The following is a 72,089-nucleotide window of genomic DNA, read 5'->3' as shown; positions in this document are numbered from 1 at the left end:
TGCAAAACCCAGTGTTGACACTATGATGACGGTAGTGAGTCGAAAGATGTCTTCAAGAACCCATTCTATGCACGCACACGCTCTGCGTCAGGAACCTCATTGTCGAGAGAATACATTATAGGATTTATTTGATCTACATTATTAGAAAGAGAACGAAGTTGATTTTGGCTTAGTTTATGTATAAAAATTAGCACTTTGTAGATTAGGATTTGCCACCAATTTTTTATACATACTGAAATGATCAAGATTTCATGGTTAAATTGATAATTAACGAAGAAAAAAATAAGGTCCAATGAGAATCAATTGGTGATGTTCATTTGACCATTAAATCTAATGCTCATCTCAAAGATACACACGTAGTGTGTCCTAAGGATGAGCCTAATTAATTTCAGCAAGTTTATATGGTTGAATAGATTCTATCGAAATAGAACAACCCTTAGTTTAAAGGCTTATCATTTTCAATACACAATCGTTTTGTTATGATTAGTACAATAAACCACAAGTCTCATAATTGCGTTTACTATACTTAGGATGATTGAAGGTTGTGAGATTACTGCAAGTTTCTTCTTGATGTATTTCAAAACTCGATGACGAGTTTTTTTCAACCAATGGAGAATGATGCAGATTAAGAAACAGATGGATTCAATATTTTTATTCTAAAAATATACAAAAACCATCAATAACTAATTCATCCATAAAAACTTTACTAACTAATATAATTAAGCCAATCAATTTAGATGTCTCATGAGTCATGACTTTCATCTCATCATTCGAAATTAAATATAAAATTCACTAAAAAGATATAAAATCAAAGATAAGGCATAGTTCAAAAAATGCACAATAAATTTTCCATTAAACGCTTTAAGCCAACTATAGTAAAAAAAAAAAAAAATGCACCAAATTTAGAGAGTTTAGAGAGAGAAGATGAGGGGCAAGAGATGCTGCATTTGAGAGAGAGAGAGAGAGGTGATGAAAATAGAAGTTACATGAAATAAGAAAAAGGTACAAAAATTAGAAGTTACATGAAATAGGAAAATGGATGAAAATAGAAGTTACATAAAATAAAAAATATATATTCATCTTTCAAAAAAGAAAAAAGTATGAAAATGGAAATTACATAACCTAAAAAAAAGATATTCATCTTTCAATAAAGAAAAAGCATACAAGCTAAAAAGGAAAAGTTTTTTTGAACTAATTTTTTTATAAAGCTTTTAAAAGAACGCGTTTTAAATTTTTTCATGAAAAGAACACGTTTTTTTTTTTTTTTTTAACTATCTATTGAAAAATGCGTAGTTTAAAACGTTTTTCTAAAAAACTCATATTTTTTTGAAAAGGTCGACTTGCTAACCATGGATGCATGTCAATTGTAAGAGAGACTTCGATTATTTTGTGAATGAAAACAATTTTATTGGAAAGAGAGAGCCTTCTTGTGGTTTTTTTTTCTCTTTGCTCTTGTGGTGCCTGGTGGGCTCTTGTGGTGCCTGGTGGAGGATTTGGATTCCTACGTGTTTGTTTTTTTCTTGCAGATTTATTTTCAAGTTTGTTTTTCTCTTTCTAAAACATGGCTAGATTTGCCAAGTATTGGTAATCAGTGAATTTTCAGCTGAGTCATATATATATATATATATATCCCAACTTAAACTTAAGTTTTGTATATATATCTATATATATATATATATATATATCCCAACTTAAACTTAAGTTTTGTGGTAACAGTTTTACCCCTGTAAAGAGTACCCGTGAACAATATTTGCTTCGGAGCCTGCTTTGGTTTGATCTAAATAGTAAAGCAATTTGATACTTTAGCTGCTTCGGGAGAAGACTTCAATTTTTTATTTTAGTATAAATAGAAATACATTTTTTAATTTAAAAAATAAAAATATTAATAATATATAAATTTATTACTATACTAAATAATAAATAAAATAACTGAAATATTATTTGGGTGCGGTTTGTAAAGGCTCTAAACAATCAAATTAAAGTGCACCTTCAAATAGTATCGAGAAATGTGGTTTTCATATAGAAAATTTTTATAATAGCCTCAAAATATATTTTGATCTCTAATTATAAAATTTAAAGCTTTAAAAATAATGTAGATCGAGCAGATCTATGAAAACTTGAAAATCTTAAAAATTGACAGTAAAAAAATGCACAATAAGATGCACTATTTCCAAAACTTAAAATCCATTTTTGTCTCATGTCCATGCATCTTGAGGACGAGATAATCAATTTGAGAATATTTGGGCATCAAAATAACCTCTTCTAGTGAAATTTTTTAGGTGTATCCTAATTTGATTGTTTAGAGCCTCACACTTATATAAACTTTTTCCATATTGTTTTCGTACGATCAATTTTAAATTTATTTTTTTAATGCCTTGGAGTTAGGAGCTGAAAAGTACTTGAATAGTTCTTTTAAATTTTGAAAGTGTCGATACCTTTTAATGAGTAATGATCCTATAGGACCCTCCCCCACCCATGTGTGTAGGACCCTAAAGAATCACCATTAAAGTTGGTCTGGATCTCTAAAAAAGTTATTATATGGATATGAGACTTGACGTTTTTATAGATCCCTGCCAAATTTAATGGTGATCCTTTGGGGTCCTACACACATGGGTGGAGAAAGGTCTTATAAGGTCATTTCTCCCTTGTCATTATTAACTTTTTTACCCATGTCAATGTTGGTAGGGTTGTATTGCCTTTTGAACTTCTTTTTATACGTGTCAAAGTAGGTATCACAGTAGGTAAGGTGGTATTACCATTTTGTACCTCTATCTATATGTGGCATTCACAATTTACACATTTTGTTTATGTAAAGTTTTAGAGCAATAATTTAATGCAACGGTTATATTATAGTATAATGTAATAACACTTCTAAAAAACCATGTTTGTGGTATTTGTATGTCCCCGCAAATTTTGCATACACATTCTCTTCATCTCGATAAGCAATCCATCCAAAAAAAAAAAGTTCAATTTGAACCCTAAATATGGTCAAAATGAGTTCCTTCTAAAAACGAATTTAGACTATTTATTTTGTGAATTTCAAGATCTTAGCCGTTATAAACTCAAAATCATTTTTTCCTTTTTTAAAATTGTTCATCTAATGATAATAAAGCCATCTAAAAAAAATTAGAAATGAAAATATCATTCTACGGTCTAGATCTAAGCATTCACCAAAATGAACGGCCTATATTAATTGGGCTAAAAAAGATACTTTCTAGGTTGTGTTTTCAAATTTTTATTTTTTGTAATTGTTCTTTAGAATAAAAAGAGTGTATATTTCAAAATTTGGATCAAACAAATGGCCATAAGATGGTTTTTTAAGGTTGTTGCATCATATTACTATACAACGGTTGCATGAAATCATTGCTCAAAGTTTTAATAGTAACAAGTAATTAATTAAGAATACTCTTCGCGATTTGGCTTGCTTCATTGGTGAGGCAAAACCCAAAGACTTTGGATGCTTTGCTCGAAACTAGGTGAAGTTAACAACATGGCCTATGAATAGTATTTGTAAATTGTACTCATGAAATAAATAAATAAAATATAAAAACCTAGAATTCTTAAAAAACTAAAAACTTAGAAATAAACTCTATAACTAAAACTATAATAAACATCCTTTAAAATTGAATAAAAAATAAAAATAATTTTCCCTCCATCATTCTCCCCTAGTTGGAGAAAACTTGTTTTTGAATTTTAAAGTGTGCTAAAATGAAATTGATGTTGATATGACAACATTTTTCAACTTGAATATTGTAAATATGATCCTGGGACTTATGGATTACTACGCTATTCAAAACGCAATGATTCTGCATTTAAACTGAGAAACCCTCAAGGAAAGTATTATTGTGTGTCAATAGAATAGTTTTAACCACATAAGCTTGCATTACTTCAGCCATGTAACCCTACTGAATTTGCCCAGGCTCAACTCTAAAATACACCACAGGTACATATTTGAGATCAACAACAAAACCAGCAACTTCACCTATCAATTCTCTTTTGATTCATTCATATTTTTCCTTCTCAAATACCAATTCAACAACGAGATCTTGATCATAATCGTAGATTGGATTTCCTACAAGATCTTGTTCTTCATTAAGTATGCGTTGAAGATTGGAGGTGATTCCTAATCTACAATTTGCTAACTTTCCATGCAATCTGTGACAAAATAAAAAATTTCATCATTCAAATCGAAAACAGTAGGGTGATGCACCCCACGTATAGGTCCTTAGTCACTATCCTCATCACTTGATTCCACACAAAGTAAAAAAGCGTCTACTCGAGATCATCTTGGGTTGAAAGATCATTGTCTTACCTATTATTGAGGCCTACGAACTGCTTCACCAGTTGCTGTACTTGCTCTTCAAGTTCTCCAATTCTGTTATCTATGAGATCACGAAGTGGATCTACAGAAATCCCCCTTCTACGGCCTCTTCTCATTGTCATAGGTTTATCAAAATCACAAACCTTAGACAAATAATCAACAAAAAAATATTGAAATCAGAAAGATCTAAGTTGTTTTGGCCAAAATCAGGAAACCCTAGACCCCCACTGTGACTTCCCTGGTTTGTTGTTGACCTAGGGCACGAAAAAATTGATGCTACAATAACTTTATATAGTGCTACAATACTCGGTACCGTGCTACAATACTTTTTGAATAGATCACAGGCTCTAAAACCAATTTGATGCAGGGAAATTTGAGAGAACAGTAAAATCAACAAGAAACAAAACCAAACGCAATCATCATTTGAAGAAACCTACGGTCACTTCTCCATACCCCAAGCTAGGGTCCCAAAAGCCTAAGATCTTATATCTTTCAATTTCTAAAAATCATGTAGAATTGACCCTCTCAATGCTCCACACACATGTTATATATTACAATTCAATGTTCAAAAGCATTACATATCCATACAATGATTCAAATAACTTATATATATCCTAACTTAAACTTAATTTTACAATGACAGTTTTTCCCCTGTGAACAGTACCTATAAATAATACTCGTGAATAATACTTATAAATACTCACGAAATAAATAAAATACATATATATATACCTTAAAATTCCTAAAAAACTAAAAACCTAAAAATAAAACCTATAACTAAAACTATAATATATTTAAAATTAAATGAAAATAAAAAATAAAAATAATTTTGCCCCTCAATAAAAAATCAACAACTTCTAATGGTGAGTTTCCAAAGCGTAAACATAAATTTCATTTATCCATCAACAACTTCTAATGGTGAGTTTCCAAAACAGAAATATAAATATCATTTCTTCTTCAAGTGTACTGATAGGATCCGCTTCATTTGTAACCCTGCTCGATCCAGCTCCTATTTTTTCAGCGGACCAGTCAACCACCTGCATGAACGTATGCGTTCTTTTTTAGGTGCCATGCTTTTAAAGCATGTGTGCCATGTTTTAAATGATCATCCTTTTGAAGTTACGGTATTATTTAACCTCCTTCATTTATACTAACTTTTGAAGCATATATATAATTAATTGATACCGTAAATTTTAGAAAACCTCCTTCCTTTATACTAACTTTTGAAGCATGTGTGTCAATTAAATGACCATGCTTTTGAAGCATGTCATATTAAATGAGCATGTCCTCTAATTTATGAATTTTAGTGTAGCATATTAATGAGCGTATCATATTTTCAAATTAACGTGTCACATTAAATGAGCCTCATCAACATATTTTTAATTAAATAAATTAATTGACGTGTCAAATTAAAAAAAAACAATATAAAAGTTGTTGCTATTTATTAGTAAAATAGTTTTTCGATCGGCTTTATTCCCATATTGTATTTTATTTTTTTTCTTTTTTTGGTAGCTATTGTGCATATTGCCGATAGGATTTTTTTATTTTTTGAATTTTGATATCTTTATTTTTCATTTTTTTGGGTAAAATTCTTTTGAATTTGTTTAATATCATAACATTAGAATTTATTGGGGGTTTTATTTTAATTTTTAATAGTTATATATTGAATGATTAACATAAGTTCATACAGGGAAATAACATCTCAATATTCGCATGTTGATGAAAAAAATGAAAGTTAATAATATAGTACCCCCATTTCCTATTGGATTCCTAAAAAACAATATTTATAATGAATTTTACTTTTTTTGGATTTTTTTAAGCCTTAATCCGACCGATTCCTAATCTGGATCGTCGATTCACTGATCCGGATGGATTCTTGGGGTGCCCTATCCAAGGCACCGATCCTTTTTTTAAACCACTGGTTTATCGTATTAAAGCATTCAAGAGCTTTAGAAATATATTCATATTTGCTTAACCAAATATTACATCGCTTTCTATTTTTGTGGATGCACATGGCTAATATCTTTTTGGCTAGTACAAGATCCTTGATGGCAAATTGCTTGGACGTATCAAGCTTTAAACACTTGATTCTTTAGCAATTGATGGCAATAATCATATCATCAACATAAATCAACAAAACAGAAAAATAATCATATGGTGAATCCTTAAAGTATACACAATGATCAAATTCACATCAAATATAGCCTTCACCTAGCAAAAAACTATCAAATTTATTAAATCATTGCTTAGATGCTTGCTTCAAACCATACATCTCTTTTCAATATGCAGACCAAGTTATGATTGGTTTTCTCTTCAAAACCTTCAGACTGAAACAAAAATATTTTCTTTAAGATCATCACACAAAAAGGCAGTTTTGATATCAAGTTGTTCTAGCTCCATTTTCAAATTAGCATCCAAAGGTCAAAACAACTCTAATAGAGTTATACTTAACAATACTAGTAAAATTTTCATTAAAATCAACACTTGATTTTTTCACCAAGTCTAGCCCTATCACATAAGTATTCTTCAATGTTTTTTTCCTATGTGGAAGCCTTACGAACTCCCTTCTATCATTCTTGTATAAAGCATCAATCTCCTCCCCCATTGTTTTTTGACTTGTTTTAGCATTAAGATAGTCAATAGCCTTTTAAAAAGACTCGGTTTACCACCATTAATAAATAGACCATAACGTAAGCAAAGAGTGGGCTAGTGAGGGTATTGGATCTTTTTAATTTTTGCAAAGGTATAATCAAAATGACTTCTTCATTTTCCATCAATCTAGTGTCTCCTACATAACTAACATCACCTCCATCAATATCTTCATAAGCATGAGGTTGAATCTCTTGCACTTGTTGATAAAAAAATAATTGGATTTCATATTTGCATATCTATAACAAGTCTATCTTGGTTCTTTTTGCTTCTTTTCAAAAAAACCATCACATTATCATTAAAGATAATATCCCTACTCTTTGTGGTCTTCCTAGCAATAGGATCCCAAAGGCTATAGCCTCTATCATCACTACCATATCTGATAAAATACATCTTTTTGACTTGTCATCCAACTTAGTTCTATTCTTACTTGGCACTTGAACATAAATTTTACAACCAAATGTTCTCGAATGAGCATATAATATATTTTTACCACTATAAAGAATTTCAAGTATTTCACCATTTAAGGGTGCACTGGGGGATCTACTAATCATATTTACAGTTGTATTAGCAGCTTTAGCCTAAAATTGCCTGCCCAGACCAGATTGTGATAATATGCTTATCACATGTTCTAAATGGTAATATTTATCCTCTCAATACCACTGTTGTGGTGCTCTAGGAACAGTTTTCACTCTGAATTTCATTCTCTTTAAGGACTGCATCAAAGGCATTGGAGTAATTATTAGTGTCTATTTGCAAGCAGTTAATGAATATTTTTGTTTCTTAACAACTCTGTCTTTAAAATTTTTAAAAATATCAAAAATTTGATCCTTAGATGTCAAAGGATACACAATCATCACTTTTGAGAATAATTATTTAGAAAGCTGACACAATAAGTAGCTCCATGAACGGCCATGAACATCATAATATAACAATTCTAATAGCTTTCATTTCTCTTAAATTTAACTCTATGTTGCTTACTCATAGCACAATAATCACAAAAATAAAAAAGAATGTGCAAAAATATGAATAATTTTTTGGTCTTGCTATACCTTCATAGCACGCTTACTGAGATGACCCAACCAATTATGCCAAACCTTCGCATCTTCACGCTTGCTCGTCGTAACAACAACCTTCTTAGAAGCATCACTCCTTTGAGCCATGCCACAATGAGTATAGAGATTGTTATTCCTTTGCGCTTTTCATATTGTAATAAACCTCTTGAAATATTCCATGAACCTTTTCTAAAAGTCATGGTAAAGTCAGAATCATCCAACTAACATACTGAAATGAGACTCTTTATAATCTCAGGAACATGTCTCGCATTTTCCAATGTGGTCTTCTTCCATTTGACTGTTGAATAACAACATCACCAATGCCCACCACTTTGCAAGTAAGATCATTACCATGATAAACAAATCCATTATCAACATTGTTATATGGCTAAAAACATGATCTATCTAAGCCATAATGAAAAGATCCACTTAAAATCAAAATCCAAGTATCCTCGAAAAACAATGATGTACATGCAATACTCATAAGTGGTCCCTTCTTTCCCATCAGTCACAGTACTTGCTTCAGCATGACTTTCTTTGCCTTTTGTGTTTTCAAATTGTTGTACCCTCTTCCATTTATGGAAAAACAACCTTTTCATAGCATATATTTTATTTGTATTAGATGATTGCTCGTAGGATTGTGCCAAAGATTGCCAAAATTCAACTGATATTTTACATGCACAAATAATAAACAATATAAAGGGAGAAATACAAGGTAAATGGTTGCTAAAAAATTTCGATCAAGAATATCTCATTCCCAATCCTCCATTCTTATTGGTTTGGCCTATTTTTCCCTTATTAGTTGATTTAACTCTCTCCCAACAAGATAATCTTCCATTATTATATTTCATATTGCCCAATTACTTTTATTTAGCTTTTCAAATTCTATTGCATTTTCCATTTTGTTAAAATCAACAAATAATTACAAAAATAAAACCCGTTTCTTCGCAAATAAAGTGAATCACAAAACCCTAAGGCTTTGTTACCAACTATTGATCAAGTCAGCAAGGGTGTAATACGAAATAGTTGTTGTGCATCCAAATCTCATAAATATGCAATGAAATAATATGGAACTCAAAGAAAAAACATGAAAAGTTAATATAAGATTATTGACAAGAGAACACCAAATTTAACATGGTTTGAACACAAATTGTGACTTACGTTCATGGGAGAATGATGTGAGGCTTTGCTTACTTGATAATAGATATTACAATGCGAAAACAAGGCTCAAAAACCTTCAAACATAGGGCTTTCGCTCTTTCCAAAGTCCTTTTTACAACACAAAAGCAAGGCCCAATGTAATGGGTTCCTCTTTCATACTTTCTCTCTCTAGGCCAATGCACACAGCACACTCCCACCCACTTTTTCTCCTCAAACAACAAGGTTTTCAATCCTTTTTATAAGAATAGCTTCTCAAGGACACATCACAGTGCAACCATTGGATTAATATCCAATCCAATGGCTCAAAACAAGAGAGGCAAAAGAAAAAAAGATGACAATGGCACACAAGTGATTTGGTTTCATAAACACATACAACACATGCAGGAGCAACACTTACTCCCTCAGGCAAAATACTAACTTGGAAAGACTTTTTTTATCCAAAAAGAAAAAGAAAAAAGAGTTTTCTAACACTTAGATATCACCCTTCAACTATTAGAGGGTTTCTATTCAATCTTGAGGAATTATTTTTTTTCAAGTCCTTGGAGAATCAATTTTGAAATTTCTTTAATGTAAAATATTTTGAGAATAAAAATATTATATTTAATGGAGAGCTTTTTGGAGAAATTTGATGTTCTTTTGTTTGAGTTTTAGGGGAAACAAGAATGGGAAAAGGGGTTGGTATGCTAAACTTTGGACCGGGGTACCAGTTTCCTAATCAGACAATATTACACAGAATATAGGGTATCCACCAAGTAGCTAATAAAGCAATATCATGCATAATTTATTAATTTTAGACAAAATAGTCGACTGATAAAGTTCATTGTCATTCAGAAAGGCTATTAGTGTGTAATATTGTAAAGTGGAAGTATATCATGATCTGTATGATCCTTATTGCAGCACGGTCATATAAGGCATCACCCTCCAATGACTGGCTTGGATCATAAGAGTGTGCGATGTACAACTAAATAGAGGACATATTTGATAGGCCACACTCTTCCTTCATCTCTCCCCAACTTATTGATGGCACACTGATGACACCATGAGTTACTACAGTATTCAAACCACGATTAGGTCATATGGATCATAGTACAAAATCGGAACTAACTAAAGGAAAATGGTTTGATAAGGCTGCAGCTCTATCAAAACGAGTACAGCCTCGCCTCATAACTCTCATTGAAAATTGCAATTCAAGTATTAAAAAACCTTTACATCAATCATCTTGGCTTGAACATTATGATTGTGAAAAAAATTAGCATTTCAAGCTCTAAAAATATTATATACTGTAACAAATGATCTAAATCGTCCACTTTGCCTTAAAAGTAAGTCACAAGAGAACACCAGAAATACGTCTGAGTCATGTAGAAGGCCTTTATCAGAAACGTTTTAGTCATGGACCTGAGGTTGTACTCATGGCATGAAAATTAGAGCATGATATTTATTGGATTTTCATATTTTTAAAGGCTTAGTAAGATCAGAGCTCAAAGATGAGGTAGAAAAGGGCAATTATATTAGAACATAGTTTTTATCGATTATTGGAGATAAAATGGCAAAAAAATTTCTTTCAAGTAAGTTGCATTGAATCAAACATAAAGCGACTTGGATATGGATGAGGATAACGCGACAATGTGATTACTCATTTGCCAACTTGTGAAAGGCAACCTAGTCACTATATTGTGGTTTTCATTTCTACTGACACCACCCCACTAACATTTTCAAAAACAACTAACTCCTTAACTATTTGAAAAATTGGGTAGGGGCCTGACTCCCCACTGAATTACCCAAAACAAGTTGGCTATCAAAGTACTGCCACAACACATGAAAAGAAAATAGTAAGCAACGTGTGTGTTACATGGGACTTTAGAATATAGATGGTTATCAAGATCGAATCAAATAGGTCGTCATATCAGTTACTGCTAATTGAGACTTTAGAAAATAGATAGTTATCAAGATCGAACCAAATGAGTGGTAAAATCAGTTATTGCTAACCGATGCTTTGGTCGGTGTGGTCTAATGTAAAAATCAAGTTTGGTCGATAATCGATCAAAATTAATGTTTGACTGGTTTTGTCCTGCAGGACCAGCTGATTTTAACGAGTCCGACTAGCTAAATAAAGTTGGACAAATTTTTTTAACATATATTATAGAGTAATGATCCTAGAAGACCCTGCCATACCCCAATGGCATAGGACCCCCTATGGATCACTATTAGATTTTATTCTCAGTCTCAAGATTGAAAAAAGCCATTCAATGCCTCTGACGCCCCTAAAACCCAATCGTGACCATCTTTCTCTCTCCCCCCATTCCTTCTCTCTTTCTCTCCCCTAGCTGCACACACCAACAGTCCTCTCGCCTTGCTCATCTCTCTCTCGCCTCGACCCCTCTATCCCTGTCTCTCTCTCTCTCTCGGCAAAACCAAGGCACCACCCACTCTCACTCACCTCCACCCCTCTGCCAAGGCAAAACCAGCACTTATCTTCATCTGTCGCTCTCTGTCAATTTCTCCCTCTCCCCATTTGCTCTCTCTCACCGCCTCTTCTCTCTTCCCATCAAGTTCTCTTACTCACAGACACGTGACTAGGAGAAGTTTTTGTTACCCTTGTCTGCCTGCAAGCCATGACTAGGGTCATCAGCCCTTCTTCTTTGTTTACTCGCCAGGTACTCTCTGTCTCCCGCCGCTTTAGTCCAATTCTTTCTCCATCTTCTCAGTCAACGGATGCTTTTTTTAGGGTTTCCTATCTGACTCCATTGTTTAGATCATCTCATTATTTTTCAGTGTTTCCCATTGTTTTATCTGTATCTATCCATCTCTCTCCATTGATAGACAGATGGAGAGATACAGACAAAACAATAAGGAAACACTGATAAATAATGAGATGACCTAAACAATGGAGAGAGATAGGAAACCCTAAAAAAAGCATATGATGATTTAGAAGATGGAGAAAGAATTGTCCTAAAGCAGTCGGAGAGAGAGTACTTGGTGAGTAGGAGAGAAAGAATGGCTGAGGACCGTAGTCGTGGCTTTTAGGTGGGCAAGGGCAACAAAAACTTCTCCTAGTCTTGCTTCTGTGAGTAAGAGAACTCGAGGGGAAGATAGATGAGGAGGTGAGAGAGAGCAAATGGGGAGAGAGAGAGAGGTGAAGATAAGTGCTAGTTTTGCCATGGCAGAAGGGTGGAGGCGAGTGAGAGTGGACGGTGCCCTGGTTTTGCTAAGAGAGAGAGAGAGAGAGAAGGATAGAGGGGTGGAGGCGAGAGAGAGATGAGCGAGGCCAGAGGATCACTTGTGTGTGGGTTTCTCCCTGATTCAGCCATGGAAGAGAGAGAAAGAGAGAGAGAGAGAGAGAGAAAAAAAAACAAATTGGGGGAGAAAAAAAGAGGGTCACAGTTGGGTGTCAAGGGCATTGAATGGCTCTTTTCAATCTTGAGATTGAGAATAAAATCTAACGGTGATTCATAAGGGTCCTATGCCATTGGGTATGGTGGGGTCCTATGGGATCATTACTCTATGTTATATTTTAAACTATTATATCGATTTTTTGTCTTTTTCTAAATCTGGTCCAACCAATTTGACTAGTAGTTGGCTAGATTGATATGCACATTAATTTAATAACAATAGATAAGTTTTTGTTATTAATTATAACTATTAGTAAAATCTTTGTTACTAATTATAAACAGTTCATAACAAAATAGAGAATTACCCCTAGGAAATATTAGGACAATAATTAACTACATCTTACCCAATAATTATATTTTTATCCACTAAATTACCCAATAATAAAAGGGTTTAGTTTGTATAGAGCATAGGCTTTAAACAATCAAATTAGAGCCTACCTTTAAATAGTGTCGAGAAATGCGGTTTCAATACTGGAAATCTTTTTGATAGCCTTAAAATATATTTTCATTTTTATTTATAAAGTTTAAAGCTTAAAAAATAATGTAGATTGGCATATCTATGAAAACTTGAAAAACTTGAAAATATTGAAAATTGACGGTCCAAAACTGAGTTACAAAAGACACTACTTTCAAAACTTGAAATCCATTTTTCTCATGTCCATGCATCTTGATATCGAGATGGTCAATTTGAGTCTCTTCCTGTGACAATTTTGAAGTAGGCTCGAGTTTGATTGTTTAGAGCCTCGGCTCTATATAAACTTTTCCAATAATAAAATTAATGATAAGTAGGTAATAATAACATGTAAATTTAGTAGGATACCAATCCGGGTGCCAATAATGTTGTCATTAGGAATAAATGTTACGTGGCAATAAGGACAATTTTTTTGTAGGGAAAATTTCGTATAGAACCCTAATTCCTCGTATTATTTCATGGTAGATAAGAAAACCTCTAAAGATTCATCTCTTATCTCCCTCTTTTATTGACTTTTTTATCATAAAAATTAGCCCCAACAAATTTTTTTATACATTTCAACCCAAAAATTTTTTTAATGGGTAGAAAGGGGAAAAGAGGGTTAAATTTTTTTGGGATAAATTGGTATAAAAAGATTTGTTGGGGCTAATTTTTATGGTAAAAAGTCAAATAAAAAAGAGAGATAAGATATGCGGGGGTTCGGTGAAATCTTTAGGGATTTCTTTATGCCACTTGAAAGAAAACGGAAAGAGGGTCTACCATGAAATAATACGAGGAATTAGGGTTCTATATGAAATTTTTCATTATTTGTATTTGTCCCCATATATGTAAAAATACTGGGTACCTTTAATAAATGAACAAGCTTTCTATACTTTCCCTATTGTATAAAACCTATATATTTCCCCTATCCAACCGTCCATTCTGAATGGACAGCTGAGCTAGCCCCAATCACAATGTCACGGGCCTATACTTTTTATTTTTCAGTTTTTTACAAAACATTTTGACACCAAATTGTGAGCGTCCACTCCTCTCTTAAACTTGCACCAGTAAAAAAATATAAAAAATATATTCCCAATAAAATAAAATGATCAAAATACCTGTAAAAATTTTAGAGGTATTTTGGTTATTGTATTTTATTGAAAATATGTCTTTAATATTTTATTTATGTGTGCCTCATTGTGATGATGGCACATACCAAATTTTAGATTCATATAATTAGAAAAAATAAAAATAAAATACTCTAAAGCATCGGATCTAGATCAAACAGTCAGTAGCTCACTTGATCTAAAATCGACGGCGGGATGGAGGGAAAAGTATATATCTTCTATACATTAGTAGAAGTATATAAACATTTCCCTTGATTACGTGTAAATTATAAAAGTTGTCATGCTTAAGTGTGAATAAATTAATTTATAACAAAAGAATTTAGCATCAAATTAGTCTATCTCATTAATAAATAGTCAATGAGTCAGAGATTTATTTTATATTATTAATAAAAAGAGATCATTTTAGCTATTAGTTATAAAGCTTATATATAATTATTAACAAAATGGAGAATTATCTGCAAACAATATTAGGTTAAAATAATTAATTATTGATCTGTCTAGAATTCATATACTTATCTATTAATTTTATCGGTCAAATACCCTTCTCAAACAATAATGTCAATATAGAGATGTCTTTTATTCCTAAATCTTAAACCTCGGATGTCTTAGGTGAGAATGGGGTTGGGGTCGTAGCGGTAGAACCACATGTGCCCCAGCTAAAGTCTAGGCTTCCATTCATCCCTATTGAATTACCCAAAAAAAAAAAAAAAACTCAGATATCTTAGTCAATAATAATTACATATATAGTTTTACTATGTAAAGTACTTTAATGTACCCAGATTCTACGAAAATAAAATATACATAGAACTATTACAATAGTCATACTTCATTTATGGTTAAATTTAATATTTCAATTGGCTATCATGTCATTTAATTAGAAATTGAGCGATTTACGTACGAACAATTTTTGGTATTGGGATGTGCTTGGAGTGTGGCAACCCCTCTCAAACAATAATGCCACATATCTCTCACTAGACAATAGCGAAATTAAATTATGTAAAGGCCATGAGTGTGGCATGCTCTTTAAATAACTCAGTTGGGTTCATTTCGGACACTAATTGAATGAATATACAAATTGAAATTTTAAAAGAGCTTCCTAGAGACAAAAAAGAAAAATCTTAATGGAGCCCATATTAAAGGTTGAAGACAATTGTGATGTGACTTGGAGGTGCATGCCAAAATATAATAAGGACCTGGTTTGCGGCCAAGCCCACATATGTAGAAATGTGGGTTTATTATTAAATCTATTTTTGAGATGGATTTTTGGACTTAATTTTTAAGGATTTGTAACATCTAATATAGAGATTATGAATATGAAAAAATAAATAAATTTTTAAAACTAAAAAAAATAATTCTAATAAAAAAACATTTGGACCGTTAGTTTCCATTGTTTTTAGATGAAATACCTACTTGCATCTATTTTTAAGATGGATGCTTTACACTTTTTGGACCACATATATAATCATGCTGTCCAGCCCGCATGAAACAATTTTCCAATATAGTATACTCGAGAATGAGGGCAATTCCGAAAAAGCACATGCTCTCGTAGGCAAAAAATTGTTCTTAGAAAAGTTTTTTGGATTTGAAAATTTGGGATAAATTTAATGAGATGATTATTTAATAAAAAAATTGCATTTTTATCCAAAAATTAGATGGTGTTCATTCAATTTTCCGACATTAACTTTGTCAAGATTATAGAGAAAGTGTTTGAATTTCTTCTCTCTTCTTTCTTCTTTTTTTTTTTTCTTTTTTTTTTTGTGGAATTGGTCGGATATGTCTCAAGAATTTGGGCCTAGTTAAATGATAAAAAATGTCCCTAGTGTTCGTGGTAACAGCATGAAACTACCAAATAACGAAAATACCCCAGTTGTTCAAAGCTAATAATACAAAAACTCACTTTTTTTATTGCAATTCCATGTTTTCTAAACATGTAAACTCTTTTCATGTTACTAATATGAAACAACTAGGGTATTTTTTTTTTGGTCTAGCCTATTTAAGTAAGGATAAATGACCACAATGCCATTGTTTATGTAGGGTTTCAATCCTAAACAAAGATAACTTGGTTATTTTTTATAATATTTTAAAAAATGTATAGATAAATCCTTTATATAGTCTCTATTTAAATGAAGAATCATCTCTTTTACATTTTACACAAAGGTCACACTTCTTTTATCATTTTTTCTATCCTTGAGTTACTCATAATTTGAATATCTAATATCTAAACCAGTGTTTTAAAAAACGCCGAGTCGAACCGGACTCGCCCAGTTCGACTCGGAAATCGTGAAAAGGGGACCGGATCGCCTAAAAAATCGGAAATCGTCCTGTTCTAGAGAGAGACCGGACGATTCTGTACAGTGAATCGCCGATTCACTGTACGGAATCGGCGAGTCTAAACAGTGAATCAGCGAGTCCGTACGGAATTTTTTTTTTTTTTTTTCTTTTTTTTTTGTAATCCATGATAGATTTTTTTGTAATACTTGATCGATTTTTTTGTAATCCATGATCGAATTGTTTTTGTTTTTTTGTAATCCATGATCGAATTTTTTGGTTTTTTGTAACCCATAATAGAATTTTTTGTAATCCATGATCGAAATGTTTGTTTTCTTTTCTTGTAATCCATGATCGATTTTTTTGTTTTTTTTTTGTAACCCATGATAGAATTTTTTGTAATCCATGATCGAATGTTTTGTAATACATGATCGAAATGTTTGTTTTTTTTTTGTAATCCATGATCGAAATGTTTGTTTTTTTTTTTGTAATCCATGATTGAATTTTTTGTTTTTTGCTTTTTTTGTAACCCATGATAGAGTTTTTTGTAATCCATGATTGAATTTTTTGTAATCCACGATCGAAATGTTTTTTTCTTTTTTTGTAATCCACGATTGAATTTTTTGTTTTTTTTTGTTTGTTTTTTTTTGTAATCCATGATCGAATTTTATGTAATCCATGATTGAATTTTTTGAAAATTTGTGATTTTATTTTTTAATCCATGATCGAATTTTTTTTTGTAATCCATGATAGAATTTTTTGAAAATTTGTGATTTTTTTTTTAATCCATGATCAATTTTTTTGAAAATTTGTTTTTTTTTTTTTTAATCCATATTATTCAAAGAGAAAATGAGAGAGATGATGATTCTGAGGCCACCTTATCCCAGCCATATTATTCACATATCGAGTCCCAACAGCAACAATGTAGGGATGAGCACGAAATACTGTAAATTAAATGCTGAATGGCGGTTCATGCAGGGAAAGAACATATCAATATTCGCATATTCATTCAAAAACATGAAAATTCTTAATGGAGTACCCTCATTTTTTATTGAATTCCTAAAAAACAATATTTATAATGAATTTTAATAATTTTTTCGAATTTTTTTTAAACTTTATTCTGACCGATTCACTCGATTCTCGATCCGGATGGCCGATTTGCCGATCCGGATCGGTTTATTGGAAACCCGATCCAGGTCACCGATCCGTTTTTTAAACCATTGATCTAAACCAATGGTTTAAAAAATGGATCGATGACCCGGATCGGGCTTCCAAAAAACCGATCCGGATCGATGAATCGGCGATCCGGATCGGGAATAGGGTGAATCGGTCAGAATAAAGCTTAAAAAAAATTCAAAAAAATTATTAAAATTCATTATAAATATTGTTTTTTAGGAATTCAATAAAAAATGAGGGTACTTCATTAAGAATTTTCATGTTTTTGAATGAATATGCGAATATTGATATGTTCTTTCCCTGCATGAACCGCCATTCAGCATTTAATTTACAGTATTTCGTGCTCATCCCTACACTGTTGCTGTTGGGACTCGATATGTGAATAATATGGCTGGGATAGGGTGGCCTCATAATCATCATCTCTCTCGTTTTCTCTTTGAATAATATGGATTAAAAAAAAAAAAAACAAATTTTCAAAAAAATCGATTATGGATTAAAAAAAAAATCACAAATTTTCAAAAAATTCTATCATGGATTACAAAAAAAAATTCGATCATGGATTAAACAAAAAAAATCACAAATTTTCAAAAAATTCAATCATGGATTACATAAAATTTGATCATGGATTACATAAAATTCGATCATGGATTACAAAAAAAAACAAACAAAAAAAAACAAAAAATTCAATCGTGGATTACAAAAAAAGAAAAAAATAGTTCGATCATGGATTACAAAAAATTCAATCATGAATTACAAAAAACTCTATCATGGGTTACAAAAAAAGCAAAAAACAAAAAATTCAATCATGGATTACAAAAAAAAAAACAAACATTTCGATCATGGATTACAAAAAAAAAACAAACATTTCGATCATGTATTACAAAACATTCGATCATGGATTACAAAAAATTCTATCATGGGTTACAAAAAAAAAAAAAAAAACAAAAAAATCGATCATGGATTTCAAGAAAAGAAAACAAACATTTCGATCATGGATTACAAAAAATTCTATTATGGGTTACAAAAAACCAAAAAATTCGATCATGGATTACAAAAAAACAAAAACAATTCGATCATGGATTACAAAAAAATCTATCATGGATTACAAAAAAAAAAAAAAAAAAAATCCGTACGGAATCGCCGATTCATTGTTCGGACTCGCCGATTCCGTACAGTGAATCGGCGATTCACTGTACAGAATCGTCCGGTTCTCTCTAGAACCGGACGATTTCCGATTTTTTGAGCGATCCGGTCCCTTTTCACTATTTCCGAGTCAAACCGGGCGAGTCCGGTTCGACTCGGCGTTTTTTAAAACGCTGATCTAAACACATCGTCCACTTGCAAAAAGAAAAGTAAAAAAGACATGGGTTCAGACGTCCGATGCCTAAATCCATCTTACACTTATGGAACAAAAAAAAAAAGGAGCAGGTTCAAATACCTAATGACCACCTCAAACTTAACAAAAAACTAAAAATAGAATGGGGACCTAGTGTCCGAGCCCATCTGCCACTAACAAAATAAAAAAAGAATGGCATCAGACACTGATGCATGACAAGATGCCTTCTATTTTGAATTTTTCATATAAAATTTTTGGGATATAACTTTGAGATTTTATGGTTATTAAAAAAATTTAAAAATTTAGGGTTTTAGGATTCTAGGGTTGTTTGAGAAAGTAGTCAAAGTTTATTTTACGAGGGATAAAAATATCATTACGAATTTTATTTAATTAAGATTTTATTTCAATTAGAATTAGAATTTGATAAGTTCAAAGATCGTTTATTATAAACAAGGGTCTATGTAAATGATTTATGGTATAGTTGAATATTACTTTTTGTTTCGGGAGTCTTAATTAAATAAAAGAGCTAAGAAGCTCGGCTTGTAAGCATCCACAATTATTTTTAATTAAATATTCATTTAGCTAATCTTTATTTTTCTTTTTCTTTTTTTCTTGTCAGTTTTTGTAAAATCCCAACTGGAACAACTAGTATTAGAGTCTTGGCATTCTACATTAGACACCAAATATTTGAACCTAATTCCCAAAAGATGTGGGCTCAGATACCCAATGTCCAAAGCCATATCATGCCTATAGAAAAAATAAAAAAAAGGTATGCTTTCAAGCGCTCAATATCCAAACTCATCTCCCATTTATTAAAAAAAATAAAAAATTAAAAATTCAGACATTAGGTGTCCATGACCATTACTTTTCTACTTTTATTTGTAAGTGGGAGATGGGCTATTTTGTGGATACAAAATGAAAAAAAAAAAAAGGGCACCTTTACGTAAAATGTAAAATATGCCATCTTTTCTATAATTATCAATCTTATGAAGGGGATTTATCTGTAAACTTCCCCTATATTGTTTAAGGATGTACGTAAGTATATGAAATTTAAAAAACAACATTTCATGGGTAATCTTTGCAAATCTTCGCGTGAGACTCTCTGCCCTATCCCCGCTTAAAAAAAACATTTCCCTCTCTCCAGTATACGCTATATTGTATAATTATTAAGGTAAGTAGAAAGTGAAAGTAGGTGATATGAAAAGGGGCATCTAAATTGATTTGAACAGGTATGAGGACAATTTTCTACTCCAATCCTAATAAAAAATTTCTACATCCCTCTCTACCTAATTTGGTTGTAGCTCTCATCTAACTCTCATATAAAAACAAAAATTTTTAATAATTGGTAAGTGAAAGTAAAGGGAAATCTAAATTGATTTGAACAGTTGTAGAACTTGATGAGGGACAATTTTCTTTTGCAGTTATAATAAAAAAAATTCTACATCCCTCTATCCCCAATTTGGGTTGTAGCCAGCCATCAGCTGTCGTATAAAAACAAAAATAATAAAAATAATAATTGCTAATCAATGAGAAATTACACAACACAATCATAATAAAAAATTTCGCACAACATATTCCTCATAAGATATTAGTAAAAGCTCAATTGAAATAAGATGCCTCTTTTGTCTCCTCCCATGCTTCAAAATTATGACAATAAAATCATGTTATTCCAATCATATTATTCTAATAACTTATCATGATTAAACCAAAGTCTAATCATGTTAACCAAACATAGCCATATTTTTCATATTTGGATAGTAATGCATTTCTCATATTTCTTCCATACATAGCCAAACAGTAGCAATGTATTTACTACTCAAACAGTGACAATCTATTTGCAGGTAATGTATTACGCCCGTAATATATTTCATAGACAATATATTTCCAGGTATCCAAACAGCCCCTTAGTGTATATTTGACCGTTACAAAAAAAAAAAAAAAGGGTTCATTAACTTGTCTTGGGAAGAAGGACGAACTTATAGGATTCAAGCCCTTACCTTCTAAGGATTCAAACCCTAGACCTTACCCCCAAAACCACGATGCCTTACCAATGAGGCAAAAGAAAAAGGACACTGTTTTTATGAGTCCACGGGCTCACATGTACAAATGTCGGCCTCTTAATAATTTATTTTTGAAATAGAACTTGATCCTAATTTTTAGAGAATATATAATATTTAACATAGAGATTATTAATCTGAAAAAATAAATAAATTTTAAAAACTATAAATGATTTTTAGAAAAAATATTTGAACCGTTGATTTTACTTTTCTTTTAAAGAACTATTATTTACGAGACCCGGTTTTAGTAGATGGTGTAGATCTTCATGCCCACATAATAACAGGCAGGGTTTAAAAAATCGCCGAGTAGAGCCGGACTCGCCCGGTTTGACTCGGGAATCGCTATAGGACGCGCCAATTTTGCACAACAAACGGGAATCGCTCGTGTCCAGATAAAACCAAGCGATTCCAATAGTAGACTCGTGATTCTGTCCGAGTCCCAATAGTAGAATCGCGAGTCACCCGAAAGAACACGGGCTGCACAGTGTTCTTCACGGGATTTTGATTTTTTTTGTCATTTTTTGATCGATTTTCAACGTTTTCAACCTTATGAATGAATATTACAGGCTTTAATTCAAATTTCGAATCATTTTCACTCAATAAAACGAATTAAAAACCACCTTTTTTTATCAACAAATTTGGTTCGCATAGTGAGTTTTAGGGTTTCCGCCATTTTAGTGATTTCAAACGAAATAAAGCTACATTTTTTGTAAAATTTCAGGCTGAGTGATTGTAAGAGTGTTTGTCGAAACTTTGTGTTCATAATTTGTGATTATCTTGGAGGAATACATATCAATTTTGAGTTTGAAGGCACGGATGCACGAAGAACAGGTAAAAACTCACTTTTTTTTTTGTTTTCCGCCATGGGATCAAATCCAGTCAATATTTTACAAATCATGTATTAAATTTATAGGGTTTTGATTCTTTCTAGTGTTGTTTATTATTAGATATATTCAATTTGATTATATTTATTCAATTTGAGTTGGATTTTATAGAAAATAAGAGTGATGTCTGTTAAAAAAAAAGTGGACTGTTTTTTTTTTTTTTTTTCCCCCCATTTTCACTATTTCAATAGAAATAAAGCTTCATTTTTTGTAAAATTTCAGGCTGAGTGATTGTAAGAGTGTTGGTCAGAATTTTGTGTTCATAATTTGTAATTATCTTGGAGGAATACATATCAATTTTGAGTTTGAAGGCACAGATGCACAAAGAACAGGTAAAAACTCAGTTTTTTTTTTTTTTCCGGCCATGCGATCAAATCCAGACAATATTTTACAAATCATGTATTAAATTTATAGGGTTTTGAATCTTTGTAGTGTTGTTTATCATTAGATATATTCAATTTGATTATATTTATTCAATTGGAGTTGGATTTTATAAAAAAAAAGAGTGATGTCTGTTAAAAAAAAAGTGGACTTTTTTTTTTTTTTCTGCCATTTTCAATATTTCAGTAAATATTTTGCAAAGAATGTGTTAAATTTATAGGGTTTTGATTTTTTATAGTGTTGTTTATCATCTCATGTATTCAATTTTATCTGATTTATTCAATTTGAGATTAAATGACTGATGTCTGTGAAGAACTGCGTTTTTTTTTTTTTTTCCTCAATTCAATTGATTTTATTTAATATTTTGATAATAATGTGTTAATATTATACGGCTTTGATTCCGTATAGTGTTGTTTATCAAAACATGTATTAAATTTGATGTAATTTATTCGATTTGAGGTGGATTTTTGAGTTGGAATGACTGATGTTAGGTTGGTTTGTGAAGAACTGCGTTTTTTTTTTTTTTTTTTCATGATCAATTTTTTTGAGAAATCGTGATTTTTAAACAAATTGTGTTTTATTATCATGAGGAATTAAGCAATATTTTTAATTTTTATTGTTAAATTTCTAGTTCAAAAAATTGCATGTTGATATATTATTTATGCAAAAAAATACATGTTATTATATTTTTAATGCAAAACTGTATTTTTTAATTTATTGTTAATGCAAAAAAATACATTAACAAATACATGTTGTTAAACTATATTATATTTTTAATGCAGTTTTGCATTAAAAAAGTATTTTAAATTTTTAAATTTTTAATACAAACAATACATGTTGTTAAATTGTATTATCATGAGGAATTAAAGTGAATATCATTGTAAAAAAAATCATGGCATGTTGTTATATTTTTAATGCAAAACTGTATTTTTTAATTTGTACTTAATACAAAAAAATACATTAACAAATACATGTTGTTAAACTGCATTATATTTTTAATGCAGTTTTGCATCAAAAAAGTATTTTTAATTTTTTAAATTTTTAATGCAAAAAGTACATGTTGTTAAACTGTATTATCATGAGGAATTAAAGCGAATATCATTGTAAAATATCATGTATGATAATTATATTAGCTTGCAATTATCAATTTTATTATTAAATTTTTAATGCAAAAAATGTATGTTCTTGATAATTGAGTTGTAGCCATGTTTGGAGCGTGCTTTTTTTATTATATTATCTTGCATATTTGTAATTGAGATGTATGAATATTTGGCATGTGTGACTTATACAAACTTTTTTTTATCTATAATGTTGCATAAATTTTTTTTTTTTCTAAGTAGGAACTAATTCATATTTGTCAAAATGAAGATTTGTGACAAGTCCATATGTATTGGCATTGTGAATTACTATACCATTGAAAATATATTTTTTATTGATATTATATCAATGTAAATTTATTGTTCTTTATGTAATGGCTGATATAGGCTATTTTTATCTATAATGTTGTATAAATAAATTATTTTTCCCACTAAGAATTAAAATATTTTTGTCAATAGAAGTATTTTGCATTAACTAACAAATATAACTTCATGAACTACCCCTACATATTATCACTACACATGATGATTATTTTTCATGTTCAACTGTCAGGTTAATTTTTAACCTTTTACATTTTAAAGTTGAACCATGACAAGATCTGCAGAAGACCCTGCGTGGCAACATGGGGTCAGACTTGATCCTAACAAAAAAGACAAAATTATTTGTAATTACTGCCAAAGAGTGATAAGTAGTGGCGTACAAAGGTTCAAGCAACACTTGGCAGGGGTTAAGGGAGATGTTTCTGCATGCAATAGTGTCTCTAATAATGTAAGAAAGCAGATGGCGGCATTTCTCAAGGCAGAGGCTGGATGAGGAGATAGCTATATACGCCATCAAACGGGAATGATCTAGAAGAGCAATATAATAATGACTTGGAGATGGCCACAAGAATGAGTTTACATGAAACATATCAGAGGGAACGCGGGTTTAAAATGCCTGGTGGTTATGACATGGGCATGCAAGGTGGGCCTAGCTCATACATACATGGCGGGTCCCAGCTCGAGCATGTATGGCGGGCCCAACTCAAATATATATGGAGGGATTGGTGGTAATATGTATCAAGAAGAATCAGACGTTGAATAAATTGTTTCTAAGTTACCTAGGAGTGCCAGTATTACAGGTCATGGTCGTATAGACCCATTTCTCTCAAAGCCTAAGTCACAACAGATGACCCTAAAAGGCATGGTTAAAGGTACAAGAAACATATTGGGGAGATATGCTGGCAAATGGTTCTACGATAAAGGGATTCCCTTTGATGCAGCCAATAGCCTATATTTTCCACCTATGGTCAGTACAATCCAGAGAGCCGGGCCCGGGGTAAAACCCTCGACGGCATATGAGCTCAGTGGGCCAATATTAGAAGAAGAGGTGGAGGAAGTTACAAAGTGGATTGAAGAATATAAACAGAGTTGGCCAAGGACATGCATTACTCTCATGAGTGATGGTTGGTTGAATAAAGTTAGCAAAAAAGAGTTTTTAAACTTCTTGGCCTATTCCCCAAAAAGTACAGCTTTTTTGTCTAGCAAAGACGTATCAGGGAAGAAAAAAGGATGCAAACTTCTATGTACGACTATATGATTATATAGTGGAGGAGGTGGGAGATAAGCATGTAGTCCAGTTTATTACGGACAATGCTCGTGCATGTGTTTTTACGGGCAGCAAGTTGATGGATAAGAAGAAGCATCTAATATGGACCCCGTGTGCTGCACACAACATCGATCTTATGTTAGAGGAGATCGGTGAGATCAAAATTGTGAATGAGACTCTAGAGGAAGCAAGGTTGGTGTCGAGATTTATATACAACCACTCTAAAATTTTATTTCTGTTTAGAGAACACTCTAAGAAAAAAGAGATAATCAGGTCTGCCATAACCCGTTTTGCGACCGATTACTTAGCTGTGGACTCCATTCGGGAATCTAAAGGTGCATTAAAGAGATTATTTACCTGTGAAGAGTGGTTACATGGCCGCCTCTCGAAGTCCAGTACCAATATAAAAGTGGATGGCATAGTCTCAAATAGGAGGTTCTGGTCTCGATGTTCTAGTGTCGTAAAGGCCACTGCCCCTTTAGTCACGGTGTTAAGAATGGTGGATGCTGACAAAAAAGCTACCATGGACATCCTTTATGAAGGGTATCGAGAGGGCGAAATCAGCTATTAGGAAGAAGTGTAGTTTTGCTAGCAAAGTGATCGAGATTATAGAAAGGAGGTGGAATACGAAATTTGAACGTCCAATTCATTATGATGGTCAATATATATTTATATCATTAGAATGTTTCATTGTAAATCATTTTTTTATGAAATTGTAAATGACATTTTTCTATCTATATATTTTTTAGGTTAGTACTTCAACCCAAAATTTTTCTATTTGACACTTGAACATCCCCACAAGATTATGGAAGGGGTCAGATATATTATTGCAAGGTTGGAGAGAAGTCATTGAAACCAAGTAGCAGCAATACAAGATGTATTATTTAATGTTTGGGTAAGAACTTCATTGAGTTGTTATATTTGTGAGGAATAATGCACTAAAACGAAATATATTTGTTTTAGCTTGCTATGTATAGGGATGCTATAGGATCCTTCGGAACTAGACTTATCAGGAATTCTCGAACTAAGATGGATCCAGGTTATCCCCTCGCTAATATTTTGTTCATTCATATATTTAATCTTATGATTTGTTCTTGCCCTTACAATGCTTTTTGCATTTTAATCCAGTTGAATGGTGGGAGATATGTGGTACTGATGCACCTCACCTAAAGAGGATAGCAATCAAGGTGCTCTCCCAGACATGTTCTGCTACTGGCTGTGAGCACAACTGGAGTATGTTCCAATGGTTGCACACTACTAGGAGGAATCGACTCGCTTTGGAGAAGCTTCATAAACTAGTCTACGTTCATTATAACTTAAACCTCTGAGAGCTACAAATAAGAATGAAGCTTGAAGACTATGGGCCGATAGACTTAGACACAATATTTGTCACAGACACAGCAGACCAATAGGTAGTAGAAGAGGAGGAGCCAGTGTTGCACAAGAGAGCGTTCCTTGAGGCTATCGGTGAGGAAGATCTTGAAGAAGGTGATGAGCAGTATGAAAGAGGAAGCAGCCAGCCAACGTATCCACAATTCGTAGGAGATGTCGGTGATATTGCACCTAATGAGGGAGAGTGGGAAGGGGGTCTAAGGGAAAATGAGAGAGATGATGATTTTGAGGCCACCCTATCCCAGCCATATTATTCACATATCGAGTCCCAACAGCAACAATGTAGGGATGAGCACGACAGTGTAGGTGAGCATGAAGGATGGACAAGCTTCGGGGATTTTGGATTGGAAACGCAATATAACACTAACACTCAGGGATTTGGGTATAGTCAGACGCCTGCTAATATCGATGATTCGTTTTTAGATCGAATAAATGAATTGTCAAACGAATTCAATCAATGGCACCAGCGTGACCAAGAAGAAAAACAACGCCGTCTGTCATTTTATTTTTAGATCGTGTGTTACTAATTGTATGCTTTATTATAGTCCATGTATGTTGATGTACTTATTTCATGATAATTCTATGTTTATCCTTTTGTGTGATGTAAATTAAATGATAAATAGTAGTTCATGCAGGGAAAGAATGCATGAATATTCGTATATTCATGCAAAGAAATGAAAATTCTTAATGAAGTACCCTCATTTCTTATTGAATTCCTAAAAAGCAATATTTATAATGAATTTTAATAAATTTTTTCGAATTTTTTTTTAAGCTTTATTCTGACTGATTCAGCCGATTCCTTATCCGGATAGCCGATTCGTCGATCCGGATCGATTTTTGAGATGCCCAATCCCCCGATCCGCTTTTTAAACCATTGGTAACAGGTATTGAACGACCAAACAATTTTCCAAGGAAAAATGGTACAAGCGAAGTTGCAAGAGAGTAAGCATAACACAATCCCAATGGACACACATCATAGTTGATTAATAAAATGCATCTCATTATGGAGATTACCTCGATTAAACGCGTCATAAAGATGGAATTTGTTCCTCTATGGAGGGTATGCTTGTCAACCGGAAGCTGGAACTTCTCTGAAAACTAGGAAGATCAAGGGTTTGATTTCTTGAATATTTGACATCTAGAACTAGAAAATATTTTGTTTGATAACAGATATGGAAGTTCTAGGAAGTCCAAGAACTTGTATTTGATTCAACTTGGATTTTTAGGTTCGTGGAGATATAGGAATTATTCCGTTTAAGTAAGTTTGGACAAAATAATAATAATGTGGTTATAGGTTACCACAAAATAATATAGTCTAAATCATATAAAAAATAATAAAATGTAGTTATAGAGCTCCACAGAAGAGATAGATGGGAAAATGCATGAATATTTTAATTTTAATTTTCCATCTATATTGAACTGAAATAAGATCTTAAGCATCCATGTTTCTCACCTTCAACCACCTGTATAAAATATACTAGTAAGCAGCCCGTGTGTTGCACATAACCTTAAGAGTTATCATTAAGTAGGATAAATAATAAAAATATAATCTAACAAATTATATATACATATATGATATTCGATATAAAATAATCTAACATAATATAATCTAATAAATCATTTAGATATACAGATCTAATATTATAAAGTGTAAATAGAATAGGATAAATAATAAAAGTATAATTTATAATTATATAGACCTAATATTAGGAAGTGTCAATAAAGTAATTTATATCATATTAATCTATTTTAGTAATAGAATTAAACGATAGACATAAATGATTTGTAAAACATAAAAGTTAATAATTAAAATATATAATATAAAGGAATCATAAAAGATAAAATTTAAAAGAAAATAGCAAGATATGCTAGAGCATAGAAGTTCTATCCTCCCCTTTATCCAACCGTCCATTCTGAATGGAGGGCTAAGATTGCCCCAATCACAATGTCACGTCTCTACACTATTTTATTTAAGTTTTTCTAAAAACTATTTTGACACCAAATTTTGGAGGTCCATTCTTCTATTAAACTCATACTATCAAAAAATATATATATAATATTTTTAATAAATAAAATTACCAAAATATCCTTACAAGTTTCAAAGATTTTGGTCATTATATTTTATCAAAAAATTATTTTTAATATTTTTTATAGGTACGCCTCAATGAGAAGATGGCACGTACCAAATTTCATATTCATGCAATTTGTATAAAAAAACTAAAAATAAAATACTTTGAGACGTCGGATCTAAGATCAAACAGTGAGTGCTCTATTGATCAAAATTAAACGACTGGATGGTAGGAGAAAGATAGAACTTCTATGTTATAGGGGAAGCATAGAATCCTTTCCCTTAAAATGTTAGTACGGAATAATTTTTATTAAGTTAAAAATTAGAACTAAAATAATATTTATTTGAAGTCTAATAAAATATGGTTAATATTTAAATAAAATATAATATACAAAAGGACAAAATAATTTTTAAAATTATAATATTCTAACTTCAAAACCTTATAAAGTACTAACATTTCTTAGAACAAACAATTATTATTAATTAGAAGTCTTATAAAATTAAATTGAAAATTTAGACGATTCATAATGATAGAAAATCATTTTAAAAAAAATACAACACTTGACAATAAGCTATGCCTCGTATCATCCAAAGAAAGCAAAATTAATTCTAAGTTCGAATAAAATAAATAGGTAAAAAATAAATAACTTAAAAACCTAATTTAATAAAAACACAATTAAAATGTATGGTAAAGTATTAGAGAAAATACCAATATCTGAAAATATAAAGCCCGCTTACCTCTTGGTCCATTTAAAAATGGATTGGTTTCTATGTGGCTAGGCCCGCATATGTAGAAATGCAGGCCTTGATAAATCTATTTTTGAGATGGATTTTCAGACTTAATTTTTAAGGACATGTAATCTCTAACATGGAGATCGTTAATATGAAAAATAAATAAATTTTAAAAACTAAAAATAATAATTCAAGTAATAAAATATTTAGACCGTTAGTTTCCATTATTTTTAGATGAAACACCTACTTGCATCCATCTTTAAGATGATTGATTTACACTTTCTAGACCACGTATGTAGAACTGCGGTCCAGCCCACATGAAATAACTTTCCTTTACAAACACATGGATAAGAATTTAGAAAATATAAGCAATGCATACATTTTCACCAACTTGATGCGCTCTGAATGTTTATTGAAACAACCAACAATTAACAAAAACTTAAACTAATGAAAGTATTTCAATAAACACTCATAAGGCCTTTAAAGGCGACATAAATCTAACATATCTCATTTGCCTTTTGAAGGCCTTATATTCGCTCTTCCTTACTTTCTCTCATCCTCATCTTTCTCACATGTCTTACAAAAATATTAGGGACAACTCTCTTAGTCAGAGGGTCTGCAATCATCAAATCTGTAGATACGTAGCTGATCTCGATCTCTTTCAATCTTACTTCATTTCTCAAGTGATAAAAATAAAGCTTGATATGCTTGGAGTTCTTGTGAAACCGAAGCTCCTTAGAGACAAATAGCCGCAGTGTTGTCATAGAAAATTCACACTACCTCACAACGTACAGGATGAAAATTAAGTTGATTAAGAAACTTCTTAATCCACACGGTCTCCTTGGCTGCTAGACAACATGCCACATACTCAGATTCCATGGTGGACAAGGCCACAATATCTTGTTTCTATGACTTCCAAGAAACAGCACCCCCTTCAAGCATAAACACATACCTAGATGTAGACTTCGCATCATCTGGATCCGCGAGCTAGCTTGCATCTAAATATCCCTCTATTGTTATTTCAATTCCCCCCTTATATGTGAGCGCATAGTTCATGGTCCCCTTTAAATATCTGAGAATTCTTTTTACAGCTTTACAATGCTCCTCTCTTGGATTACTTTGGAAACGGCTTACCATACTCATGACGAAGGACAAGTCAGGCCTTGTTCTCGTCATAGCATACATAAGGGCCAACAGCGCTCCTGTATGACACTCTCTCCATGGCTCTTATATCCATATCTTTGGTATGACACATTTTATTACTAATTTTTATCTTTTTGTCAATTGGGGTTGATATGGGCTTACACATACTCATATCAAACTTTTCCAGTATCCTCTTATAGTAGGCTGCCTGGGAAAGTTGGATAGTCTTCTCTCTCTTGTTTCATATTATCTTGATGCCCAACACATATGAAGCTTCTCCAAGATCCTTCATATCGAAGTATTGTGCAAGGAAATTTTTCATCTCTACTACTACGGCAATTGAGCTACTAACAATTAGCATATCATCCACATATAATGATATAAAGACCACATCACTCCCACTGACCTTTTGATGTATGCAATAATCATCATTATTTGTAAAGAATCCTACAAGAGCAAGGGTCTCTTGGAATTTTATGTACCACTGTCGCGATGCTTGTTTCAGGCCATAAAGAGATTTATTAAGTTTGCATACTAGGTTCAATTTTCCTTTCTCCTCAAATCCCTCAGGTTGGGTCATGTAAATTGCTTCCTCTAAATCCTCATTTAGAAAGACTATTTTGACATCCATTTGATGAACTTCAAAGTCAAAATGGGTTGCGATAGCTATAAAGATTCAGATGGATGGAAATTTGGCAACAGGGGAAAAAGTTTCATCATAATCTATCCCTTCTTTGTGGGTGAAACCTTTGTAACCAACCTAGCTTTGTATTTTTCTATTTTTCCTTCAGATTTAAACTTTTTCTTGAAAATCCACTTACAACTAATGACATTAAGTTTTTCAGATAGGGGTACTAATTCCCATACATGGTTTTGGTTAATGGAAGCATACTCATCTTTCATGGCTTCTACCCAATATTCCCTTTCAAGACAGGTCAAGGCTTCACAGTGAGTTCTAGGTTCTGAATCTGGATCTTCCCCAACCTGATCAAAATGTTCTCCAAGGTAGACAAAATGTTATAGGTAAAGAGGTGGTCTACTGACTCGGTTACTTTGTCTTGGTTCAGGTAAAGGTTCACTTTCTTTAGAGAGTTCAGAAATAGGTTGGGTTGGTTTAGAAGTTTCAGGTTCAGGGTCTCGAACTACATCCTTGTTTTTGGCCTCCTCATAAAAGTTTGCTTGTTTTTTACTCACCTTTGTTTTAAGGAACTCTTCCTCAAAGAAGTGAGTATCGCCGCTTTCAATAACCATACCAGTTTCAAGGTTGTAGAATCGATACCCCTTACCATGATTTGGGTAACCAATGAAAATTAATTTGGCAGTTTTGGGTTGCAATTTGGTCTTATTTTGATATGGGATAAGGACATGGGCTGAGCAACCCCAAACTTTTAGGTGTTCAAGGGATGAAGTACGACCTGTGAAGATTTCGTGAGGAGTAAGTGGGGCAACTTTTGTGGGAGTCCGATTAAGGATGTGACATGCCATTAATACGGCTTCTCCCCATAACTCCAATGAGAGATTTGCATGCCCCATCATACTCCTTACCATTTCCACTAAGGTCATATTCATTCTCTCAGCGACATCATTTTGTTTAGGAGTGTAAGGCATGGTGTACTGATGGATGATCCTATTTTCAATGCACAATTATTTGAAAAGGTCAGATGAATATTACCCCCCTCTATCGGTTCTAAGGACTTTAATTTTCAGGATGGTTTGATTATCTACTTGGGCCTCATATTCTTTGAATTTTTCTAAGGCTTCTGATTTTGAGTGAATAAGATACACATGGCCATATCGCGAGTGGTCATCTATAAAAGAGATAAAATATCTTTTTTTACTTTTGGTGGTCACATTTATAAGTCCACATATGTCACTATGAATGATTTTCAATTCGCTAGTAGCTCTTTTTGCCCTGGTGGTATTTTTCTTTATTAGTTTTCTTTATACACAAGACTCGCACACTTTCGATAGATCTCCCTTATAATTTTGAATAAACTCGTCCCTTTTTAATCTTTCCATTCATTTGATATTAATGTGTCTTAACCTCATAAGCTATAGGGTAGCATTTAATTCATTAGGGGACGAGACATAAGCAACGTTATTTTTTATTTTAATAGTAAATAACCTGTCTACAAGTCGTCCAGTCATGAACACATCTTTCTCTTTCTTGACCACCACTTTCTTCCTAATGAAAGTGGTTATGAATCCAGCCATAGACATCTTAAGAACCGAAACCAAGCACTTCCTCATATCAGGAGTATAAAGTGCTTGTTTAGGATCAAGGTGCTCTCACTCTTCAGTTTCAGCTCAAAATCTTCAACTCCAAGTACATCAATCTTTTAATTTCCTAAATATGCTGCTGTCTTGGCCCCATGAGAGTGAAAAAACGGTAACATTCCTTGCTGTTTGTGACATGGGTCGTAGCCCCCAAGTCAAGACACTAAGAAGCTCCCTTGGGGTCAGCTAGTATGGACTCGAAAGCCACACATGCCAATTCCTTGTTAGTTTCACCAGATTTGTTGAACCGACAAATATTGGTTATGTGGTCCACCTTCTTGCAAATAAAATAAGTTCAAATCTCTCTATTTGCTCCCTTATTTCCAAAATCTCTTCTTTTGAAATACATCTTCTTCTCAAAAGTATTTATTCCCTTTCCTTTCTTAAATTTAAAAGATTGTTGAGATTTTACCATATGCACAACATCCCTTGGGGTTTGCTTTGAACTCTTCCTTTCTTCTTTAGATTTGATGGTCGTGATGAGTTCCTTCAATTTTGGTGCATTTCTTCTAACAGAGATGGAAGATATAAAAGTCTCCCATGAATTAGAAAGAGAATTCATTAAATGAATCACTTGCATAGATTCGTTGGGCTTCATGCCTGTATCTTCTAAATCTCTGACTAGTACGAAACATGTGCACATAATCTGCAAACTTGGTACCTTCTACCATTTTTAAATCATTGTACATTCTCATAGCCATAGTTTGCTTCAAGAAAGAACATACTCTCTTTCAAATTTATCAAAAATCTCACTTGCAGTATAGATTGACTCACACTAAAAAACATACGAGTCAGTCATGACACATAAAAGAATGTGCTTGCATCTCAAGTTCATGTTCTTCCAATTGGTGTTCTCATCTTTGATTATTTGAGATGAGTTGTCAGTTGGACAATGCGGTCGGTCCTCAAAGAGTACCTCATGCAAGTTTTCTTCATAGAGCACAAATTTGATTTTTCTTTTCTATGAAGCAAAGTTGGTCCCATCAAACCTTTCGGTTTTTCGGATCTCAGAGATAAAGGTACGAGCAGCCATTATATTTCTATTCTCAAGCAAAAATAAGAAAAGACTCTTAATGGCAATCAAGTAAAACTAGCTCTGATACCAATGAAAGAAATACCTATGTGATCTTTTGCAGGCGAAATACAATTTTTTTTTAAAATAATAAACCATTATAATTTTGGCAACAAGATCACTTACAGATGGTCTTATTACAAACAATAGAAAATTCCAAAAATAAATAACACATCAATAAAATAAATCTCAACTACTTGATATCATTCATACAACCTAATATTGTGCTTGAGAATACAAAATAAAAGAACTAACAAATAAAAGAAAAGATATCGGAGATTACTTCAACCGGGCTTTTTACACCCCATACCGAGTCACCATATCCAATGGCGAGGGATCAGCGGTGTAACTTCAATCTCGAACCAGGAAAGCTAATTTCGGCCAAACTTGATAACCACCCTTAAATCTCTATAAAACCCTAACCCCAAAAAAATAACTCTAAGCTTCCCTCTGATTTCTTACCCTAGTTTCTTCTTAAATCTAGAGAGGAAAGAGAATGTTAGAGAGAGAAAGTTTGAGAGGAGAGAGAAGGGCACGGTCCTTAGGGAGGAGAGAGAGACAGTTTAAGAGAGAGAGGTGTGTAGAGATGGGGGGAGAGCACCCCTATTTATAGTGAAATTTAGGTCTAGGATTTTTTTAGGGTTTCCCATAGTTTGCTTATTTTTTGAGATTGAATATAGACTGTTGATCAAGGTGACTTGTGGGGTGAGAGATCTGAGCCATCCATTTCATAGATGGATCATCAACATTATGGAAGGTGCATGAACCATTATCCCCCTTTGCTTAAACCATTTTTCCATCAATATATTTAAATAAATTAAATCCATTAAAGATATAGTGCATATTCCATCTCATATTTTCCATAAGAATATTTCAATAAGTCAAGATATTCCTTCAATAATCAAGATAAGAAATGGTCAATATTTCCTAATCAATATTTTACTATATGCTACAAGATATTGTTACCATATTTAATAAACTTGAAGACAAAGCAACAAGAGAAAGAATCCAAGGGTGGGGCGTGCCACCCATGTATAGTATGTGGGGCCCCACCTCATACCCACATGGTGGGCTCATGTGCACTATGGGCCTTATATATTTTTTTTAATAAATATTTTAAATTTAAATAAAATAAATTTTAAAACATTATAACTTTGTAAATCATTTTTATAAGTCCAAAAATAAGAAATAAAATATCAAATAACTTATAAAAAAATTCAAATAATAAATCTAAAATAATTTAATAATAAAATGAACACAATTAAATTAATATGATGGGAAGTAGATCCATATGGTTCAGGAATTTTATCAATGATCACAGGGTGCTCTACCTTCAACTGTAGACTACAGATCACACTTGCTTTATCAAACCGACCCAGTGTTTCTCATGACCCACAGTCCAAGCAGGGCCTCATTAGCGGGTCACCAAAGTCTGACCGATAAGCCAAGGGGTCGCATTCCCAGTTTGTGGATTACAGGTCCTCCCCTAGAGACGATTCAAGGTCACCACGACTTGATGTGACCACGGTTTTATGGCGCATAGAGGTTCCTCTCGCATGCATATGCTTCACCCAAAGGTGGATATTTGGCTTTCTCGAACGATCTATCAATATGCATGCCGTGTGATAGAACATAGATGAGGTTTTGGCCTCCGTCTCAGTAGGTCTACCATCACACACAACGATCACACAGTCCATCGGCTCTCTCATCTAGGAATAAGCTCCGACATCATCAAGGGCGAACCCAAAACCCTCATCGGTTAATTCTTTATTCCCAAGTACTTTAGGTTTTCCAACTGTCTGGCCTAGATCGATAAGCACAATCTGGTATAAGTAAACATCATTTGTTTAGTATGGTCTTTGAGGGACCACGCTCTCACTAAGTTTATGTTTCACTATAATGAAAGTATTTCAATATACACTCATAAGGCCTTTAAATGCCACATAAACCCAACAATTTTTTGGGGAGTTTGGGATGAGGGGTTTGAAAACGATTGGTATATAGGTGATTTTGACTACACTTTGAAACTAAGAGAGAGAGAGAGAGAGAGAGAGATTTTAAGGAAGGGGAGAGAAGGATGCATCTTTTGATGGAAATGTAGCTTGGTGATATTCATAATTGCTAATTGTAAAAAGAGAGGGAGATGACACGTGTCATAAAAACATAGCAAGTTCTCTTTTCGTTTAAGTTACAATAGATAAAAACATATATATTAAAATAAAAATAACTAAAATACCCCTTACATTTTAAGAGGTGCTTTAATTTATTTATTTTATTTGAATTATTATTTTTATATTTTATACAGATGCAACTGAATAAGTTGCACACATGGGGAAATAATTAATATTGGACAAATGTAAGGCTAATATTTTCAAAATAGCCAAATAGTCCACATTGTAGTTCAGTTTTAAACATTAATTGACCTCAACTATGCAATCTTGATCGGACAGTCTAGAACAAGTTTAAATATTTAGATTTTAAATTTTTCTACATACATGGGAACAAAACTTGGGGTGCCCATTCTTCTAGTTCCCATGCACCTTCAAAAAATAGAAAACTTATTTCAAAAAATAAAGTCACCAAAGTACTTATGAAACTTTGAGAGGTTTTTTTGGTTATTTTAATTTACTATAATTTCTTTTTTATATTTTTTGATTGTCCCTCAATGATGTACAAACCCTCAAAATTTATTTAAATATGAATTTAGAAAAATAAAAATAATAAAATATTTAAGTGACAAAATCATTAAATGAACCCTAATCCAAATAGGGAGAAGGTCACTCCTCTCATTTTCGTGAAGTGCAAGCTCCTTGCTTACCCCTATTTTCTACAGCACTTTTCAGTTCCTAATTGACAAACTAGGAACCTAGAGCTTCCATAGGCAAATATGCCTCAAAATAACATACCCATTGCAACAGGTGAAAGAGGTGCAAACACGAACTTACGGGCTGGTAGGAATTTGATTCTCTTAATTCAATGGATATTTGAGATTCGCAGGCCAAAGCCATTGAAACAGTCAAATCAGAATTAAATAGAGTTTATAAACCACATTTCAAGAAAAAGCAAGCCAAAAGCAGGGCAAATTATAGAGATCAATTGTCTGGCTCGCATACATATTCACCAAGAAGTAAAAAATCTACCGTTACCAAAGGAACAAACGGTGTAGCCCTTTTGGAGTACCATCTACCCAATTCTTTTTTTATAGAAAATTTTTATATAAGATGTCAATTTTATATTATAAAAAGTAGGGCGCATCTTAAAAATTTACTAGAGAGGGTTATTTCCTCTCTAAAAAACCCCTCTGATTTATCATCTAAACCTCAACATATAGGAGTGTGAAAAAAATAAAAGATTTTAAGTTCTATCAATAGTATACATAATAATGTATTATCTAAACCGTCTCTTTCGATACTTTTAAGTATCCGTAGATCTACTAGCTCTATGCCATTTTTTTAAGCTTTAAATTTCATAATTATAGTTAAAAATAGATTTTCCTAATGGTCACAAGAATTTTCAGCACTAAAACATCTTTGGATATGCACCTTACTGTGATTGTTTAAGTCGTCAATCATATACTAACCTGAGAATGCGGTGGGGGTCGTGGTGGTAGCACCCCTTGTGCTCCAGCTAAGGTTTAAGCTTCCATTCTCATCTAACTCATTCAAAAACCACTAACCATTTCAAAAAATAAGTAGGGGCTCGTCATCCCTACTGAATTACCCAAAAAATCTATATACCAATCTTAGTCTTCTTTATATAGAAAATGTTTTGATAGGGCTGTAAGTAAAGCCTCACCTAAAATTATATTAAAATTATACTTTTGACGAAAGTTGATCATCTTGACCTTGAAAATTATAATTGAAAAAAAAAAATTAATGATTTCAAGCCCCTAAAAATGACATGTATTGTAATATATTATCTAGACTATTCATTTTCCCTAATAATAAGTGTTTGCAAATTTGTAAGTTTTATACCTTTTCTTGCGCTTTGAATTTCATAATCGGTGTAAGAAATTGATTTTAGAGCAATTATAGAGGTTTCTAATGCCCAAAGTGCTTTCTAGACGAAGATTCAAAATTATATTTGTGGCATCAAAAAACCTTCAAATTGATCATCTTGACCTTGAACATTATAATTGTAAAAAAAAAGAGTTAATGATTTCAAGCCCCTAAAAATAGCATGTACTGTAATATATTATCTAGACTATTCATTTTCCCTAATAATAAGTGTTTGTAAATTTGTAAGATTTATACATTTTTTTGAGCTTTGAATTTCATAATCAGTGTAAGAAATTCACTTTAGAGGGATTATAGAGGTTGCTAATGCCCAAAGTGCTTTCCAGATGATTCAAAGACAGGCTTTACTTTTTTTTCATAAAAATTGGGGCTTATCGATATTACATCCTTTTAATATGATTAAAAGAAAGAAAAAGTTTATATAAGGTTGTAACCTCAAAATGTAGAACTACATATGCAACTCAAAACTTCATTGGAAAAGGTTATTTTAATATTGAAAGACCCTCTAATTGATCATCCCGATATCTAGTTATATATATATATATAAAAGATTTCGAGTCCCAAAAATAGTTCATCTTACAACACATTATTTAGACCATCTATTTTCAAGACCTTTATATGTTTATAGATCTACTTGATTATAATAATTTTTTAAGTTTAAAATTTTATAATTAGGTATTAAAATAAATTTTGAGATAATCTTAATAATTTTTTACATTAAAATTATTAAAATTTGCATGTGTATTTTAATTACATTGTTTGAAGTTGCAACCTTATAGAAACCTCACACCCTCCGAAAAAAAAAAAAAAAAAATCGAAAGCACTTTCATGACAGTTACGACAAAGTACTGGGTCCTTTTTGTAATTTTGTCATAAGCGGAAACACCGCCTTTATTATTCGTACGCATCTGGCGTACCCGAATCTGATGCATGCCACGTGTCCGGTGAGTCCCCCCACTGGGAGCTCCTGATAAACGGAGGCAAACCTATTTATATTCCTCACTTATTATTTCCTTTCTGTGCAAACCCTAGAATTCCGTTCTCTCACATCCCTCTTTCTCTCTCTAAGTCACAGTGCATTTGTCTATGTGTAAACCCTAGAAGTCCACTATATCTTACTCTGCATCATCTCCTCCTTTCTGATACATTTTTTCTCTCTCTTGGAGTTGATTTCCTTGGATTCTCAAGAATTAGTTTTCCCTCTTGTCTATCTGGGAAAACCCTTGAATTTTATGAACTGTTGCAGGCCCATAAGCCCAATTTTCTCAAATATCCTGTGGATTAGAGGATTTTTCCCCTTTGTTTTTTAATTGGGAGATTTCGTGGAGTTGATAGTAAATGGCCACGAATGTTTCTGCTGTGTACCTTTATGTGGTGGACTCCGTAGTAAACAAGCTCAGAGAGGAGTTTGTCAATGAAGGCGTAGATGAGAGTGTCCTCAATGAGCTCCAAGCGGTCTCTCTCTCTCCTTATCTTCCAAATCTTTGTTTCTTGGTTCCTGAAGATATTTTGTTGAATTAGACTAGTTTTCCAATTTTCCTAGTAATCTTTTTTTTTTTTTTTTAAATGCTGGTTGTATATGATTAGGTGGTAATTGTAAGAATATATTGGTAAGAAATGCATCTATTGATTTTTTTCATCATCCATAGAACAAATTGAAGAAATGGAAGCGGAAAAATGGCGAACCAAAAACGTGTAAGGTGTTGCTAAAGTGTTGGTTTGGCTTTTAATTGAAAGAAAAAGAAAAAGAAATTAAAAAAATTCTATGTATGTGTATGTGTGGTTGGGGAGGGGCGCAAAAACATCAACTGTCACATGAAACAAACAAAAATATCACTTTATAATGAAGTAATTGAATTTCGAATTAATATTAGTTGTTTTTCAATGAGAGACATTCGGTCAGTGAACAAAAATAGCAAGGAAGAAATGTTTAAGGCAAAATTTGGGATTTTTTCGGAAGTTTCCTTTTAAAAACTATAAAATATGCTAATATTTCATTTTTTTAAAAAAATATTATTTTTTGTTGATTTGAAAATCATGCCTTTTAAAACATTTTTGATTAATTTGGAGCATTTTATGAAGTAACTAGGGGATAACCAAAAGGGCTTTTAATTCCCATGTGGTATTCTATGTGCTTGTATCTTCTTCCTTTTTTGGGATTTTTCTTCCCATTTTTTGTATATTTATTTGCTGAATTATTCTATTGTTCTGGGGCTTCACTTCATGTCAATCGTTTCTTTTAAATAAGAAACAAGTTGTAACATTTTTGCAGTGAAGGGGGTACTGCTGGACTGTTAATTAATATAAATGAAATAAAAGCAAAAAACTGCTGTTGGCCTTATGCGATTGGATGAGTAGTGAGTAAAGACTGGGGAATTTCTTCATAAGCTCATTGACGCATTCTAAGTACTGCTCCATATCATTACCGATAGCATTAAGTGATTTGTGTAACTCAATATTGTTCTTCTCTAAACTTTGAAGATTTCTACCACCTTCTTACTTGCTTCGTAGCTGAAAAGAACTTTGTTTTCTCCTTTCATGTTTCACTTTGTAAGGATAGGGAAGCATGGGAGCAAAAAGTTTTTCGTCTCATCTTTTACATTACTTAAGATCTCTGGAAATGTCAAATTTCCAATGAAGGATACAGCTCAATTCTCCTTGCATAGGTTTATTTTTCTACTTTGAATTATTTTAGAGAAACATGAAATTATGCTGACTCAAGAAAAGAGCAAGTTTTCTTTCTTTTTCCTCCTTTCCTCATTTTTATCCCAAACTGTTTCATCCAAATAAACACATCATTATTGCAAATGGATTTTTAATTTGGGGGATAAGACTATACTTTAATTCCCACAAAAAGTAGAAAGAAAATGACTTCTTGGGTTAATGAGGTTTACCATTCATAAGAAATTTGAATGCCTTTTGCTAGAGCTGCAGTTTTTGAGATAGTTCCAAGCGCTGTTCGAAAAACCGGGCAATGTAATTGCTTCCCGCCCGGTTAGACCGGAACCGGTCACGGTTTGGGCAGCTTTGGTGTTCGACGGGTATTTAAAAAATAAAATTAAAAAAATATACATAAGTTCCCAAAAATAAGGATTTTAGTTTGTAATGCATTTTTTAATATTCTTTACTATATGGTAAAGTTTCAAAATTGTTTTGGTCATTAATACTCACTTCTATATTTTCCCATCTTTTTCATAAAATTTTAAAAATACCCCTAAGCACAAATCGATTCGTTAAAATCCATTTTTTTATATTAATTGTCAATTTCATTTGAATGTGTGTTGTTTTAATCATTCGTAATATGCTTTTCATATTTTAGTAGCTTTTTTTTTAGTATCTTTTTTATTTTTGTCAACACTTTTTTGACCACCCAGGACTTGCTTGGTTAGAATGGTTGAATTAGCCAATTTACCAGTTAGGCTGGTTAAAACACTTCCTGGCCCATGTCCGGTTAACCGTTCCGGTTCGATTTTGCGAACACTGGTTCCAAGGCATATTTACTTTGTTAAATTTCTATCCAAATGAACTATTCCTTCAATTGATCCATTGCCAAAACATGAATGTAATGAAATACTCTCCATGTGGATATGCTAAAATTTAAGGCACACACGTAAAATGGAAAGTTTTGCTCATATGCATGTTATGCTCCTTGTGGTATTCTTGTAAGTTGATTACATTTTGATGTGTATTATTTTCTTAGTTGTACTAACTTTCAAAAAGGAAACTCTGATTTCTTATTTTCTCTTTTTCAGCTCTGGGAACTGAAATTAATGCAACGTGGTGCTATAAAAGGCGTGATAGAAAGGAGCCCTGCTCCTGGAGGTGCTGGTTCGGTAACACCTGTCCATGACCTGAATGTGCCTTACGAAGGACTAGAAGAATATGAAACTCCTACAGCGGAGATGCTCTTCCCACCAGTTTGCACCATTCCATTTTCTTAAATCTGTTATCTATTTTGCTTCAAATGTTATTTTGCATCATGATATGGAATATCAATTTACTTCTCAATATGATTCTTTAACACTTATCAAAAGGCAGTCTGATTTATATAACTACCATTTGTAATTTAGGAACTTGTTCTAGCTTTTTATTTCTATCTTTAGTTTGCTTCGTTCTCATGTTCCATTTTGTTTTGTTTCTGGCAGACACCGATACAAACACCTATACCAACTCCTTTACCAGGCGAATCTGCAGGATACCCTCACTTTCCTTCAGGTCCTGGTGAATATGGGAGTCTACCTGACATAGGATCTTCCATTGATATTAAGACAGGAATGCCTGCTCCATACATGGTAAGTTGGAAATATGTTGACCTCCTAATCTGCATAATTAGAAAGTTGTTTTGGTACATGTCAGAAATAATAGATTATTGCTATCGATTCAATGGAAACGATTAAATCTCAATCATTTTGTTGGGTGACATGGCATAAGAAGAGAAAATACTAATCCAATATACCTTTTCTATGTGCTTGGTATGAACGAAGGCCTTGTTCTTGTTATCAATAAAATAATCAGTATAAGGAGAACATGATTGTTCAGAGTCTATGATTTTTTTTTGGGAAATTGTTTAACCTTTTTTAACATGCAATTTTTTTTTGTGTGTGTTTTGGTTCAGCAACAGCCTTCTCCTTGGATGAATCAAAGACCACTTGGTGTTGATGTTAATGTTGGTAAGTGGTGTGGTCTTGCTCTGTGTATGGCATTGTTTCATGTCTTCATAAATGCAGTTTGGAATGCTTGCTAGTGAATATTGATGAGATATTTACTAGTTGGATATCTATTTGGTCTTGTAGCTTATGAGGAAGGAAGGGATGAGGAGGGAGGTATCTCTCGTGCGCCTCTGACAAAGGTATTCTCCTTTGATTGCTTACAGTGATATTTCATACACCTGTAATAAAGGTATCGCCTTAGTCCTTTTAGTATCATTTGTCTCTCATTGACACCTATGCTAGCATTTCATGCATGACTATTGACCAAGAGTTGTTAAAATTGAGACCCTTTTCTAATTACCAAAAAATAACACAGAAAGAGACCTTCTTTTACGATGTTTTTTATTTTTATTTGTTATATTTATATCCATGCATGAATCTTTTTCTTCCATTCTATTATTGTAAAATGCAGTTGAAACACTTAGAAGAATAGGCGAAACTTTTCACATTCTTCTTTAATCCACCACTTCATTTTAACGAAAACTTAGTACCATGGAACTGGATAATTTGTTGAAACGAGTAGTTTTGGCCACAAGAGTGGACCCAAGGTCTGGGTGGTTAGGGTGGTGGGGTGCCACAATACAATGATGTCTTGGGCTCCCTTCCAACCTTATTACCATTCACCCAAAAAAAAAGGCCACCAAACTTAGTTGTTGATTGATCATAGCTGCATATAGGAGTGAGAGAGGGAAGCAAAGCAACAGAAAGGGGGCCTCAATAGGTACGAGGATTGCGGTAGGAAGCTGCTCGTGAATGAAATTTGGGAGTGGGAGCAGATTGAGGTTATGGAGAGGGAGTACCACCCTTAGTGTGATTGCTACTAAGTGATTGACAAGCAATGATTGGAAGCATTATCTTTAATTTAGAATGGTATACTATTTTACCCTTGATTAATCATGTAGAAAAGCAACAAAATTAGTGTTAACCCAAAAAAAGAAACAATCAATGCACCTTCCTTTATTGGGGAAGCATTTATACCTACAATAGACCATAACTCGTAGGTCTTGCAATGGAAAATCTTGATGGTTATTTTTATTTCTCCTCCATCCTATGACAGGTTGCAAGATCGTTCTTTATTTGTTTTCTTGATTAATGACAATATATTACTCAATAAATTTGTTTAAAAAACTATCCAATGAGAGGTGGGATGAGGAAAGCCCACATGTTGGCTGCTCTGGTAAGCTGTACAAAAAGGACATAACAGAAAATCAAAAAATACAAATAAGGCCTCTTTTATGCAAAAATTCTAAAGCCTGTACATAGTTCCGAGAAAGATATCGTATAGAGAGAGTTATAGGAAAAAGAGATGTAGAAGGAGATGGGAAGTGAAGAAAGAAAGACCATTTAGAGGAGAGAAGGGAAAGAAAAAGAAGAAGGAAAAGGCATAGAGGGGAGACAGAAAAAGCAAAGAGGAGGGGGAGAAAGCGAAAGAAAAAAAAGGTCGGTTGTGGTAAGGTGGGGAGGAGGAGATGAAATAAGGGAGAAGAGGAATAGAAAGAAAATAGTGGGGGAAAGAGCAAAAGAAGGAACATAGAAATGAACTAGTATAAGGAGAGAGGGTAGAGTTGGGGAAAAAAATCCCAAAAGTAGGAAGCCTCGAAAACTAAACAGTGGAGTTGAGTAAACCAAGAAGTTCCCCTTCCTTTGTCAATAGGTTAGCCATCACATTAGCCTGCTACCAAGTATGAAGAAAGTTGGCCATAGTCGCGGGGAGCTTGATCGAGAGGTGGCAATCTCCCCTCACAATCTCGCTTTGGTGATCCTAGAGCCAGAGACCAAGCCCAAGCCCAAGCCCAAGCCCAAGCCCAAGCCCAAGCCCAAGCCCATGCGCATGCAGAGCTTACTGCTCCCATTGAGGGACCTTGATCCCCATCTTATCAGGATCTCGATCCCTGGCTAAAAGGGATCTTGATTTCTTTGGAAGGGGATCACAACCCCACTTAAAAATGGGGTATGATCATGGTTTGAAGGGTCCTCAATCCTAAGGGAAGTTTCAATATTTTTTGAATTTAGAACTTGACGTCTTTGATTTTGTGTATTTTTTAGTAAAAAGTTTTTGGCAATTTTGTAGCCAAGGACGATTTCTATTTTCCATTTTCATGGTCATGGTTTGTATAAGTGGTTGAAAACTGGCGCATAAACTCCGAATTGCCTAATTCAGCTTGAACCTAGGAGGTTCCCAAATCCTAGTTAGTCCAAAAGAGGGGAATTGCGAAGGTTGTCCTGACCTGGGTAGTTCTCACCATAGTGAATCATCTTGTCTCATCAAGTTAAAGATTGGGGCCATTCCTAAGTTCGGTTCTTACCATAACCCTTCAATCTCATTTCTGAATTTTTTATGGAACTTTTGAGTTATAAAATTCTCATTGTGCATGTGTAGATAATGCTAAAAATTGGATTATACATTTCTCAAAATTTTAAATTAATTTTTTAAATCACTTTAATAAATACATACATACACAAACACATATTAGATACACAAACATACACGCATGCACGCATAGAGTGTTACCGAGCAATCCATTATACATGTAGTGCAACATCATGCAGTACTTAGGCGCTCCCAAGGTAGGGAGCTTCAGCCATGGGTCAATCCCAGGCCCACTCGCGTACACACTCCCGCTTTTAACAACTATGAAGTCAACTCCAAGAGGACTACAAAAGAAAAAATTATGATAAAAAATGTTAGATGATCTCCAACGACAAGGCGTCTTCCTTGAGGCCTAGAGGATAACATTTTTGGAATCTCCTTCCACCACTAGATTATCTCCCTAAGATGGGTTAAAACTCTTTAATCCCTCAAGAACGGCATTTGGTTCAGCCCAAGAAGAATCCCCGAGACCGAGGGATCCCGAGAAGCCTGAGAGAATGTTCCCCGGTGAGTTTTTAAAGATAACCCCATATCCACTACGACCTATGTTATGGAGGGAGCACCCGTCTACGTTCATTTTGATGACACGCAGGCTTGGGGGAATCCTAAAGTTTGTCTTAGACCTTTTCAAGGCTTTGAAGCTCAGGATGATGACCTAATTTTATCCGAAGAAAGTAGCTGGTATGGATTTGACGTCAGGGTCCTTTTTGTCACCATCATCATCTTCAGTGGCTTGATAACCATCATCCTCTCCTCCTCCATCTTCCCCATGACCATGATCACCTCCTCCTCCATCTTCCTCATGCCCCTCAAACTTTTCCAACTGCTTCAACTGGTACATCTTTAGTCGCACCTTCCTCATAGGTGGGCCCAACTCTTCCACCAGTAGCCTCTTATTGATAATTGGCTCCTCCACATCCAGCAACCACTCCTCTAATGGGTCCCCTACAAAGATGTGGTCCAAATTGATAGGTTCGTAGTCCCCAATTTCTCTCTACTGCTGCTTTCAGAAGTTAGAGTTGTAAAGGACATAGACCAGCTTGTGAACTTTGGTTGCAGCCAACCAGTTTTTCCTTGATGTGTGGATCCGCCAGAATGTTCTTTAGTTTTGCTCACACATTGTTGTGGGACAGGTTAGGGTATTAGGCTGAGCACCTTTCTTACAATTCTTCGTAGATGGGGAACTATATAATTCCCACCGCCTTCGGAGAAAAAAAGTAGCTCATAAGAAATGATGCAAGTAACAATAAATGGTTGTGGAGCAGAATACTATAGGTTTATAGGAAGCTAATATGGATCTAGTTGAGTGCAAGATCCTCTGGCAAGATTTGTCACAAATTTCCCTTTTGCATCCTTATGGAGAGAAAATTGTGGGATAAAACCTAAGTTTTGTGGTCTACAAATGTGGCTTACATAACTCACAAAATGTGCTAAGGTGAAACTGCTTCACAAAATATCGTTCTTACCTCCTTCAGACCTTCAAGCTGCACTTTCCCATCTTGCTCGAATCTCTCAATGCAATGTTGTTTGTCTTAGAGAATAGAAGCAAAGCTCTATTGAAGAAAAAACCGAGATAGTACACACATTTAAGACAAGAACCAAGTTTAGCTATATGAACCCTCATCAATTGTAAACCACAAATCCAAAGTCCAAATTCCAGAACCCAAATGGCGATAACTGTTAAATATTTAATTGTTAACCTGTTTACCTATTATGGGTGTTTTACGGGGCAACGTGTTCTGTTGTCTTATCTGTCATCTCCCTTACTTTCTGATTTATGCATATGGGTCATCTACTTTCCGTGATCAATTGCTTCATACAAGAACCCTATAGCATGATTCTCATTGGACTCCACTATCTTCAAATATGTCATTAGAGTTGTAGCTCCCACAATTTGCTCACATGTACCCCAGAATCTCCTTATTATTTTATTATCCCTTCAACTTCAATTGCCGGTTGAGAGGGTTTTTAATGTATTTTTCTTAGGCAACCATATTTATAAAGCCAGGTTGTGACCTCAATATCAAATTGATTAACAAGAATGTGGTATTGAATTGTGTGATGGCTGACCTGATCAGGTACCCCTCTTGTGTGTACTACCTCATCAAACTAGAGTTTACGAATGGTTGTACATGTTTGTTAATGATTTTAACCTTCTCAACTGGTCTTACCTATTTAGCCATGCAATATCTTCGAGCATCAGGTTGATGCAATGGGCTGTAGGAGGACTCCAAACCAAATCCTTCGTCTTCCTCGTTAGCCTTTCTTCTGCATTGACGTAGTTTTTGGCATTATCAGTTATGTTTTGGATTACTTACCACCAAAATCCTTCACCACCTCATCTAGCAGCCTGAACAATAGCTTCCCACTCTTCACCTTATTAGAGGCATTGAAACGCCTTCGGAAGACTATCCCTTGTTGACAATCTACTAAGAAAGTAATCGTTGTTCTCCCCTTTATACCCTTCCAGCCATCTGACATGATGATCACTCCTCTTCTCTCCCACATTTGCTTGTACTCTTCCACAAACAAGCCAACCTCGACCACCTCATCATCCAAGCAAAGCCCACTAAGCTCATATGCAATGGGGAATGTGATTCCAAGCCTACATTAACTACCATAGATATCATGGGTTAGTAATCCACATTATTAGGTATATTGAAACGAATAGCATCATTATAGAATGATTTCCCGATCCCTTTCATCATGCACTTCCTCGTAGTCTTATTGAAACTAACTTGATGGTCCTATGCTATGCTGATGGTTTTTGAAAAGAAAGGTTCAATTTGATTTTGCGTGGGCGGTGTGTTGAGTGGGTTGGGGAGGTTGCCTAGCTTGTGATTCGCGTCCATCAACCCTCTCCATCATGCTTGCAAACCTGACAAAGCCGGTGTTCAACCCCCAATGGTGGCAAAGGGCCTCGAGCTAGCCCTTGAGGACCCCTTGCTGCCAAACCACAGCAGTATATATCGTCTAAACTTGTCCTCCTATCAAGTTTGAGTTGGCCTCATACTCCTCATAACGACCCCCCTCTCAAGTATGGGTATAGTACTTGCTTTCAACCCAATCATCTACTTTTGTAGGCTTTCTCCTTTTGCCCTGCAATAAGTGTTGGTGTTTTTGTCTTTATATTTGCTTCCACTTTATTTGGCAAGATAAGAAAGGATAGAAGTCGGAATGAATACGTATGAGGGAACTTAGGGGTGTCCCCCATGGGCGATAAGATGAGAAAAAGTAGACTTAGGTGGGCCGGCCATGTGCAATGTAGACCTAATACAACATCGGTCAGGAGGTGCAGAATGGTTCAAGTGGAACGCTCTAAAAAGGAAAGGGGAAAGGCCCAAAAGGACATGGATGAAAGTAGAGAGGAGAGATATGGTAATTTATGGTCTTCTGACTAAGGGTCTGACCCTTGATCGAGTAGGATAGTGGAACAAGATTCATGTAGCCGACCCCAAATAGTTGGGATAAGGCTCTGATGATGATGATTTGTTGCCACTTCATTACAAGGCACAATGTTACCCATGATCTTTGGTACTATTGATGTTTTAGGCAGCTGATACTGCTACTTAACTACTTCACACATAATGCACGTCTAACCTTATCCTTCATGTTTTCCCTACAACATACTCTGAACTCCAATCTATGCATGCATGTATACATAAATAAATTAATCATCTGCACAACGCCTATGGGCGAAAATGAATAGTGTTTTGCCCATAGGCTCATCACCGTCTAAAAATATCGGACCGCGGACATGCTAGGTCTGTGACGGTCAAAAAATCATGCGGAACCGCAACAGACGACTTGCGAACAACACGTCGTCTGTTGCGAGTCCGCTCAATGAACTGCCATGGACATAGCAAGTCCATGGCGGTGGTGAAACAGTGTAGCACTTCGCCTATAGGCATTTTTTACGTTTTCCCTCTCTCTCTCTCTCTCTCTCTCTCTCTCTATATATATATATATATATATAAGAAAAAAGCATTCCAATACGCAAATGCGCAAATTGCTTGTTTTTAATTTTTCTCAAAAAAATTGTTGTTCTCATCAAAACTGAACACAGGTGTGAGGATCAGCATCTCTAAATACATTGAACACACAAACACATGTTTATTAAAAAAACAAAAGCAGAAAACTTTCTCTACCCAAGAATTGCCTGTTCCAATCACCCCCCCCCCCCCCCCCCCCCCTTCTTCCTCAGCCCCCAAAAAGAAAAGAAAAAAAAAAAAGGTTGTTGCACCACAATTTGAATTTGTTTTGGGGGATTGGTTTCCATAAATGCATCCCATGCACAAACACAAAAGAAAACATTTCAAAGGTCAAAGAATTCTTTCTTAAAATTATCATTGTATGCTCCCAAATTGAACACCTTTGGGTGGGGATTTGTGCCCCTAAGGATCAGATGCACAAATACATGCAACAATTTTGTGAATAAAAAACTTATAAGATGGAATAAAATCAAGGAAAAAAATAAGTAAGGAAAGACGTCTGAAGTTTAGGAATAATTCATGATTAACTAAGAATAAATCAGAAAACACAATTACAGTGCGAAAATATATATTTACGAACATTTGCCATGCTAAAATAAAAAATTGTCTCATTTACCCATTTTCACAGATAGTTCTATAAATTTTAAGAAAATAAAGCACATATCCAAATAAAAAATAGATGATCTCATTGTTGATCATCAAACAAAAACTAGGTCTATGTGAAATGAAGCCTAGATCCATGTCGATTTAGAATTTCGCAGGAAAAAAAAAAAAAGCGTTAAAAATTGAAGTGTCTGAAATTTAAAAAATGTAAATCAGTTACTAGTCGTAACATGACCCTCAAAGTCCAAAAAATTGAACGCTCAATGTATTTTGGGCCCCGGGATTCACTAGATCCGAAATTTGCCAACACTTCTTTCTATTCCTAATGTGAATTTTGAGTTCGGTCATATCCCTGCAATCAGTAAGTTTTTTTGTTAATCATGTTAAATTAAATGAGTCAAAATTGCCCTAGGGATTTTTTTGGAACTTAAATCCTGTTCACTGAAAAATGCCTACTTTTTGTTCCTTTTCCCACAAAATGGTACAGTTACAAGAAAAGGTGGACTCGACATGTCCTGGTTGACTTGACCAAGCTCTCAGGTCTTGCTCTAGTCCAACCAGGAACCAGTTGGATTTCTGCAGGATCCCTGTTCCCTCAATTTGGGCCCTTTAGACGCCAGCAAGGTTCTTGGTCCGAGTGACTCAGGAAAATCCATGCCTGACTCAATAAGTTTTGATACGTTGATATATAATATACGCATTTTATTTCATTAGATGAAATTTAAGTGATCCTAATTACAATGGATAAATTTCTAAGAAGGGGGTTGCATGAAAGCTTGTTAGAGTGATTTATTGCTTGATGCTAAGGAAATAGTGTTGTTCCGTCACAAGCGTATATGAATTTGGAAGAGTAACTAATCATGGGGTATGTTCGTTAATGCTAAATTCTGAGTTTCCATTTTTTGCCTAGGAGTTCCTTTGCATTCTTTTTTGCACACGAGCGTGAACTTCAGCGGTGTCGCAAACCTCTATCGATTCAGAGAAGCACAAGATCATGTTCCCCGGTCGTTCTCCCTCAGTGCCATCTTCACTTCATAATCATGGTTACTTGCAATTGTATGCTTGCCTCTTCCCTTGCCCACTCAATCATATCCCGTGAGTACTCTTACAATAGTATGAGTAGCCTATTAGGGAATAGGACACTGATCCGCAAACAAGAAATAGGATTTTTTAGCTTCTCCCTTGTCAAATCATGACATCTCAAGTGGCCAAAGAGGGTCTTGAGCACCTATCCCTTTCGTCTTGGAATATGCCCTTGTACCAGCTGGGTCCCAAGTTTTTCCTCAAGCAAATTTCCAAAATTAAGTTTCATGGAGCTAATGGTTGCTGATCTCAATGGGAAATTCTGGTGTCAGAGATAATAGTTGCAAGTCAGTGCTTCCGCATGAAAGCTCTAACTCCAGGAGAGGAAAGCCCCTAATTTTTTCAAATGAAGGTGACAGTAAATTACTTGAGTAGTGTTAGGTACAAAAAATGCTCACGAGGAATGGGATATTAAGGTAGCCCACAAATTGGGTACTCCTTTACAAAAAATACTGAATTTAAAATAAAAAAAATAAATAAGAGAGAAAAAGAAAGGAAAAAATAAAATAACAAAAAGAAAAATATGATTGGAAGAAGGGGAGGAGAGAGGGTGGGGAGGATAAAGACAGCGGCATAGGAGGAGAGAATTAGAAGAAGGGGAGGATGAGAAATGAGATCGCAAAGGGGAGAGGAAGAAGAAGAGCTGGAGAGGAAAAAGCCCCTATTCATTAAGGGAATGAAAACTGACAACTTAAACTCAATACGGCTCCAAAAACATATGTGCTCCCATGAGTACTTGAAGCGAACCTCTCTGCACTACGCCAACTTAAGACTATCCATCAGACAATATAACTTCTGAAATTCAATCAGATGATCACAATTTTAATCACTCCTAAACCTAGTGCATCAAACCAACCTTCCCCTTTAATTAAAGAGATATTCAACAAGGAGTTGAAATCCAGGCAACTTGGAAAAAGCAGGGAACTCTCTTAAAGAGAGCTACCACCGCCCCAAATACCATACTAAAGACTCCAATCCCCAAGTCAAACTCTAATTCCATACTTTACTCCAGTATATGCCATTACCCTCCAAAGAACAGCCTTTGGGATCTACCCACTCCTCTAATCCATCTGCCGTGATCCCGACCATATTTTCCTGGATTATGCAAAAAGGATTTTGCCATGATGGTGAATAGAAAATGCAACGGCGGATCTCTTTAGTCCGAACCTTGAAGCTTCTAACGTTGTCAGTTGGCAGCTCGCCATCATCAAAATAGAGAAGGATGCCTTCAACTTGTATCCTTCATCCAGTGAATAATATCAAAGCCTTAGAAGCATATAATCCAGGATTTCTAATCTACAGTCATAACTTTCCAAAGCAATCATGTTGTAACACTGGCACTAATAAACCTACCTTGGGTATTCTTTTAGATCCACCTCGTGTATATGGTCTTCTTTTGCATTTGTCACTTTACTATGCTCTATTTAACAAATTGATTTCTTTCTGAAGGACTCGTTTGCTCTTCCCCGCTCCTCTATTGATGGTGAAGTAGCTAACTTTGGGTTTTCTTGCGTCAAGGGTTTTTGGGAAATTTGGGATGATGACTCGAGTGTCGTATTAGTCCATTTCATTTCAGAAATTAAGCCTGATATCATAGTGTTTTATGTGCTCCTTGTGTACATATAGGCAAATAGAGATATGGGGCAGATTTACTCAAATGCCCTTTGTAATGTGGAAAATGATCATAATGCCTGCTTTTTGTACAGTAACATTCAGAATAGCGATGAAGATAATAACCAAATCACTGTTACACATGCATTTCTAACAGTATGCAGAAACTTCCAGTTGGTAGATTAGTTCTATTTTAGATAAGTTATTTCGAGGGGAGCCCTATTCACTTTGTGAGGTAATTAGAGACATGGTGTCTGGGTTATTATTATAACTTGATAAAATAAGCAGAAAGAATGTGACAAGTGATTTATATTTTTAAAATATAGCTGCGAGTAGTTACTTTGGAAGCTAGGATGCTTTTCCATTCCAGTAAGTTATTAAGAGAGTGGATGCATTTAATATAATGACTTGAGCAGCGCCTTGTATGGTCACCGCTATGATGCTAGAAACCTTGAATTATTAATATGCATTCAGATACATGTTACTGCAAATTAAAATTTCCTGTGGTCTCTCACTTTTCGGAAGTTGTTAGTTTTTATATTAAATCAACTAAATATGCACATGGTTTTGCTAGCCTTGACAATATGTATGTTTTAAATTACTAGTAATAAGTGGCCCTAAAAATTGGTATTATTAATGTTCAGGATTTCTTCATAACATCTAGCAAAAGGAAAAGGGATGACTTCAATACGCATTTTCTCCAAGGTGGATACATTCCACAACAAGATGGAGCAGGAGATGTTACATGTGGTCTTTCTCAGCAGGAAAAGGTCAGAAGCAATTTAAGATAGGCCTTTCGACTTGTTCCATCAGTTAAAAATATCTCATTAGATTTTGCACTTAGATTAATTATATTGTTTCTACAGATTGACCCAAATTTTTTTTTTTATTGATAATGTTGACTGTTATATATATATATTTATATTAGAGAAGTGCACAAAAGGGAAAGGAGAGAGAGGGCTATCCACAGGCGGATAGCAGAGTTACAGGGTGGAGAGAAAAGAGCCATCCACTAAGGATAGTTTGCAGAGTTACAAAGGGGAGAAAGAGAAGAGCTATCCACTTGGGATAGCTAGAAAAAGCTAGTATAAGCTAAAAGCCCGGGTACAATATGCGGGCTAAGAGAGGAGCCTCTAGAAAGGCTGTTAGGAAAACTGGGGTTCCACTTGTCGAGGTGCTAAAGATCTTCACCACGGGCCGCTGCTTTCGCCATGGCATCTGTGACATGGTTTTCCTCCCTCCATGTGTGCCTCCATTCGACGGTTAGTCCCCTCCATAGGTGTAGGATTTCATCAAAGATGTGGTTTAAGACCCAAGGGATAGAGGAGGGATGTTTAGCGCAAGTAATGACTTTTTTTGAGTCGCCTTCTATGATAAAATGCGAGTTTGAGAAGGGTTGGATCAATCTAATGCCTTCTAACAGCACGGTAGCTTCTGTCTCTATTGAGTCCAGGTGGCCTACGAACTTGGTGGTTAAAGCTACCGTGGAACCGTTGTGGTTTCTTAGCACAGCTCCTATTCATGATGGTCCAGGGTTGTCTAAAGAGCACCCATCAAAGTTGAGCTTAAGGTGGCCCTAGGGTGGGGGTTGCCAGTGTGAAGCTCTAGGAATCCTCCTCTTGGAATAATGCATAAAAGTATTCCAATTTTGATGGAAGGCTGAACTGGGACTCATTGGAAAAGTTTGTGGTTTGTGGCCCAGAAAACCACCTGAGCCTTGATTTTAGAGAACACAAGAGAAGGTGTTTCTAGTTCCCCCCAAAAGATTATGTTGTTTCTTTCTATCCAAAGGGCCCATACAGTTGCCGCGACCATAGTTTTCCAAAGGAAAATCGCAGCCTTGGGCCAGGGGTATGGTTCGAAAGCTCTGAGTAGCGAGGGTACCTCTTTGGGTAGGATCCACTGCATGCCAAAGAGAGATAGGATCATCCCTCAGACTTTGAAAGCAAACGAGCATGAGAGAAATTAGTGAGAGTTTCTCTCTTCCTTGTTGAGGCACGGAGCACATCTGTGTGGGAGTGAGAACCCTCTTCACTGAAGATGGTCAACAGTGAGCGCTTTTAAATGAAGTGCAATCCACATGCAAAGTTTGAGTCTTGGAGGCGCCATGGAGGTCCAAGCTTGGTTGACTAAAGAGGTGGGATTTAACGGAAAAGTAGGTGGTTGGGATATGAAAGAGTAGAGAGAAGAGACTAAAAAAAACCCTGAGGCGGCAGGTACCCAGATGATTTTGTCTTCACCATGGTCTTGAAAGAAATAAGAAGCCAAGGTATAGGCTAATTCTAAGAACGAAACGATCTCAAGGTTAGAAAGGTCTCTTCTGAAAAGAGGATTCCACGACCTTGAGCTGTCATCTAGATTGAGCTCTTCTTCTATAAGGGCATTTTGGTGGCGTACCAAGGAGAAAAGTTCTGGACACTGGTCTTTAAGAGGCTGGTGACCTATCCAAAGATCCGACCAGAATCAAATGTTGTTTCCCCCTCTGACTTGGAATCTGATCCCTCTGGAGAATAGGTGAAAGATGTGATGATAGATTTCCAGATCCCCGAAGCCCTGGGATAAGATTTTAACTCTGGTAGCCACGGGGTCTCCACCACCACTTAACAAGAAGAGCATTATTTTGTTGTCTTGGGTTTCTGATCCCCGGACCACCCAGCCTCTTAGGTAAGCAAAGTTGATCCCAGGCCAGGAGATGGAATTTGTGAGTAGAAGCGTCCCCAGCCCAAAACAATCTACGAATGAGCTTCTCGATTCTTTGTGCCACTGCTATAGGCATGCTGAAAAGGGACATCCGGTAGATGGGGATGTTTGCTAATGTGGCTTTGATGAGAGTAAGTCTGCCAGTTGGTGAGAAGAACCTCCCTTTCCATCCTGTGAATTTGTTGTCAACTTTGTCCAGGATGTTTGACCAAAGCTGCTTCTTTGGTTTACCTACACACAAGGGTAGTCCTAGGTAGGTAGAGGGGAGTTCGTTGGCCTCGCAGCCCCAACTATCTGAAAAGCCTTTGACCTCTTCAAGGTCAACTGCCACCCCAATGATCTTGGTTTTCTTAAAGTTCACCCTAAAACATGTAGCATATGCGAAGCATCTTAAGAAAAAGAAAAGATAGTCTACTTACTCTTGTAAGGCATTGCAAAAGACTAGAGTGTTGTCTGCGTATAGAAGGTGGGAGACAATGTGGCCGTTGTTACCGCACGAGAAGCCGTTCAATAGACCCGCATCGTACATCCTTGATATGGATCTGCTGAAAACTTCTATTGTTATGGCAAAAAGAAATGGGGAGAGAGGTTCTCCCTGGTGTAATCCCTTGGTGGAAGGGAAGAGCCCTTTTGGGGACCCGTTACTGAGGATTGAGAAGTAGGGTTGGGTGTAACATGCCTTCATCCAAACCCCATCCTCAATTGGGTTTCTTCGAGAATCGCCCAATTGACATGATCATAAGCCTTTTCCCAGTCCAATTTGACAATGAGACCTGGCCTTTGGCGATATGACACAAGTGAGCGCACTCATGGGCTACAAGAGCCCCCATCCAGAATCTGATGATCTTTGATGAAGGCCGATTGGGTTGAGGAAATAACCAGCGGCAACACTTCTTTCAATCGGGAGGCTAAGACCTAAGTGATTATCTTATAAGTCGAATTTACCAAGCTAATAGGGCGGAAGTCCTTGAGACATTCAGCGCCTTCTAACTTTGGGACCAGTGCAATGAAGATGGCATTCATAGCACGGTGATGGAATTCAGAGAACAAGGCTAAAAGATCTGGCCAGAAGGATTCCCAAAACTCTCTATGGGAAATCTGTCCAGTCCGGGCGCTTTGTCCACTGCCAAGCTCGAAATGGCAGCATAGATTTCATCTTCAGAGAACGGTCTCTCCAGCCAGGACGCTTTTTCAGGAGTAAGTGTGCTGAATTGGCGATCACCCATTGCCGGTTTACGGCGAGATGGGGCTGCGAAGAGGTTAGAGAAGAAGTGAACCACTGGTTCCTCAATCTGAGCAGGTTGATCGAGGTATCTATCACCTACCCAAAGGTGTGTGATAGTGTTCTCTCTTCTCCTACAGTTTGCCGTCTTGTGGAAGAAACCCGTGTTGAGATCACCAGCCTTGAGCCATTTGACCCGGGGTCTTTGGGCCCAACAGATCTCTTCTTTCGTGAGGATGTCTTGGTATTGAATCTTTAGGTTAGTTCTACGTTGGGCTTCGGATGGGAGTAGCAATCGAGATTCCTCCTCCACATATAGAAGTCTGATTTCCTCCAGCGTTTGGTGTTTTTGTGCCGTGAAAGAACCAAGTAAAGAAGCGCTCCAAGTTCTCAAATGAGTTTTGAGAAGCTGCAGTTTGCGCTGTAATCTAAATCCTGCCCACTCGAATACTGCTTGTGAGAGAGAAGTCCATCAGGCCGGGACGACAGTGGTCAGCGTTTTTTCTGGTAGCCATGGGAGCTCGAATCTGAAAGGCTTAGGTCCTTTAGGCGAGGCTTCGGTGTTAAGGAGGAGAGGACAATGGTCGGAAGTGGGTTTAGGTAAGGCTAAGACATGGGACCCCGCAAAGGTAGCGTCCCATTCAGCATAGATGAGAAATCTATCTAGTTTAGAAGGAGAAGGAGAAGAGGAGTGGTTCGACCACGTGAACTGGGCTCCTTGAATAGGGAGGTCAAAGAAGTGGTTGTCACAAATGAAGTCAGAGAAGAGGTTCACAACAGGTGTGATTCTAAAGGAGTTACGCTCAAAAGACCACCTGGTGACGTTAAAATCCCCTCCTATGCACCACAAAGGGGTTGGTAGGTTTGCAGCAAAGTTGAGCTTGTCTCGAAGTTTAGGCCTTAGAGAATCTTTGGTTAGGGCCATACACTCCGGAGAATTTCCAAAGCAGAGCATCTGAGATCCTCTTCAAGGTAAGAGTCACGGAGTAAGAGGCTATGACCGAACTTTAAAGGGCATTCTCCAAACGGTCTCAGATGATCCAAATGCCCCCTTAAGCCCCTTCGGCCAGAGGGCCTCCCACTGACACGGTCTTCTACCCAAGACCTGTCTGACCTGTTGTAGGGTGGAGGCAGGAAGTTTGGTTTCAATAATCAACAGGATAGTAGGGTGATGCTTTAGACAGAGATCCCTAACAACTTGCTTTTCGAAGGGCAATCCTAGGTCTCTGATGTTCCAAGAGAGGCTTAACATTAGGAACTGAGGTTGCGTGGGAGGGTCCTAGGGGAACGCCTTGCTATTGAGCCACTCAGGGAGAGTGACAAAGGAAGATTAGAGAATGAGAGAGGTAGAGGAATGGAGCGGTCGTAAGATATACCGGAGACTAGGTTTGCTAGTTCCTTGCTGCCTTTTTTTCTCACCTTGGATTTGGATTGTAAGTCTGCCTTGAAGAATTCTTGAAAAGGGCCCTCCGGTTGTGGGGACAGCCCATCACCTGCATGACCGATTGTATCTTGCCTTGAGCTTCGTTCATACGGTCGACAAATAAAGATGTCACCAAGAGAGGAGTGCGGGAGGAGGCGGAGGAACCTTGTCCAGAACTTCCTTTACTACTGAGCGAGAGACTTCTCGTCCTCTCGAAAGAAGAGGAGGGGCCTTGAGCAAACCAAACGGTGGTAGACGGTCCTCTGGTGTAGGACGAAATATGGCCACCGTTTGTCGAAGTGATCGTCAGCCGAAGGGTTAGGAACCGTGTCTTCAGAGTCATCATAAAATCCCAATGGATCTTTGGGTTCCGCGGAAACTTGAGCAAGGGGGTAGGGTTATGAGGGTGGGGTAAAAAGGCCTCTTCAGGTTCAACCACAGCTGGTACCAGAGAGGTAGATTGACAGGATTGAAAAGCGTTAGCTTCAACAACAGTTGGTGCAGGAGTGGTAGGTTTAGAGGGTTGGAAGAAGTTGGGAATGGAGAAAGGTTGAGATTGGAGAAGAGAGCAGAGGCTAGAGGGAGAAGGCAAGAAATAGGGGTAGGATTCAGGCCTGGTGGAGGCTAAATCTGGTCCAGCGCAGTGCACCTAGGGGGCACAAAATGAGGTTGTTCTAGCGTTGCAAAGGAGACGCAAAGGTATGACACCTTATTAAAAGAGAGAGCAATGGCAGGGGTACCAGGGGGGACGGAAACAATCACAGGGTCCCCTCTGAGAAGGGGAATCCTTAGGATGCCACGAGGGGTGGGGGTACCACGGGGAGCTTGATCCATGGGGTTAGGAGAGAGGGAAGCCAAGGGAGAGAGGTGTGGTGTTGGGCTCAGCCACTGGGGATGACACCTCAGGGGTAGAGGGCACCGGAGGTAGAGAAAAGGGGGCTAAGTCAAAAGGGGGGAGGATGGGAGGCAGGGGTGTGGGTTCGGGGTGAGGGAAAGCAAGAGAGGAGAGGGTAAGGGGGCAGAAAGCAGGTCAAGTAGAGGAGGTAAGGGTGGGTTCGATGGCTGCAGAGGAGAGAAGAGTTGTCTGCAACTGGACAGCAAATCGCTCGGACAAGATATGGTGCCAAAGGGAATAAACGGGAGCGAAGGGGGAAAGGAGGGTAGAGAGATAACCTACGAATGACCCACGAGGGGAGAGGAAGAGGCAGGTTTCAAAGGGGTAAGGACCTAGAACACGAGGGGAGAGGAAGAGGCAGGTTTCAGAGGGTAAGGACCCAGAATAGAAGACACGCTCGGGATGAGTGAAGGTAGAGGACCATCACCAGGGAGAAGGTCGGCATGATTGGAGACTGACAAAGGGTTGGGCTCGAGGGAGGTAGTGGGCTGCGGCTACTGGGGGCGATAGGATGGCTGCAAGGCGACGGGAGACGGTACAACAAGAGAAGAAAAAGAATGGCCAGGGTCAAGGGGTTGGGCTAAAGTAGGGGGGGCGGAAGGGGGGGGGGGTTAACACGAGGGTAGAAAGATGGAGAGAAGAGCCAAGGTCTGGTGAGTCGCCAAGTGGCAGGGGCGAAGGGTAGGTGGCGGCAGAGATGTCATATGGAAAGGTAGGCTGAGGCCGCTGAGTTGACGAATTAGGCGGCAGGGGAGGTGGGTGCGAAGCTCGAGGGCCATCTATAGGATCATCTAACATGAGATGGACGGTAGTCCTAGGACAACGGTAAGTTTTTTGCACGGCCAGGTCCTACTGGTCTAGGAAAGTCCCTGCGCTCCCCATACGCTCGACGGTGATGAGGTGGGGCACGTGTTTGTCTATGCTTGAGTTTCCTCTTGGATGTTACCACCGTCCAGTTTGATTCCGAAAGTGGGAGCTCCCTGTCCCGAATTTTTTAATCCCAAGAAACTTGTGGACCTGACATCGGGACGAAGCGAGTGGAAGGTGTAGAAGCACAGGACCAGACGTGGAACACCTGGTAGTATCTGCCCCCCACCTCCAGCCAGATGAAAGGAGGGATGGCCTGGGGGTCAAGAACGTCAATGATGAGGTGGATTGAACCAAGCGAAAGGACTTCAAGAGGGCTCCAGTGCACTACTGCAAAGACACCACAGGCATTAGCGGTGGCTTTGAAGGTCGAGAGGCTCCAAGAATGAAGCAGGATAGCTGAGGCCGTTAACCAGACCTTCTGGACACGAAAAGCACCCCACTCTTTTGTCCACCTAGACAGAGCTAAAGTGGCTCCACGAAAAGATGAGAGTAGCAGAGTTCAACGCCTCCTTCAGCATAGGAGGAGGAGAATAGCGTAGGACCATCCCTAATTCTTGCAAATCAGGGAAGTATCTGCCCAGATAGATTTGGTCGATTTCTCTATTCCACGGACATCATCTCATTGGGGTGAGAAGACCCCAATCAGGGAGGATCTATAACTTTCAGCGAGCTGAGACGAGGATTCCTGGGACACCGAGATGAGCTTAGGTGTAGAAATGGGGTTCATAAGAACTTGGGGAGCAGATTGGTGGGGGGAAACCAGTTTGGCCTGTTGCTATCCATGGCGACTATGCTGATGTCAGGGATTCATATCTTGTATTTGTTAGATTATGAGAAATGCTGTTAGCAAAACATACAACCGCATCCGTGAAGTTGTCAGGACGGAGGAGGAGCATGCGAGAGTCCTAAAGATGGCCATCAAAATAATTCTGGATGTAACCTAGAAGAAATCTAAATGAGCTTAAATGTGGCTTTTAGTTATGGGAAAGTATTCAAAGAGACCATTTACTTTTTGTACAAGGAGGTCACAATCATTCTTGTCCTTTATATTTTAAATTGTGTTATTGTAAGAGCACCATTAAAAAGACTCAAAAGTTCAAAAAAAAAATTCACGGACTTTGTGACTAGCACAAGCCATCCAATTTGTCATCTAATGAGTATTAGTGATTGTGACCTCTTTGTAATAAAGATAAATAGCCTTCCTTGTCGTAAAGATAAATAGTTTCATTATATACAATCCCTTTAGTTATTATAAAGGGAGAGATACATGTCTATTATTTTATAGACATAGCTCGTGGCAGCGACGAAGAGAATTTGTGGGAGTAGGTGATGTATCTATCAATTTACAAATCTGAATTGCATAACAAGTACTGTTTCTTAGAACCTTAATACCGATCTCATTGGGAATACTAATGAGGAGTGCTACCTCGTTCCATTTAGTAGTGGGATTAGTATAGAAAACTAGTTAAACAAAGTGAGATACAGGAAATTTTTACTGTAGACGAAATGCATGGAAATTTTGGAGAAGACTCGTATCAAATGGGGGGATGAAGTATGAGTTGGTTTTTCTATCTTAAAACTTGAGTTCCTTTTAAAGGTCTAAGAAACTAAAAAACATCTAGGAAAGCGCTTGAAGATGCTGAGAGAACGCTCAACGAGACATCATAAGCAATCGGGAAACAATGGGAACATAGTATCTTTAAATTTGTTTTACATACTGTTCCCTTAAGACGTAGTTATCTTTTCTGTCCGCATTGAATTGTATTTTCTTTTTTCATGTTCTTTTCTTCTACATGAAACGGGATGTATGCCCTTATCTGTCTAGAGTTTTGTTTATGTCGTCATGAAAGAAAGGAATGTCAATGGATTTGTTGGTTTTATATATAATTCCTCTTGATTATATGATTTATGAATCTGAGAAAGTAGAGTTAAAAAAAAAGAAAAAGAAAAAAAGGATATTCTCTTCTCACTTGATGCATTTCAGATTGCTCCAGCAAATGACCCTTTGAAAGGGGTAAGCCAAGCTAGGCCTATGCAGTTGAGGATGCAAGAGTGCAAGAAAGCTGATTCCATGATTGCCTCTTTAATCAGAATGAAGCAGATGGAACCAACAATCCCACAACGTGATGGTTCTCATGATGGCTACGATGATGTAATGCATATTTCTGAATTTCCTTAGTTTTTCACTAGTAAAAAGTGGAAGTTTTGGTTCTGATTAAATTTTTATCCTTTCCTTAGGGTTTTGGAGAAGAAGATTACAATACTCCATACTATGGTAAGCTTATTTTAGTCATATTTATTGTTGCCCTTACAAAAATTACCTTCCCATGGACATATTACTACTTTTCTTTCCCCATTAATAAGAATGAGCTTGCAACATCAGACCAGTGGTTTTTGACTGGCCGAGTCTGCTCGGAATTGGCCGTGCTACTCGGCCTCAAGTATGCCCTTTCTCTCTCTCTCTGTAAATCTCCCCATCTCCTCTCTCTTAAATCAGGCAGCATCTTTCTTTCTCTAAAAACGCCACCACCCTTCTCTCTCAATACAGGGCAAAAGCGTTGCAAACCCTCTCTCTCTCTCTCGCTCTCTCTCTCACACCAGATTTTGGGGAACTCCTTCCCTCCATGCATTGATCTCTCTCCCTCCTATTTTGTGGCTCTATTCAGTCCATAAAGTGATGCCTTATGATGAGCTCAAAGGGAAGTGTGGGTCTGAAGCTTGTGACGAGCATGTGATGCCTCTAATTCTCCATGCTCAACTCCATTCTATACAGCTGGAGGAGCCAGTCTAGACCAGGCCAGTTTTAAAAGAAAGGACTCTGAGCTGGTCTAGCAGAACCTCTCTCTCTCTCTAAATGGGGGGCAGAAGTCTTCCCCCATTATCAACTCTCTCTCTCTAAAAGGGGATGGAGATCCACCTGTTTCATTTCTCTCCTCCAAGAGAGAGATGCCTGACATAGAGAGAGTGAGATCTATGAGAGAGAAAGGCATGCACTCTCTCTCTCTCTCTCTGGCATGTGGCCCAACCAAGCCCCCCCTTTCCTTTTTGCTTTTTTCAATTTTTTTTGTATTGGTCAGTACTTGGTCAAGTCCGCCTGAGAAACTCGCTTCGAGCCAATGTTAAGTGATCTTTTAAACATTACTCGAGACTAACATCACTAACGAAGATGAGGTTGGATTTCTCTTAGAGAAATGCAAAGGGGAAAACAAATGAAGAAAAAACGAAATGTGGTATCATTATAGTGGAAGAGCATCGAATTGTGACATTCTAAAATCAAGATAAATTATAAGAGAATTAGAAATAAGAATATGTGGTTCAGCATAAGGATGATTGGCACATGCTAAGTTCAAATTCTACTGCTGAACTATCCAGAAAAAAAAACATTATGTAGTGTCCGTATGAAATGGTGAGCCTATTTCTCATGTTGCAGATCCTCAAAGCAGCCACGTTGTGGGGACTCCTAAACCCATGAAACCAGAAACACATGAAGATGATGAGCCACCCCTTAATGAGGATGACGATGACGATTTGGATGATGGAGACAACGGGGATGAGGAACCCAGCACAGACGATTTGGTTTTAGCCCAGTTTGAAAAGGTGAGACATGGAATTGACCTTTTTATAAAGAAGTGATAATCTAATATCATTATTTTCAAGACAAAATAACGTAGCTATAAGATAGTCATTAGATATGGACGGGATTTCAAAGTAGCATCAATTTGAGACAATTGAATTGACCCAATGGCCTATTGTCTATGAGTATCCTCAGTTCTCTTTTCAATAGTGGGAGCTAGCCCTCTCTATGTATCCATGAACGTTCATGGAGGTCAATACCTGAACACGCGGATTTGTGTGGAAAAAATTACAATAACGTATAGGCTAGTGCAGTGTAAGTTCGTCACCCTTAATTTTTTATGTTAAGATGTATTTTTATAGGGTCGTTTTTGCGCACACATCTCTTGATATTAGCAAACTTCGTCAATGAAAAAAAATATTAAAAATGGTTTCTTGGAGAGGAATGGGGGCATTATTAGCTGTCTATCTGCAGCATTATTAGATGTGGGTCCAGTTTGTATAGATCAGAGGCTCTAAACAATCAAAGTAAAGCACACCTTCAAATAGTGTTGAGAAATGTAGTTTCAATGCTAGAAATATTCGGATAGCCCTAAAATATGTATTCATCTTTAATTATAAAATTTAAAGCTTCAAAAATAGTGTAGATCAAGCAGATCTATAAAAACTTGAAAATTTTGAAACTTGATGGTCCAAAAACGCGATATAAAATTCACAATTTTCAAGATCATCTTAATGTCGAGATGATCAATTTGAGCATCAAAACCACCTCTTCTAGTGGATTTTTTGAGGTAGGCTCTAATTTGATTGTTTAGAGCCTCGGTTGTATAAACTTTTTCCATTAGAGGTAAAGACTGGTAGATGTGCCCAAGTTTCTATCTTTGAATTTATTTGTCTAGTCTTTTAGTACTATCTCCAAAATTTATGACCAAACAAAATTGGAAAAATGGTATCCTTGCGGGTGGCAAACTTAGGGCATAGGCTAATGCAAGGTTTAGAAAAATAGTGATATGAATCAAAACCGCCGATGAATCAGAACCGCCGGGGAATCCGAATCGGCAACCGGTCAGATCGTTTCGATTCCTGCAAAATATCGAAAACCGGCCCGTTCCTTCTATGAAATGGCCGGTCCTCAAATAGAACCAGCCCCACTTTTTTAAACATAAAAATCATTTTTTAACAGTTTTTATTGGCTAGTACAGTTGGCTGGATCGCCAATCCGGCCAATTCACCAAACCAGACCAGTTTTCAGGATGATTTGAGTTACCTATCCGCTTTTTTAACCTTGGGCTAATGGAAGTCTCTCTTCCTCCCTCTCTCTCTCTCCGTACACACGTCACACACAAAGCAAATGTAGTGTGAAATGGTAGAGGGATTCCCTTGGCATGGAATTCTCCAACCCCCCAAGGGATGAGGGAGAAGACATGATCATCTATACCTGTACCGCTCCTCATGGAGTAGATTCCACATCCGGTTAACCATTTGACCAAGAATGGGAGAATTCCTGGTGTCCCATTGTAGATGGCATCCCAACTAGGCTATGAGTATGTTGAGAACTGCCTTTCCCAGAGCCAAGCCAGCTTGGGGAAATAGTGGCTTTTTTAAGTTTCAGGCTTAGGTCTGATAGGACCATACCAAATCGACCCGCTAAGTCTAATGCTTAGAGGGCTTGAACAATTCGTATGTAATTTGTCTTCAACATGCAAAAAGCCTGAACCAATAGAATAGAGCCTTTATTGCCTGTAGTAGCCCCTTAGATAGAGTTAGTTTATAGGCCCAGCAACAAGTTAGGCTTGAGCTTGGTTTGGGTCCCTTTAGGGCCAACCCAAGCCAAGCAGCCTAGTTCAGGTTGAAGAGGCCCTGGCCAGACCCAATGGAGTATATTTTGTAGCACAGACCCTTGTTTTTTCCGTTATTGCACTTTTTCTATTCATGTAATAATCATTTTCTCATGTAACCCTTTTGAGGAGTGTAATAGTTTTGTGAGTCATTCCATTAACCAATCCGCTTTTTATGGTTTTTTGGCATTTTTCATAAGGGTATTTTTAATCCACGGATAAGTATTTTAGACTCCTGTCATAAAGAAGCTTTGAAGGGGCAGCAATTGATTCGGGCTCTCCGGGTTGGTCTGATTCTTACATGGCCTCTGTCTTTGTTTGCTTTGTTTGTTGTGTTGCAGGTGAGTAGAACCAAGAGCAGGTGGAAATGTATTCTCAAGGATGGCATAATGCGCTTGAATAATAGGGATTTCCTTTTTAATAAGGTAAAGAGAGAACCGAACCCAATCTCTTTTCTGACTTTGAATGGAGAGAGTGAGAGAACCAGGTTGACTCTCACTTTTGGACATTTGCAAAAAGAGATACGATACAAAAGAATCCATACACATATTCTATTAAACGATAAGATCAAGCTAGAATAAACTCATTAGATGTATTGGTTTCTTAATTTAGTGAGTAATTAATTATTTAGAAAAGGAACCAAAGAAAAGTTCTAGAAAATTAATATAGGGCTTGTGCTGTCAAGTTAAGAAAAACTCAGTTGTTTATGTTATTTGCCTGCTAACTTTATTGTTTACCCAGATAAAATCCAACATAACAAAAGCAAACAAGAAGAATCTCTTGACATAAATGACATTTAATATGGAAAAAGTTTATATAAGGGTGAGGTCCCAAACAATCAAATTAGAGCGCACCCTAAATATTCACTAGAAGAGGTTGTTATGATGTTCAAAAACCCTCGATTCAATCATCTCAATCTTAAGATGTATAGACATTAGAAAAAATAGATGTCTAAGTCTTGAAAATAGTGCATCTTATAAGATATTATCTAGATTTATCAATTTTTATGATTTTTAAGTTCTCATAGATATAAGTGATCCACAGTTTTAGATTGTTAAATATTACAATGACAGATGAAAATAAATTTTCAGCCATCACCAAAAAAAATTGATAGTGAAACATGTTTTGCCACTATTTAAAGGTGCGCCTTATTTTGATTGATTAAGGCCTCAGCCTTGTACAAACCACACCCTTTAATATTCCAGAATGAGCAAAGTACACTTCTACTTTCAACAAGTCACGAGCTCTTGCTATATTGTTTATTACAATATTGTTTACCTTTATTAGATTGGGGGTCACAGATATACGTAGCCAACGGATTTTAAATTGGATAGTCAAGTTTTTTTTTTTTTTTAATGTTGAACTTAATTAATAGTACAGTCGTGACTGTCAGATTTGAAATCAAGCAAATACAGAGTAGGTGGGACTTCTTTGTACTAAAATTAAAGGATACGGTACTCTTGAAAATCTATTTTTGGGATGGATTTTTGGACCCAACTTTTAAGAACATGTCATCTCTAACATGGAGATCATCAATATAAAAATATAAATAAATTTTAAAAAATAAAAATAATGATTTTATGAAGAAAACATTTGGACCATTAATGTCAATTGTTTTTAGATAGGTCCTCTATTCGCATCGCATTTTAGATGGATGCTTTTGTTTTTCTTGAAACTGTTAAGATAGGATGCTTTTGTTTTCCTTGAACTGTTAAGATGAATGCTTTATACGGATCGCATATTTTGAAACTATTCAGATGGATACTTTATACCTTGGGATCGCATATTGTAGAAATGCTGACATGCCCGCATGAAACAATTTTCCAGATTTCTCTCGTTCTATACATCAAATACAGAATTGGTTAGAGTGCAATAAAAATACTTCAAATACACCTCTCGGGCCCCAAGACATGAAATGGCTCTTCATTTTCTTACCAAGTATTTGAATTTCTTTTAGTTTGTTATGATTTTGGGTTGAAATTTTGACAGGCAACCGGAGAATTTGAATTCTGAAGTGTTATTCAATCCATATGCGAGGAGGGGTTTCTCATTTATTCTTTTTCTCCATGAGTGATACCTGTAATTCAGACACTTTTCTTTTTCTAGTATTTTTTTTTTTTTTTGGCTTCTGGGTATAGTATACACAATTACAGGCTTGACGCCTGAATTTTCTGAAGGACTGTTCAAAATAATGGTCATGATGGTTATTATTGTACTGTTATATTTATGAAAGGGGTGCTTCCTCCCAATCTGTAATGGAAAGGTTTTTTTCTTTTGATTGAAAAAGATGATCTTTACGATTTATTGAACTGAAAGAAGTTCAATGGCCAATTTAAATGGAAGGGCAGGATCCAGGCCATCCATTGGGTATCTAAATTTTGTTTGTGCATTTACAGAAGTGAGACAGAAAGGGAAACCAGAAAATGAGAGAGAGAGAGTTGAACAAAACGCGCATCGATCTAGCTTTTCGCTTTTCTTCATTAATCCCCTGAATTTTCAAGTAACAAATGGAGAAAATATACACCCGATTTCCATTATATGATACAGTTAATGGAGAGAGAGAGGATGTTTGTTACAAGTTATCAAGAGCTATACATTGGGGCATGAATGAGGAGAAGAGAGAGGAGGAAGACTCCGATGCAGGGTGCTGCCATGACCGGAAAACTACCTTGACCTCATCAGATTCTCGCCGGAACTCCTCGCTTCGGGCCTTCTCAGTCCCCAAAATCTTTGGTGAGGTCAAAACCAATGGTGATAAAAGGGGGATCGGCACCTTCCAGTCCTCCAAAGCATGATTCTTCACCTGAATACCGGAAGGAGCTCGCTTCTGCAACCTACTCGATTGTCTCCTTCCATCATCGGGATTCCTCTGTTCGTCGCCGGGAATTTGCCGGATTTCGCTGGAATTAAGGTCGAAGACACCGGGAAATTTTGGTTCTTGGGCCATATTTCTTCTTGGGTCAGGGTTCATATGATGTTTGCGTGCATGAGGGGATAGGGATGTTATATAGGCGCGCGTGCCGAGCACGCGTCTTTTCTTACCCTGCCCTTGAAAAAATTCTTATTAAGTGCTTTTTTGAAAGTGTAATTTACTTTTTTTTTTTTTCATCTTTTTGGACCTAACAAATGCGGGAATGGCCTCGTGTCTTTTTCAGTTTAGAGGGCTGGCAACATGTTGAGCCAACCTTGGTCCTAGCCCAGTTTTAATCTCCATAGGGTTGGCCTTAACCCAGCTGGCCCTGACCGTGCCAAAAGAGCCACAGTGATGCCGGTAAGGCCTAATGCACTTACAGAAAATATAGAGAAAAGTTAAAAAAAAGACTGAGGCAAACTAGACAGGTTGTGGCCCAGCTTTTCTTAATGGGAGAAATTTTACTGCTAGGCTCTAGTTTCTTAGGGTTAGGCTAATCTGGTTGGGCTGCCTGGCCCATTACCAACCCTATGTTTCAATACATGGATCTAAATATGTTAAAAGGAAAATTGTTTGATAGGGATGTCGCCCTGGTAAAGTCTCATCTTATAACCTGTTCAAAATTGTGAATCAAGTACTGAAAACATTGATCAAACGTTATGGTTGTAAAACAAAATTTAGGTTTTACGACTTCTACAAGGAGTGTATATTGTATATTGATTATTTAGACCGTCTATTCTAGCTTTGTAGAAATTTTATCTTATTTCTCGACACTGGCCTCTAGTTTAATTGTTTAAAGCCTCACAGCTCTACTCGTAATACAAAAACCGCACCCCAAATCTAATTAAGGGATTTTGTCTTTGTCCAAGTAGGGGACAGTTTTGGTATTTATTAAGAGTGCTTTCGATATATGAGCACGTCAAGATGGTATTTTTGTCATTCTTCCCTGTTATTCCCCCAATAACCCAACCCGTCAAAACACTCTAAATTCACTATTTTTTGACACCCATTCTTGACGCCTTCCGAACTCCTCCCTAACGACGTTAGAATCTGTGGTCTATCTCGGCCCCGGTTTTTGACCCTTTCGCCACGTGACGCCGTCAGAAACAAGTAACGGTACATTCTCCATCCGCAACGTGTCATTATCCCAATGGTTGTTGAAATCGGCGGAGTTAATGTTGAGATATGAAAATCCGAGGTGAAACGTTGGCATGATGTGAACCATATATCCCATCCCATCCCATCGATTAATTGGATGGGGTTTCGAAACTCTCCGAATTATACTCCTTTTTTTTACCTCTCTTTCTTTGTCTGATATTTTGTCCTCCACCGCCTTTTTGTCGATTCCCTTCTCTTTCTTTGGTTTTTTTTTTTTTGTTTTTTTTTTGGTAAATCAGTGGGGGGATGACAAGCTCTTTTTTGTCGATCTCCCACTCTCCCCCTGCTTTGCTTTCTGATGACTACCGGCGCAATTTCCACTTCATTCAATGCTTTAAATCAATGGTTTAAAAACCGGATCGGTGACCCGGATCGGGCTTTTCAAAAATCGATCCGGATCGGCGAATCGGCGATCCGGATCGGCGAATCTGCGATCCGGATCGGAATCGGGTGAATCGGTTAGAATAAAGCTTCAAAAAAATCCGAAAAAATTATTAAAATTCATTATAAATATTGGTTTTTAGGAATTCAATAAAAAATGAGGGTACTCCATTAAGAATTTTCATGTTTTTGAATGAATATGAAAATATTGATATGTTCTTTCCCTGCATGAACCGCCGTTCAGCATTTAATTTACAGTATTTCGTGCTCATCCCTACACTGTTGCTGTTGGGACTCGATATGTGAATAATATGGTTGGGATAGGGTGGCCTCGGAATCATCATCTCTCTCGTTTTCTCTTTGAATAATATGGATTAAAAAAAAAAAAAAACAAATTTTCAAAAAAATCTATCATGGATTAAAAAAAAAATCACAAATTTTCAAAAAATTCTATCATGGATTACAAAAAAAAATTCAATCATGGATTAAACAAAAAAAATCACAAATTTTCAAAAAATTCAATCATGGATTACATAAAATTCGATCATGGATTACATAAAATTCGATCATGGATTACAAAAAAAAAACAAACAAAAAAAACAAAAAATTCAATCGTGGATTACAAAAAAAGAAAAAAATAGTTCGATCATGGATTACAAAAAATTCAATCATGGATTACAAAAAACTCTATCATGGGTTACAAAAAAAGCAAAAAACAAAAAATTCAATCATGGATTAAAAAAAAACAAACAAACATTTCAATCATGGATTACAAAAAAAAAACAAACATTTCGATCATATATTACAAAACATTCGATCATGGATTACAAAAAATTCTATCATGGGTTACAAAAAAAAAAAAAAAAACAAAAAAATCGATCATGGATTACAAGAAAAGAAAACAAACATTTCGATCATGGATTACAAAAAATTCTATTATGGGTTACAAAAAACCAAAAAATTCGATCATGGATTACAAAAAAAATCTATCATGGATTACCAAAAAAAAAAAAAAAAAAAAAAAAAAAAAAAAAAAAAAAAAAAAATTCCGTACGGAATCGCCGATTCACTGTTCGGACTCGCCGATTCCGTACAGTGAATCGGCGATTCACTGTACAGAATCGTCCGGTTCTCTCTAGAACCGGACGATTTCCGATTTTCGGGGCGATCCGGTTCCTTTTTCACTATTTCCGAGTCGAACCGGGCGAGTCCGGTTCGACTCGGCGTTTTTTAAAACGCTGCTTTAAATAGTTAATAGTTTTTGGGTGCGGTTTGTATAGAGCTTAGGCTCTAGACAATCAAATTAGAGCCTACCTTCAACTAGTGTCGAGTTTCAATGTTGAAAATTTTTATGATAGTTTTAAAATATATTTTTATATTTATTTATAAAGTTTAAGTTTCAAAACTATTGTAGATCAACATATTTATAAAATCTTGAAAATTGACGGTCGAAAAATACGTTACAAAATACTCTATTTTCAAAACTTAAAATTTATTTTTTTTCTCGCATTCATGCTTCTTGATGTTGAGATAATCAATTTGAAGATATTTGAACATCAAAACAACTTCTTCTAGTGAAATTTTTGAGGTAAGTTCGATTTTGATTGTTTTGAGCCTCTACTCTATATAAACTTATCCCGTAGTTATTATCAGTGGAGGCTCTAGTGTATTTTTAAGGGCAAGCTTCATATGTTTCCCTTACAACATAAAACTTATATACTTCTCCTTATCTAACCATCCATTCTGAATGGAGAGTTAAGATTGTCCCAATCACAATGTCACGTCTCTATACTATTTTATTTTTAATATTTTTTTACAAACTATTTTAATACCAAATTCTGTACTTCCAATCTTCTAGTAAACTCGTACTAGCAAAAAATATAAAAATATATATTTTCAATAAAATAAAATGATCAAAATACCCCTGAAAGTTTCAAGGGTATTTTGGTTATTATATTTTATCGAAAAATTATTTTTAATATTTTTTATATGGGCACCACAATGAGAAGATGGCACGTACCAAATTTCATACTCATACAATTTGTATAAACAAGGTAAAAATAAAATACTTTGAGACGTTAGATCTAAGATCAAACAGTGAGTGGCTCTCTTGATCAAAATTGGATGGCTGGATGGTAGAGAAAGCATAGATCTTCTATGTTGTTGGGAAAATATAGAAACCTTTCCTTATTTTTAAACAATATCAAAATATATATTTTTCAGTATTAAAAATATTTATGATGGCTTGAAATTTTATTCTCATCTAGTTATAAAATTTGAAGCTTTAAGAGTAGTGCAGATTAAGTAGAACTATGAACACTCGGAAATTGACAATCTAGATAGTGCTTTATAAGATGCGCTATTTTCAAGACTTGAAGTCCTTTTATTTTTTAAAAAAATTATGTAAATATATGTTATACTTTTTGTTATTACAAAAATACCTGAAACTTTCTGTTATTACCAATGGTTTAAAAAACGGATCGGTGACCCGGATCGGGCTTCCAAAAAACCGATCCAGATCGGCGAATCGGCGATCCGGATCGGGAATCGGGTGAATCGGTCAGAATAAAGCTTAAAAAAAATTCGAAAAAATTATTAAAATTCATTATAAATATTGTTTTTTAGGAATTCAATAAAAAATGAGGGTACTCCTTTAAGAATTTTCATGTTTTTGAATGAATATGCGAATTTTGATATGTTCTTTCCCTGCATGAACCGCCATTCAGCATTTAATTTACAGTATTTCGTGCTCATCCCTACACTATTGCTGTTGGGACTCGATATGTGAATAATATGGTTGGGATAGGGTAGCCTCAGAATCATCATCTCTCTCATTTTCTCTTTGAATAATATGGATTAAAAAAAAAAAAAAACAAATCTTCAAAAAAATCGATCATGGATTAAAAAAAAAATCACAAATTTTCAAAAAATTCTATCATGGATTACAAAAAAAAATTTGATCATGGATTAAAAAAAAAAAATCACAAATTTTTAAAAAATTCAATCATGGATTACATAAAATTCGATCATGGATTACATAAAATTTGATCATGGATTACAAAAAAAAACAAAAAATTCAATCGTGGATTACAAAAAAAGAAAAAAACAG

At 35.7% G+C, this 72,089-nt stretch overlaps 1 protein-coding gene across 1 annotated transcript; it reads left to right on the top strand.

Annotated features, from left to right (window-relative positions):
* The first annotated feature begins 38,565 nt into the window (after positions 1 to 38,565).
* Positions 38,566 to 66,816, top strand: LOC18422813 (transcription initiation factor IIA large subunit). Its single transcript, XM_006827447.4, has 11 exons — positions 38,566 to 39,095; positions 41,393 to 41,557; positions 41,786 to 41,932; positions 42,256 to 42,310; positions 42,434 to 42,489; positions 52,654 to 52,779; positions 61,104 to 61,271; positions 61,358 to 61,394; positions 62,550 to 62,716; positions 64,872 to 64,955; positions 66,520 to 66,816. The coding sequence occupies exons 1-11, from the start codon at positions 38,979 to 38,981 to the stop codon at positions 66,541 to 66,543; spliced, it is 1,146 nt and encodes a 381-aa protein (XP_006827510.2). The 5' UTR covers positions 38,566 to 38,978; the 3' UTR covers positions 66,544 to 66,816.
* The last annotated feature ends 5,273 nt before the right edge of the window (positions 66,817 to 72,089 follow it).

Source organism: Amborella trichopoda, chromosome 7 (assembly GCF_054954075.1).
Source record: "Amborella trichopoda isolate Santa Cruz 75 chromosome 7, AtrichopodaSantaCruz75HAP2 v2.0, whole genome shotgun sequence".
NCBI classification, from domain to species: domain Eukaryota; kingdom Viridiplantae; phylum Streptophyta; class Magnoliopsida; order Amborellales; family Amborellaceae; genus Amborella; species Amborella trichopoda.
This window is presented reverse-complemented; position numbering and strand designations above follow the sequence as displayed.

Coding starts and splice junctions, on each gene's coding strand:
- LOC18422813 (XM_006827447.4), top strand. CDS start 38,979: ATGGCCACGAATGTTTCTGCTGTGTACCTTTATGTGGTGGACTCCGTA. Junction 42,490..52,653: donor CTCGTGCGCCTCTGACAAAG/GTATTCTCCTTT, acceptor ATTAATGTTCAG/GATTTCTTCATAACATCTAG. Junction 52,780..61,103: donor GTCTTTCTCAGCAGGAAAAG/GTCAGAAGCAAT, acceptor GATGCATTTCAG/ATTGCTCCAGCAAATGACCC.